The sequence below is a fragment of the Rattus norvegicus genome, chromosome 13 (genome assembly GCF_021556685.1).
Source record: "Rattus norvegicus strain SHRSP/BbbUtx chromosome 13, alternate assembly SHRSP_T2T, whole genome shotgun sequence".
Classification (NCBI taxonomy): Eukaryota; Metazoa; Chordata; class Mammalia; order Rodentia; family Muridae; genus Rattus; species Rattus norvegicus.
The window spans coordinates 23,839,039-23,911,127 of NC_141546.1; the positions used below are offsets into that span (position 1 = coordinate 23,839,039).

General features: G+C 38.2%; 2 protein-coding genes across 6 annotated transcripts; both read left to right on the plus strand.

Moving 5' to 3' along the window:
- Window positions 1-25,696: 25,696 nt before the first annotated feature.
- Window positions 25,697-38,785, plus strand: Serpinb2 (serpin family B member 2). 3 transcript variants are annotated; one of them, XM_087581542.1, is made up of 8 exons: window positions 25,697-25,854; window positions 29,781-29,969; window positions 32,254-32,373; window positions 34,288-34,419; window positions 34,835-34,952; window positions 35,356-35,498; window positions 36,074-36,238; window positions 37,731-38,785. In XM_087581542.1, the coding sequence occupies exons 2-8, from the start codon at window positions 29,802-29,804 to the stop codon at window positions 38,133-38,135; spliced, it is 1,251 nt and encodes a 416-aa protein (XP_087437668.1). In that variant the 5' UTR covers window positions 25,697-25,854; window positions 29,781-29,801; the 3' UTR covers window positions 38,136-38,785.
- A 2,181-nt stretch (window positions 38,786-40,966) lies between these two features.
- Window positions 40,967-59,584, plus strand: Serpinb10 (serpin family B member 10). 3 transcript variants are annotated; one of them, XM_087580087.1, is made up of 8 exons: window positions 40,967-41,884; window positions 44,877-45,053; window positions 47,189-47,254; window positions 47,689-47,826; window positions 49,541-49,658; window positions 51,842-51,984; window positions 54,231-54,386; window positions 59,026-59,584. In XM_087580087.1, exons 2-8 carry the CDS (start codon window positions 44,886-44,888, stop codon window positions 59,098-59,100), a joined length of 864 nt encoding a protein of 287 aa, XP_087436213.1. In that variant the 5' UTR covers window positions 40,967-41,884; window positions 44,877-44,885; the 3' UTR covers window positions 59,101-59,584.
- Window positions 59,585-72,089: the final 12,505 nt, after the last annotated feature.

Here is a 72,089-nt window from a genome sequence, read left to right on the forward strand (position 1 = left end):
ATAGCTAAAATTTCTTTCTAGTAACCTGAAACATGGGGACTAGAACAAAGCAAAACTAGAAAGATTAGTAATCCATTAATTACAACAATCAGAATTTCAGTCCCACATCACACACAACAGTCAGCATTCTGCCCCTTATACGCCATGCAGGGAACTGAACATTGATATTTGGATAGAATGAAAATGAGGGTAAGCCTTTCAATAGATATAAGCCAGAGATAAGATCAGAGATGCCACAATGAAAAGGAATAATAGCTGAAAGTTTATATTCTGAGTTATAAAGATATTAAAGAATTTCAGAAATGTATTAGTCATTATCCTTTGGAGAGGTTAGCCTTCACAGCCAATCCAGTACCAAATGTACTCTGGATGTCCCAAAGGGGACAGTCCACTGAGTCATTCTACACTGAATTCTTTACCTTGCTCTTCTTATGTTCCCTTCCAAGAGAATAATCCAGTTATGTTATGAGGTCTTATTCTAAAATGTGCATAAACTTAGAAGTTTCCCACGGACATTTAAGCTACTCATTTAAAATAAAAGACACTAAAGCATGTTTCAAGTTATAGATGCTTCTAAGGGCAGATGCACAAAGTTGTTAGTGACAACTACACAAAAGAAAGCATAGATGAGTTAATTCTTAACTAAATAGTGTAAATGCACTTTTGTTTCCTCTGATAAGGATGAGATGAGAGCTGTACCCAAGCTGTACAAATATGTGGCTTAGGCTGAACCCAGAACACTTCTTTCTCAGCTCTAACTATCCCTAAACCTAGGCTAGAAGTTTCTCAGCTTCAGTACAATCTAGTTTTACAAAATGACTGATTCAATCCAGCTTCCCTTGGCTCAGGAAAGACTGAATTGCTCTGATTGGCCTCATACTGAGTTCAACAATTTATTTTTCTGGCTCCCCATTCTCTGGTTTGTTCTCTCTTCACTTGTGTCTAGTGTATTCTCTCTGAAACCTGTCTCTGTCAAACTTTCCTGGTAAGACTTACATACATACACCACACCATGTCTTTCTTCTCATTTGATGCCCTTTCGTCACCTTCATCTGTGTTCTGGTGTGAGTTGCAAGTATCCTATCTCTGACTCCTGAAAATCTCTTTTTCTGATTTGTTACTTTGTCTGCCCATCAATTAGATGTCTCTTTGAAATATGTCTGCTTTCTTCTACAAACTAACCTTCCCTTCATTATTTGGGATAAAGGTGTATACTAAGGGCATGTCTGCATTCCAGCTAAATCAGGATCAAATAGACCTAGAATGTCTTTGGATTTAATTCCTTGGCAGAGTAACCATGTTGCTGGATTTAACTTTTTTGACAGAAGAAACTTACAAGATTAAATTTGTAGGTAAATCCTTTTTTCAAATTTAAAGCTACTTGTTTTCCACACAAGAGTTATGTTATGTCTTGTGCAAACCAGCCTGTGTACACAGACAAATGAATGTTCACAACAGAGGGAATCCACCTTACCACATTATTATGGAAGGAAGGATGCCAGATCTCAGTAATCAAGGAAATACAAGTTAAATCATTGTGTGTAGCTGTGAATTAATTAAACCACTTTAGCTTCTGGCGGATGAGGTGAGCTGCACCCATCTAAGAGTCTAAGAGATCTCTGGATTCCCAAATATCTCTCTCTCTCTCTCTCTCTCTCTCTCTCTCTCTCTCTCTCTCTCTCTCTCACACACACACACACACACACACACACACAGCCCAGTTAATTTTGATATGCTCTGACTAGCTCAGTGTTGGGGTACTTCTAAACCTCCTTGCCGAGAGCACACACTTCCCTCCAGTATTCCAGACTTAAAATCTTCTAAATCTATATGTTATCTTTGTTGTCCGGTTACCTTCTGGGAAGCACCCAGTCCCCTCCAATAGGGCCACATTCCCTTTCCATCTACATTGTTAGATGCTTTCTCTCCTATGGCTCTGAAATCTGATCCTTCTCCATGTCATGGTTATTCTCCTTCTCCTTTCCCTACCCCCACACCCAGGTCCCTTTCCTGTGCAATGTAAAACTCCTATCTCTATATCCCTGCCCATCCATTGGCTGTTTAGAAATTCCTTATTATCAATCAAAGCCAGCTAGGGGCAGGGACCCTCATGTCTGGAAGTATGGCTTTAGAAGCCTAATTAAGACAAAGCATTAAAACCAATTCACAACAATAGCATATATACCAGGTAATCAAAGTTTTAAAATTTTCACATTGATATGAGCATATATATATATATATATATATGTATATATATATATATATATATATATAGTGATCTTGTGATTGTTTAATGTATTTAATGGAGTAGAAGAAAAATATGAACTGTAACCTATAAAGAAAAGCTGGTTGAATAGTGGTGAAATGACTCATTCAGAAATGGTTCTTGTCATCCACATATAAATATGCTTATGTAAGTTAATATATACCATAGTAATTTTTCTGGGTCTGGGTTAATTTACTCAGGATGATTTTTTTCCAATTCTATTTTCCTGGAAATTTCATGATACCATTGTTTTAAACAGCTGAGTAACATGGTATTATATAAATGAACCACATTTTCTTTATTTTTTGTTGAGGGACATCTAGGTTATTTATACTTTCTGATGTTTATGAATAGAGTAATAGTGAACATGATTGAGCAAGTGTCCTTGTGGGAGAATAAAGTATCTTTTGGGTATATGGCACAAAGTGGTATAGCTGGGTCTTGGGGAACTTTCTGAGAAACTTCTATGTTAATTTCCATAGTGGCTGTACAAGTTTACACTCCAAGCACCAATGAATGGGCATTTCCCTTATTCCATATCCTTACTACCACGTGCTACCATTTATTTTATGTTACATCATATTATGTTATATTATGTCAGGTATAAAATGGAATCTGAAAGTAGTTTTAATTTGTATTTCCCTGATGGTCAGGGATGTTGAACATATCTTTAAGTGTTTCTTGGCCACTTGAGTCTTCTCTATTGAATTCTCAGAATTCTCTGCTTAGATCTAAACATGTGATACCCCATTTTTTAGTTTATTAAGTTTTTAATATCCAGTTTCTCAAGTTCTTTATACACTTTGGTTATTAGTTCACTATTGAATGTGGAGTTGGCAAAATATTTTTCAAGTCTTTGGCTGTCACTTTGTCTGACTGAAGGATCCTTAGCTTTACAGAAGCTTTTTAGTTTCATACAGTCCCAGTTATTAGTGCTATTGGTGTCTGTACAGGAAGTTGTGCACTGTACTCATTTGTCAAAGTTATTCCTCACTTTCTTTTCTATCAGATTCAGTATATCTGGTTTTATGTTTCAGTCTGTGACCCATTTGCACTTGAACTTTGTGCAATGTGTTAAGTATGAAACTATTTGTAGTCCTCTACATCCTCACATCCAGTTTGTCAAGCAGCATTTGTTGAGGATGCTGTTTGTTTTCCAGTGTCTTTTTCTAGCTTCTTTACTTTTTTAAAAGATGAGGTGTCCATAGATGTATAGATTTTATCAGAGTTTTCAGTTCAATTCCATTGATCAGGGAGTCTGAGTCAGTTTTTAGGTCAATACCGTGCTGGGCTTTTTAATTTTTAACTTTTTGTTTGTTTTTGTTTTGTGGTTTTTTGTTTATTGTTGTTCCATTGTTGTTTTTAGTTTGTTTTTTTATTTGCCAAAGGTCTGAAGTACAACATGAAATTAGGAATAGTGAGACCTCCAGTAGACTTTTATTGTTCAGGATTGTTTTAGCTATCCCACATTTTCTATGTGTTGTTGTTGTTTTCTTCTTTTTTTATTAGATATTTCATGTATTTACATCTCAAATATTATCCCCTTTCCCCCTCTCCCATCCAGCCTACCCTCTACCCTTGCTTCTATAAAGATGCCTTCACTCCGTCCCCACTACTCCCACCTCAACTCCCTGGCATTCCCTTACACAAGGAAAATGAGCCTTCACAGAACCAAGGGCTTCTATTGATGCCAGAAAATGCAATCCTCTGCTACATATGTGGCTGGAGCCTTGGGTCCCTCCATGTTTACTCTTTGGTTGGTGGTTTAGTCCCCAGGAGCACTGAGGGGTCTGGTTGGTTGATATTGTTGTTCTTCCTATGGGGTTGAAACCCGTTCAACTCCTTCAGTTCTTTTTCTAATTCCACCACAGAGGTCCCAGTACTCATTCTGATGGTTAGCTGCAAGCATCTTAATCTGTATCAGTAGGCTCTGGCACAGCCTTTCAAGAGACTTCCATATCAGGCTCTTGTTAGCAAGCATTTCTTGGCACCTGCAATAGTATTTGGGTTTGGTGGCTGCATATAGGAAGGATTCCTAAGTGGGCAGACTCTGGATGGCTTTTCCTTCAGGCCCTGCTCTACTCTTTCTCCCCGTATTTCATCCCATGGGTGTCCCATGTTCCCACTTCTAAGGACTGAAGCATCCACAGTTTGATCTTCCTTCCTCTAGAGGTTCATATGGTCGGGGAATTTTATCTTGGGTATTCTGAGCTTTTAGGTTAATATCCACTTATCAGTGAGTGCAAACCATGTGTGTTCTTTTGTGACTGGGTTACCTCAACTAGAATGATGTTTTCTGGTTTCATTCATTTGCCTAAGAATTTCATGTAGTCATTGTTTTTAATAGCTGAATATCACTCCATTGTGTAAATGTACCACATTTTCTGTATCCATTCCTCTGTTGAAGGACATCTGGGTTCTTTCCAGCTTTAGGCTATTATAATACAAATAAGGCAGCTATGAATATAGTGGAATATGTGTCCTTGTTATATGTTGGAGCATCTTTTGGGTATATGCCAGGGAGTGGTACAACTGGGTCTTCAAGGTGTATGATGTCCAATTTTATAAGGAATCTCCAGACTGGTTGTACCAGCTTGCAATCTCACTAAGTATGAAGGAGTGTTCCTCTTTCTCCACATACTCCACAGGATGTGCTGTTACCTGAGCTTTGGTTTTAGTCAATCTGACCAGTGTAAGGTGGAAACTCTGGGTTCTTTTGATTTGCATTTCCCTTATGACTAAAGGGCTTTGAACATTTCGTTAGGTGCTTTTCCACCATTCAGTATTCCTCAATCAAGGATTCTTTGCTTAGCAATGTACCCCATTTTTAATAGGGTTATTTGATTCTCTGGGATCTAACTTCTTAAGTTCTTTGTATATATTAGATAATAGCTCTCTATCTGATGTAGGGTTGGTAAAGATCTTTTCCAATCTGCTTGTTGCCACTTTGTCCTAATGATAGTGTCCTTTGCCTTACAGAAGTTTTGCAGTTTTATGATGTCCCACTTGTCGATTGTTGGTCTCAGAGCATAAACCATTGATGTTCTGTTCAGGAAATTTTCCCCTATGCCCTTGTGTTCAAGGCTCTTCCCTACTTTCTCTTCTATTAGTTTCAGTGTATCTGGTTTTATGTGGAAGTCCTTAATCCACGTGGACTTGAGCTTTGTACAAGGCAATAAGAATGGATTGATTTGCATTCTTCTACATGGTGACCTCCAGTTGGACCAGCACCATTTGTTGAAAATGCTATCTTTTTCCCCACTGGATGGTTTGACTCCTTTGTCAAAGTTCAAGTGACTATAGGTATGTGGGTTCATTTCTGGGTCTTCAATTCTATTCCACTTATCTACTTGCCTTTCTTTTTACCAATACCATACAATATCACTGTTGCTCCATAATAGAGCTTGAGGTCAGGATGGTGATTCCCTGATTCCCCTAGAAGTTCTTCGTAGCACCCTCACCATCATGGTACCAAGAACCAGGCATAGGCCTGGGGGATTTAACAAAAGACAGAGACTTGGGTCATTCATGCTACAAGAATGCCAAAGCTTTACTGAGGTTTACAGTACATATACCCCAAGTCCACCAGGTGGAAAAACCCTGAAAGCACAGTGGAAAAACAAGTTTATGCTCTAGGATAAAAACAGGAACAAAAAACAGGAACTGACTCAATGGCGTTACTACCCATTGGTCAAACAGCAAAGGCCAGGATGTTCTTTTCTTAAGAACAAAAGCTTCCATGTGCATCAGCAAGTTTCAGCAGGGGCCAAACACTGAGGGGGCCCAGGAGGGTCCAACACATCCCCCTCTTTTTTTTTATTTTTAAAGTAATGCCTGTCTTAGGTCACTCTAGGAAAACCAACACCCTTTACCATCCTCAGGAATCTCTGCCAGTCTCAGAGTCCCTATCTTAGGTGGGTGACCGTCTTTGGCTAACTACTTCTCAAAAAGGCTGAGCCATATTTGGGAAGAGGGATTGCCTCCTATGAAGGAGAGCAACACTTGCTTAGTCGCTGCCCAGGACTGGGGATGTTGTCTGTGGATATGGTATGAAGTAAAAGGCCAACTACTGTGGTGCCAAGGGCCAGAACACCAAAGGCCACTTTAAGGGTTTGGATTCTAACTGAAATCACAAAAACATGTGTGAAAATAGGAGAACAGGAGACCATATGAGATCAAGTTGTTCCTGTAAAAGCACTGACTATTGATTTAAGTTTAGAATTTCCAATTGTCAGCAACTTGTCCTGAAAGTTTTTCCACTGTGCTTGCCTTAACAACAGATTGGGAGAGGGCAATCCCAGACACTCAGTGGCCACAGTGGCAATGGTTGTTATAATAGCAGTGATGATGTCAAAGTCTCTTCCAAGACAGTTTAGGATCAGCTGATTTTCTCCCAAATGATTGACAGGCAATGGAACTATGCCTGAGATCTGTACAACCAGGCAGGGCACAGTTCTCTGGTCCCCAACAGCTTCATGTAGATGCCATTCTTGCAAAAAGTAGGCAAGGCTAACTCCAGCATTAGTACCATTTGGGTAACACAAACAGTATGATGAGCAAGAGGGCATATGAACATCCCACAATAAATCCAGTTGTTCTTGTAACAAGGAAGTCTGTTCATTTGAGTTCAGAATTCCTAATTGGATCTGTGAATTCAAACCATTCTGAACAGTTAAAGCTGCAGACTTCTCCAGACAGTTTATCCAATATGTGAGCAGAAGCCACAGACTGTGAAATAGCAACACCAGATATGGCAGTGATGGCTGCTGGGGGCAGGGCAATGATGGGAGTCCAGCCTCCTCCTCCATTATGCAGCAGCACAAAGAGGGGTCAGAGCACAGGCTATGCTGGGACCACTGCTGCGGTAGTGACTGCAGCAAGGAGCACCATCATAGGGATGGGACGTGATGCACAGTGGCAGTAATAATGACTGCAGGAATGCCAAAATCTCTTTTGTGACAATGTAAAGTAAGGGGAAATCTTCCATCATCATCCAAGGGCATAGGAACAACTCCAGGGACCCAAACCACAAGAGCTAAATCTTCATATTCCCAGCAATTAATCAATGAACAGGACAGCTGCTTGTCCTATGGTCCTATTGGTGGTGATCACTACTGGCCAAACTGTGCTCCTTATTCCCACTGGCACCAGATCAGAGGATTTTTCATGAAGCTCCAATTAGTCTCCATCTGTACAGGATTCCATAGTGATAGTACATACACAATGTTCAGGAACCCAAATGGGTGCTTCAATATCTCTAGGAAAATAACAAGTAGAACCCTTAACCCTAACTAACACAGGGCCAAGTCCTTTCTACAATCCTGAGGTTGAATCTTTCCAATGGATCAGATCTTCCTTAGATCTTATTCCTTACCAATGTCTATCTGCTGCTGAACAATTATTCTTATCTACTAACAAATATTTTAAAATATAAATAATAAAGGAAGGTTTGGAAATTGGGGAAATCTGGTCCCCTGTTTTTGGTTTTTAAAGATAATTCTTAAGTGTCAAATGAGCCCTTTCTAGTATGGCTTATCCTTGAAGATTATAAGGAATGTCAATTTTATGTACAATATCATAATCCTCACAAAATTTCTTAAAAGGCCCACTAGTATATGCTGGGCCACTATTCATTTTTAATTGTCAGGGGAATCCCATAAAGGCAAAGGCCTGTAACCAGAGACTTTTAACATCTTTAATTTTATCTCCACTGTGTTCAGAGGCAAAAAAAAAAAAGCCAGAATAGGCAACAATAGACATATAGACAAACCGTAATTTCCCAAAGGAAGGAATATGGGTAACATCCATTTGCCAAATATCACTGGGCTGTAACCCTCTTGGGTTAACTCCCAAATTAGAAGAGGAAATAAATAGGGCACACTGGGGACACTGACTGACTATTTGGGCTGCTTGTTCTTTAGTTACTCCATTGTTAAACCTCAAAGAATTACCATTAAGATGAAATTTTTTATGCATCTGTAAAGCTTTATCATAGGCAGTACTATTCATTAACATATAATAACATTGAGACTGAGTATAAGAATCAGCCAACTCATTGCCTTGTGCTAAGGGGCCAGGTAACATGGAATGTCCTCTTAAATGGCCTACAGAAATAGGTTCCCAATGCTGCCATCACAAAGCCTGTACTTGTAATAATCAGGCACAAATGGATGAAAGAGAAGCAACAAAGGCAGAGGTCTCAAGGGGTGAAACAATCTGAGACACATACACACTATCAGTGTATATGTCACAAGGTTCATCAGGAAACATTATCAAAACTAGCTGTAAGGCTTTTAATTCTGCTAGCTGTGCAGAACAATTAGGAATTTTTATAACCTCTACCTTCCCTCCAGACACTACCACAGCACATCCATTGGAAGAACTATCTGTAAACACTAAATGAACCTTTTGTAAAGGGGAACTAACAATAATTCATGGAAAAATTACTGGATGTATTTTAATAAACTGACAAATTTTATAATCAGGATAATGGTTATCAAACTACCAACAGTGCACATTAAAATAGCCCAATCTATAAATCCCTGGGCTAAATATTGTAGCTGTCCTTTGGTATAGGGAGTAAAAATAAGATCTTGTTTCTTGTCAAAGGTCTGTAAGTTAATTTTTGAGCCTTGAACAGTAATTGAGCAATGGCTTGAGGATAAGCCATGACTATTTTCACAGGTAAAGAAATAAATCCACCTTAAAGGGCCATTTTGTCAAAAAAGCCCAGTAGGGGAATGAGCAAATACAAAAATCAAGGACAAAACAGCCCTAGAATAATCAATATAGTTATATTGATTATAATCAATATATAATAATCAATATATAATATAATTATAACCTGTCTACATGCATAAATTTACAGGAAATACAAAAGCATGTATAGAGGAAAATTATCAATTTTGTCTGAAAAGTTTGTACGTGTAATTGTCCAACTATCAGTATTCTGTAATAACCAATTTAATTGCTGTTTGGAATAAGGAATAAATATTTTATTAGGTTCTTTCTCAAAATATTTCCATGATTCTATCTTACAATTCTATATTAACATAACAACAGCTTCATAATGAGGCATTAAAACTTTACTTGGAGATGAATTCACATTAATGGTGGGTATAAACAACCAACCATTGATCATAGTTTATAATGCATCTGTTGTTCACTAATAGCTTCCTCTACTTTCTATAGAGCTATTCTTCTCTCATCAGTTAATTGTCCAGGGGAATTAGGATTTCATTCCTCTTAAGAATATCAAATAGACTTAAGTTCCCCTATGGTAAGCTTAAGATGAGGTCTTAAGCCTGTTAACATCTCCTAAGAGCTTTTGAAAATAATATAAAGTAAATTATCTTGAATTTTCTGTGACACAATTTGTTTAGGATATAACTGACGTCCCAAATATTGGAAAGGACATTGTTTTTGAATCTTTTCTGGAGCAACAACTATTCCAAAAGTTTAAAGCTCGTTGTAAGAGCAAAGGCTTGTAGTAAAACTCCTTCAGAGGGATCAGCTAATAAAATACCATCCATATAATGAATAATATACACTGGAAGATTCAAAGTCCTAACTTCTTGTATTGAAGCAGCAACAAATTTACATAACATAGGGCTATTAGCTAATCCTTTGTAAAACTTTCCAATGCTCTCACTCCATGGGCTCTCCAAAATTACAAACAAGCAAGCTCACTAAATGCAAACATTTTCACAATCACCAGGATGTAGGAAAACAGTGTAAAAACAATCCTACAAATCCATAGTAATTCTATATACCTTTCTTGAAATGGCAGTTGGAGTAAGCAAACTGATTATAATGCTCTTATAAGTTCCATAGACTCATCAACCCTTCATAAATCCTGGAACAATTTCTACCTGTTTGATTTTTTTCTTAATTACAAATATGTGTGAGTTAGAATCTTGAGCCTGTGATCAAATTGCAAACTGCAGCCAATGGAACACTGGCAATTTAACCACAATCTTTAAGTTTCCCTTGCAACACCAGAGCACAGCCACAACTTTGGAAAACAAAACTCATCCTCCAACAAACAATCTAGTCTCTAAAATCCAGTCTCTGCAAAACACTAAGTCCATCCCTCATGTTACAAAGTTTGACTGTCAATTCCTGCACACGAACACATGGTGGTGCAGCCTCCAATACCTCAAAGAGATACTCCCCTAAACTTATCTTTTATAAGTCTGGTTTCTAGGATAAGAACTACACAAAATATTACCCAAGTTAGAGGTATCTTTAGAGACCGGTTTCCCTAGGTAGGCTCATGCCACATGTTTTCTAGAATGACTCCATGTAAATTACCAGTTTTTAAGCCAACTTTCTGTTACCAATGTTACAAATTTTTAATCATACCAATAACCTTACAGCCGTAATCTATAGCCAAGACATGCAGAGCATATTTATACATTAAAACCAGCCAGAAATAAAAATGAAGTGACCAAACACAATTTTCCTACTCTTTTTACCTGTAATTTCAAGAGAGGAGCACCTTGTCATCTGTTGAAGCCAATAAACACAATCACAGAGATTTTCCTAAAAGAAACAGCCATCAGATCCCTTACCGTAGAAGCCTAGAAGCTGCTGGCCCCTTTAAGATCTGCCTGTGCAGACACTTAGCCCCTGGGGGGCTTCTCCAGCTGACCTAGACTCCTAGCTACAGGTGCACGGCTCTAAAGGCCAATTGAGACTGCTTTATATTTATTTATTCTTTTTTAAATGAGTTAAAACTAAATCAAGGGGTGAACGAGTGGCAGATAAAGTTTTAACCATTTTTTCTTTTGAACATGAAACAGAACATTTATGTATAGAAAAAAAAAAAACAGACATAAACTGACAGACAGGCACAACTTGGTGCACCAAGGACAGACAAATAGACATAGAAGGAGAAAACTAGATAGTGTCCCACCAAAGGGACCCAGATATCCTACCTAAGGGACCCAGAACAAGAAATAAACATTTCTCCATTAGGAGCCAGTAAGGAGGCAGGACGTCTCCTGACCTCCTTCTGTCCTTAAGAGAGCTCCGAAAAGGCTTACATTCATTTTCCTTCTCTTTCGCCGAATCAGAGAGGAATGCTTTTCTCACACCCATTCTCTCTCATGTCTAGGGTGTAAACTGTCTCTAGTGAGGGTCCAAAAACTAAAAGCATCTATGAGAACTGACTTCGCTTCTCCAGATTCTAGCATAACTCTAAAATAATATGTACCCCAGAACACGTTACCTTTACCTTGTCCCTTTTTACAAGGTTTATTCCCTGCTGGCCCAAATCTTTTTTACTTTTCTTTCTACATGCTTTCAATTCCCATGGCGTTCTTCACTGTATCCTACTTACTGGGGCTCCAACATTGTGGCGCCATTCACCCAATATGTTCCGTTCAGTTCGCCCCACATTCCTGGAACAATCCTGTCAGGGGCTCCTCTCTTTTCCGATCCCGATGGGACCTCCACTTGGCGGCGCCCACTCTGCCATGGTACCGGGCATAGATTGTGCTACAAGAATGCCAAAGCTTTACTGATATTCACAGTACACATACCCACAAAGTCCACCCAGTGGAAAAACCCAGGAAGCACAGTGGTAAAACAAGTTTACATGGAAAAACAAGTTTGCATTCTCAGGATAAAAACAGGAAAAAAAACCAAAAACCAAAAAACAGGAACTGACTTAATGGTGTTTCTGTCCATCAAACAGCAAAGGCTGGGGGATGTTCTTTTCTTAAGAACAAAAGCTTCCACATGCATCAGCAAGGCTCAGCAGGGGGCAAACATTGAGAGGGCCAAGGAGGGTCAGACAGTTCTTTTATTGTGGAGGATATTTTTCACTATGCTGGGTTTATTGTTATTCCAAATGAATTTACAAATTGCTCCCTCTAACTCTATGAAGAATTGAGCTGGAATTTTCATGGGGATTGCATTGAATCTGTAGATTGCTTTTGGCAAGATGGCCATTTATACTATATTGATCCTGACAATCCATGAGCATGGGGGATCTTTCCATTTTTCAGAGATCTTGGTTTCTTCCCTCAGAGATTTGAAGTTCTTATCATACAGATCTTTCACTTACTTGTTTAGACTAACACCAAGGTATTTTATATTATTTGTGGCTATAGTGAAGGGTGTCATTTCCCTAAATTCTTTCTCAACCTATTAATCCTTTGAGTAGACAAAGCCTACTGATTTGTTTGAGTTAATTTTATATCCAGCCACTTTACTGAAGTTGTTTATCAGGTTCAGGAGTTCTCTGGTAAATTTTTTGGGTCACTTAAGTATACTATCATAATCATCTGAAGATAGTGATATTTTGCCTTTTTCCTTTCCTATTCATATCCCTTTGATCTTGTTTTGTTGTCTAATTGCTCTAGCTAGGACTTCTAATACTATATTGAATCAGCAGGGAGACAGTGGGCAGCCTTGTCTAGTTCGATTTTAGTGGTATTGCTTCAAGTTTCTCTCCGTTTAGCTTGATGTTGGCTACTTGTTTGCTGTATACTGCTTTTACTGTTTAGGTATGGGCCTTGAATTCCTGTCCTTTTTAAGACTTTCTTATCATGAAAGGGTGTTGAATTTTGTCAAATGCTTTCTCAGCATTTAAGGAGATGCTCATGTAGTTTTTTCTTTGAGTTTGTTTACATAGTGGATTACATTGGTGGATTGCCATATATTGAACCTTTCTTGCATATCTAGGATGAAGCCTAGTTGATCATGGTGAATGATCATTTTGATGTATTCTTGGATTTGGTTTGTGAGAATTTTATTCAGTATTTTTGCATTGATATTCATGCAGGAAATTGGTCTGAAGTTCTCTTCTTTGTGTGGTTTAGTTATAAGCTTAATTGTGGCTTCAAAGAACAAATTAGGTAGTGTTCCTTCTGATTCTGTTTTGTGGAATACTTTGAAGAGTATTGATATTCGGTGTTTTTGAAGGTCTGATAGAATTCTCCACTAAATCCATCTGGTCTGGGCTTTTTTCTTGTGTTGGGAGACTTGAATGACTGCTTTTATTTCTTTAGGAGTTATAGGACAGTTTAGATAGTTTATCTGATCCAGATTTAACTTTGGTACCTGGTATCTGTCTAGAAAATTGTCCATTTCATCCAGATTTTCCAGCTTTCTTGAATATAGGCTTTTGTAGTAGAATCTGATAATTTTTTTTAATTTCCTCAGTTTCTGTTGTTACGTCTCCCTTTTCATTTCTGATTTTGTTAATTTGGATACACTCTCTGTGACCTCTGGTTAGTCTGGCTATCTATCTTGTTGATTTTCTCAAAGAACTAGCTCCTGGTTTTATACATTTGGTATAGTTCTTTTTGTTTCTGCTTGATTGATTTCAGCTCTGAGTTTGATTATTTCCTGCCATCTACTCCTCTTGGTTGTATTTGCTTTTTTTTCTTTTGTTCTAGAGCCGTTAGGTATGCTGTCAAGCTGCTAGTGTATACTCTCTCCAGTTTCTTTTTGGAGACATCCAAAGCTATGAATTTTCCTCTTAGCACTGCTTTCATTGTATCCAATAAGTTTGGGTATGTTGTGCCTTTATTTTCATTAAATTCTCAAAAGTCTTTAATTTTTTTCCTTACTTATTCCTTGATCCATTTACACTGAGGAGAGCATTGTTGAGTTTCCAATGTAGAACAACATTAACCACATCTATGAATAAGATTTTAGGAAAAGTCTTGTCTGAGGAAGCAAGGTCATATGAAGAGCTGACTTACCGTGATTATTGGTATTATTATTATTATTTGCTCAGAATTGGTAAAGACAGCTATTGTTTGGGTCACTAAGAAGCTAACAGCTCCTTAAGCAACAACAGAACCCAAAACAACCTTGTTCAAGCTGGAAAGAATGTGGAAGTTACCAAAGAAATGATCACTGATTTTGGGTTTAACTTAATCCTTCACCGTCTATTACCAAGAAGTCAAATCCCTTGACTGTTTTCTCATTTGTAAACCTGTCATTTAACTTTTTTGAATGTTCTTTCTCTGTGTGTTGCACACATATATATGCAATGCTCATGCATAAGTTGTGAAGTAGTTACCACTGAAATTAAGACCTTCCATTTTAGAGGGACTCTCTTTAAGACACCAGATAAGGGAAGGTGAAACACTCCATCTCAAAAAGTGCACAATTCAAGAAATCCTTGAAACTAACCAGAATCAGTAACTGCTATATCCTCAATCATACATGGCTGTAAGAGACACTCTTATACAAGTTTAGGTGCCTAGAACATTCAGAGACTATCTGTATTGTATGGAAGAGGCTAAGGCCTACTGAACTACTTGCAAAGAACAGTCTCAAAACTGCTAAGCTGTTTATAAACTGTTTAGTGTGCTCCGTGTTCCAGCTCTTATGAGCTCTCATTCATGCTGAGTCAGGCTTTAGACTTGGAGCTGTGTTTGGCTCATTCCTGCTTTCGTAAATGATATCAGTGAAATACATTGGTCACCAGGTTAGACTTTGGTGATATCTTACTTTGGTCTGTCATGAACTATCCATGTGAAATGAGAAGATACATGTTTGCATCTTTCTATGTCTAATGTCACACAACAGCATACCTCTGGAGGGAGAGGTAGAACTCAAGTATTATTTCTCAAAGTGCTGACCACCTTAGTTTGGAGACAAGATCCCTCATTTTGACCAGGAGTCTCATCTGATTCTCTCCACCTCTTCAGCAATGAGATTATGAGCATGCACCACCATTTTATTATTAATCGTGAATGCAAACTAGGTCAAACTAGGTCTTCTTGCTTCTGTGGCAAGTACTTTTCAAATTTCCTCAGCTCATACATGATTGATATTAAATAAAATAATAATAATAATAATAATAATAATAACATAGTTTAAACATGATAAGTTAGGAAAGGTATATTGAAGCTTGGTAAATTGTATGAAACCTGTGATAGCTCATTGTGTTTGTCAATTTAACATATAGAAAAGAGGCAACCTCAATTGAGGAATTGTCTCTCTAAGACTGGCCTTTGAACATGTCTCTAAGACATTTTTTGTGACTGCTGCTCACTGTGTGAGGGCTTGACCCATTGTGGGATGTGTCATCCCTGAGCAGCCAGACCTGGGTGGTAGAAGAAAGGTAGCTGCATGTAGCCTTAGAGTAAGCCAGTAAACAGTGTTCGTCCATGGTTCTTATCTTTGCTTTTGGCCTCATTTCCCTCAATGATGGACAGAGATGGATGAGTAGCAGCCAAATAAATGTTTTGCTCCTAACATGCTTTTAGTGGTGGTGTTTGTTACATAACATGAAAACAAACTAGGACAGAACAATATAAATTTTATGACTATGTAAAGAAAGAGAAATTCAAAGAAATGTGTACATGAGAGCCCATAGCTGTTATTAGATCAGAGTAGCATTCTAGTGGGGGTATTTGCTAGGGTGCTTGCAACAAAATAATAATATCAAGTATATTTTATATCAGATATTTTCTAACATGTCTCTATGATATTTCATTTATAACAACAATATTTTAGTTTTTCACATATGGTATATAACGCTTTCAAAATTTTCCTACTTTATAATTTCTCCTAGAACTGTTGGAACTCTTAAACACACACACACACACACACACACACACACACACACACACACACACACGATGGGGAGAGAAAGAGAGAGAGAGGGAGAGAAAGAGAGAGATTGATAGAGGGAAGAGAGTGAGAGAGTGAGAGAGAGATACATAGTCAGAGGCACATTTACATACATATACATATACATATACATATACATATACATATACATATACATATACACATACACATACACATACACATACACATACACATACACATACACATACACATACACATACACATACACATACATATACATATACATATACATATACATATACATATACATATACATATACACATACACATACACATACACATACACATACACATACACATACACATACACATACATATACATATACATATATGTATTGCGGTGCTGGGCATTGATGTCAAGGCACTGTACACAGTGGACAATGCTCTCCTACTAACTGCCATTACTATAGCTTAAGATAGTATTTTAGGACTTTTGAAATGCAGGACATTATGTTTCCACATCAATAAGATTAGATGAAAAAGGATCTTTCTTCAAGATTATGATGACATAGAAGAAAATTATACAATGTCATTTCAACATGAGTCACTTATACAGAGGAAAGGGTCACCACTCTTTTATAAAAAAATGTGATGGTGAAAGTTTTTTTCTAAACTAATGTTGACATTTTTCAATTTTATTTTGAAATGGGGATTCCAGGAAAGCAGGAATTTGTTGTAGATTAAGACTAGTTAAGCACTCACAACTCTAAGATATATGTACTTGAACACAGAGGAAAACTGTCTGTCTTGCATAAAGAGTTTTACTTGAATCTCAACCATCTCCACATCATGCTTCTAAATCCTGAGACTGATACTGGGTAGTCAGTTCTAATAAACCGAAGGCCCTCAAACGTGAGGATGTGAAAAACCACCAGACTCAGTGTTACGTCTTGCTTGCTTGGGAAAAGAGAGACTCCTTTTACACAAAGGCACCAACTGTTTATGGGTGTGAACACTGAAGTCAGCAACCAACACAATGGAAAAGCCATTGTAGCCACAGCCAAAGGTAAACTCATTGCAAAATAATATATGTAGGGTTTTCATTCCCCTGACTCAGACCAAAAGTAAATAAGTACCTTAGATAAAAATATCTAGAAGCTAGTTACAGGAAAAAATAGGACGTAGCAAGTTCTGACCTGACAGAAATCAGAGATGTTCTGATCTTTGCATAATTGCATTAGCCAATCCTCTGAATGCCAAGGACAAAGAACATTTCAGTAATATTTTCTGTAAAGCTATTGTTTTTAAAATTCCCATGTAATCTATTACCCAGAATATGATACTGTTTAGCATTTTCAAAAGTGTTTTTCTCTTTATATATTTCTATATATATTTTATTTGCTTGTACATGTGGCCAAGTATTCAAAAACTTTAGCAAGGCTATCAGGACAGCTTTCTTTGGGGACTCCTTATTTCTAGGTCATCGCTTGACAATTTCTTACAATTTATATAACAAATTGTGGTCATTTCCCCTCATTCTTCTCTCTCCCCTCTTTCCCCTCCTGTTTCCCATTTATACCTCTGTGCCTTCTTTTTTGTCTTTTTTTAATTTATAACTTAATTTAATTAAAATTTCCTGTCAGAAAGAACGTGGAAAGTTACTCAAGCAGGACATCTTATCAGTGGTTACAACACTGAAGACTTCCCCTTACCCCCACCAGTAGTCCTGCTAGGAAGAGTAAGGTCTCATAGACATGCATTCATTCATGATGAAATGTTATGCAAATCTTATTCAGATAATACAGCTGCAGTGAGACCATGAGCACAATAGCGTAATAACTCCATCATACATAAAAGAATTTTCTGCTACAATTCTCACCATCACTTGGATCTTATATTCTTTCTGCTCCATATTCTTCAAGGTTTCCTAAGTCTTGCAGGAAGTGATAGATGATTTATTTGTCCCATTTAAGAAGTCCACCATGACATATTCTTGAAATTGTGGCCACTTAAAGACTTCTACATTAGCCACTATGCAACATACAAAGAAGATTCTCAAATGAGTGCTGTGTGCAGCATTAGTTTATAGGTTTAAGTGTCAGTAGTTAGAAAGTAGCTTGCGACACGATCATTTAGCAAAACAACAGCAAATAGTAATGGGCTTCATTCAAGTGCCTACAACTTCCCAGGCACAGGCTCCTGGCCAGATTTACAGTACCAGGCATGAATTCCCTTCTATGGATCTGGCCTCAAATCCAATGAGAAAGTGGCTGCATATACATGTACTGTTAATGACACTATAGTAGAGGGTACTTCATGCTGGGGTGCTATTACCGTATCTCACAATATTCACAGCTGTGTACTACTTTTGGTGGGTTATTATATTTCCTTCAACAGCCTTCATAGCACCATTTGGCATTGTGAAAGCCAGGCAGTGTGGATGAAGCTCCTAGTTTGTTATAACTCGGTTTCTTTTGGTTCTGTGACTGAAGTATAGAGTCTTTTCTTTCATTCTTTAATATTTAGCATCTGTTACTCTCACTCAGTACTTTTGGACTGCTTAGACCTCTTGTGGGCCAGCACCTGTGTGACCCTCACCCAAGCCCTAGAGAGGAGATACACTTACTGATGATGCCACAGCCTTAGTGTCCACTGCCGCCACTGAAGAGCACGGCTTCTGTTCCTCTGTTGATGGACTCCTATGCGAATCTGACCCTAAAGTTCCCAGAGCTTGTAGACTTAGGATTTCTTCTCCTTTGCAGCTATTTCCTAGGATGGAATCTGGACTAGAGATATTTTTCCGTTTGCATGGGAGATGAAGGAAAGCAAAAAGGCCATCCTTTTAGACTCTCAATAGTATGGGATACCCAAGTAAGACAGAAGTTTGCTTTCATTTGAGTTTGAAAACATTGAGTATGCTCTATAACACATAGCGCATTAAGTCTATTTGTATAAAAGCCAAAGTGCACAGATTCTTCTGTCAGAAGTCTTTCAGAGTAATAAATATATAAAAGCATATACAATATAAAATAAATAAATATATAATGTATAAATAAATAAAAGAAATTAGGTATCATCTAAGTACTTTGATATATATCAAATAATACTGATCATTAAGGCTACATGTGCCAGATATTATAGTAAATAAATGATAACAATTAATTTAATATAATTAGAACTGCACCAGTCTAGATGGCATCCAACTTATATAAGCCCAGGGTAGACTTCGCCTAACAATTTATGGACACACACAGAAAATCTTTAAGAAGAGTCATGGCCGAGTCAGATTTATGCTGCAAATTAATCAAACTTATCATTGGCTAAGGGATCTTACAGTAAACATAGTTCAAGAGTGGGTAAATAATTTAAAGAGCATGTGGAGGAGAGAGGAAATTTAAAACAAGAAAAGGTGTTACTTTGAATTTAACTTGCTGATTTCTAGACAAAGTAGACAAGGAGAAATAAGTCTGGGACAGAGGGACTTGATGTGTCAGTTTAGACAGATGAAGCTGAGAAAGCCATAGAATGGTCAAATGGAGATGTCTGTGAGGAGGGTAGAAGTGCAATTCTCAAGATGAGGGCAGAGGTCAAGACTGGAAAGTCTTCTGGAGTTATCAGGATTGGAATTCTTTCTTTCCGCACCCATCAATCATCTTCCTGACTCTGTAGTCAGTGCTTTATGACTAATGAATGGAAATAATCTCTTTTCCCTCCTCCTCACTCTCACCAAGGTTAAATAAGGCTGTTAGGAAGGAGAAGAAAATTTCAGCCCCGAGGCAATATACACGAGTGTCTTGCCACTAATAAAGGGATTTGTCCCAGTGATTTTATAGAGAACAGAATCTGAAATCCATATGGACATCATTTTCGCTCATTATTGAGCACTCTGGTATTTTATCTACCCTTAGAAAAATAGATACAGAAATCTATGAGGGGATGAAAATAGTAGTAACTGATTTTGCCTTGTAGAAACACTGATTATTTGCTGGTAGTTTTTCTTCTAAATGTATTTTATGAAATTTAACATAATTGTATTTCTTTCTATATGCACACAACAATGGCTGTGGCAGAGTAGAATTATGCAAGGGAAACAGAAACTAAATTAGGCTATAAATATAAATATATCGTGTTTACTCATAAATAATCTACAAGGATAATGTAGATGGGATGATGAGCACAGTTGAGTCTAGATGAGTCTAACATCATACCATTGGTCCCTCTAAGGAAACGCTATACTGTAAGCATCCGGTATCATCTGATATGTGTGATGAGTGAGTCACAGGCAGTTCTACACTGTTCTGGAAGTGCCTTGTGCATGCTTTTAGCATGACAAGTCTTAGGTCCTTTATTGGTTTTCTCAAGTAGCTGAATCATAGATATACTGGATCTCTGTTTCAACAGCTTCCCAACCCTGGCATCTGTGTTTGGACTTTTACTTGGTAACAAGATAAATACTCTGTCAGAGATGTTATACTGCCTAACTAAGCTTGTTTTTTTTACCCAAATATTCTCACGCCCAGGCTGGCCTGGGGCCATAGCTTAAAATGTACAAGGTTTCCTGCTATTTCTTTGGGTTTAAAGAACTTCCTTCATTGGTCTGGGCCACCCTCACTCAAAGCTTCCTCAGTTCCCTGTTTATCTTCTTCACACACCCCGAAACTCCTTTCCTGCCTCCTCTCCTTTCACAGGAACCGTCTCTGCAGGAACTCAGATACAAGGCACACTTCTTCCTGAGCCATTAGTGTGCTGTTTTATTGCTAACATCAAAAGTATAAAGATCCAGCCCATAATCATACAGCCACCAAATCCAGACAATATTGCTGATGCCAAGAAGTGCATGGTGACAGGAGCCTGATATAGCTGTCTCCAGAGCATGACAAATATAGGGGTGGATGCTCACAGCCAACCATTGTACTGAGAACGGGGTCCTCATTGGAGGAGTGAGAGAAATGATTGAAGGAGCTGAAGGAGAGAAAAGTACCAACTAACCATGGCTCTCAGGGTCTAAGCTACCATCCAAAGCAGAGAGGCAGGAAGGGGTAGGTGGGGGCACCCCCTCATAGAAGCAGGGGGAGGAGAGATGGGATGGGTGTTTATGTATGGGAAACTGGAATAACATTTGAAATATCAATAAAAAGATCCAAAAAATAAATGTAGAGTAGAAGATGTTTTAGTCAAGATACTCCCAAACTCATCCCATAGAGGCAACTGCTTTTACCGACTCTCATTCATCCCAACTGACACCATTTTATTTAACTACTATAGCTAGTTAATTGTTGAAGGTGTGGTTCTGCCTCCCAGACCCATGCTCCCATGAAATAATACACAGACTCAAAATATATTTACATTTACAAATACCTTGGCCATGTAGCTGGGCTATTCTGTGTCTAGACTCATATTTTACGATAAGTAGTCCATTTATTTTAATCTATATTCTGCCACTTGGCTGGTTATCTATGCTCAGGTACCTTGTTCTGTCTCCTCACAGCTTCCTGGGAGGATTTCCCTTGCTCTACCCCAGAATCCTTTCTGCCTCCCAGATGTCCTACCTCTATTTCCAGCATAAGCCATAGGCCATATGCTTTTTAATCAACAGGTGATTTATCTATAGAACACACTAAAGTTTCTCTTTACAGTTAATCTTGGCTATAAATTGTTTTAATGTGTCTTACTGAAAGATCAGTAAAGTAAGATCACCATATGGAATTGTATATATTTCTTTTCTGACTTTCTACTGCTGGGTAATTTCTATGGCATTTCTGCTAATGTCAGATAACAAATGTTTCTAACATTCCCCACCTATGAGAAAATAGTTTAGGTAATTCTGGGAGTCCTCATGATTGTTCACTCAAAGTGCAGAGAGTACAAATTCACAGCCATTGCCGTGTACTTCCTAAGCCATTGAACAATTAGTGAGCACCTACTAGGAGTCAAGTACCTCTTTTGACCATTAGAGATCTCAGGGTTCAGGACCTCAAGTCATTTCTATCCATCAGGGGAGACAGACTCCACATAGTTTGTTCTATCAACAAGCAGTTGGTAGCATAGTACATGTAAACCTTAATATTAAAATATTAATATAATTTTTTTCTTTACACATAATTGTTTAGATATTTCTGATCAAGCAGGAAGCACTAAAACATAGACTATTTGGTAATGTATTTCTGATTTAAATAGTACCTCTGGGGTGGAGAAGCAGCACAGTAGTTGAGTAAATGTCTGGCATGTATGAAGTTCTAAGTTTACTACCCATTATCACAGAAAAGAAACGAAGTCCTGGCAAGTGAAAAACTACCAACGAAGTAATTCCGTAATTAAAAGTAATGTCTATGTATAATGGGAGCATGTAGAAATACTTTTAAAGCATAAAAATATTAATTACCTAGAGTACGATAAACATATTTGGCATCTTTTTTTCTCAAGTCATTTCTGCACTTACGTTATTTATAAAGGTCAAGTCCTATCATGTATATAAATTCACATCTTTTTTTCTCTACTTTTGCTTATTTCATACACATTTTCCTAGAAGAGAAAAGAAGGAAAATAAGAATGAGAGCTACTGAGGCTGGAGAGATGGCTCAGAGGTTAAGAGCACTGTCTGCTCTTCCAGAGGTCCTGAGTTCAAATCCCAGCAACCACATGGTGGCTCACAACCACCTATAATCAGGTCTGGTGCCCTCTTCTGGCCTGTAGTTGCATACATGCAGGCAGAAAGCTGTATGATGTATACATAATAAATAAATAAATGTAAAAAAAAAAAGAATGAGAACTACTGTTCCACCATTTCCAGTTTTCATAGGAGTGATGTGTTCTAGAATATAGCATTGTGATTTTAGGTTATGGTAACTTAACAGTGGAAAGGGACTTTGTGTTTGGGTGTTTGTGCCTAAGGACGTATTTGTTAACCAGTCTACTGCTGCTGTGCTCTGGCTGATCTATGCTTTGAATTCTTCCTTTAGATTTACAGACTTTCTGGTGTAAAATTGCTTTTTACTACTGCTGTCTCTCTCCCAGGGTTTCGAGTAGGCTGCCTTAGGTTAGATCTTAGTTGTGCCCTGAGTCTGAAGCTCCTTTGTAAGATCTTAGTTTTTTATGGTTTCTCTTCCCGTCCAATAGGACCAATGCTTCTTCAGGCAGATGTCGGGACACTATTCAAGGCTGTGCTACCCATTCCTGTAATTTTACCCTTTTCCTTTCTATCTCTATGGGGGTTTTCTTCTGTGTGGTTTTGTTTTCCTCCTCAACTTTTTTCTCCAAGTATGCCTTATCAATTCTATTTTCTCCTTCCTAGGACAATATTGATATGAGTTGATTTCATTTTTGTTTCTATATTATCGTTCACACTTTTCTAATTGTATGTTATGTGAAAGGTTTTCTTTATTAAGATAAACTTGTGAGATTGTGCTAATGTAGGTGAGAAGGTCACTTGTAAACCTAATCAACAGCCACAGTGCCAGCTTATGCAATGCCACCCTTACTGTAGACACAGTATAACAAATACTGGGCAAGCAGTGTCTCATCTGTTCTTCATGAAAGCCTCTCTCTCTCTCTCTCTCTCTCTCTCTCTCTCTCTCTCTCACACACACACACACACACACACACACACATACACACACACACGGCATATATTTATATGCATGTATATTCATGTGTGTATGTGTACATGTGTGTATATAACAATGCTTAACATAAGTGCATAGTATAATTTCATATGACAATAAAAACAGAAACTGGAGGCTATGTGATTTAGGGTGCTGGTCTAGAGGAGCTCTGGTATCAAAACAATTTCAGCCTTGCACTCTGGATAACATGACTCAGCATCTTCTGGTATCACATGGTCATATAATCAAAGTGACTGACATGGCAGTGGATGGTGGTATAGGGCATGGACATTTTCCTTGAATATTCCCTTCTCATCTGGAATAACTTGTTTTTGTTTTGTTTGCTGAGAACATATGCCCCCCCCAATTCTTCCAGAACTCATAAATTAGACCAGACATCTTTCCTTGAGGTCAAAGAGTATCTGAATAATATACAAATGAAGTGAAGGGAATGGCTGCAGAAGACGCTTCCTTGTCATCTGAGTAATTATCCCTCCCAGTGTGTGGTGTTGTTACGAAAGTAAAGCTTACAAAAGGTGAGAGATAGGTGCACAATTATACAACTAGAAAGTGGAGAAAGGAAAACTTGAAACAGATCTTTCACAATCTTTCAGAACCCCCATCTTTATGCACCACTAGACAGGGCCTGTCTAGATAACCTTAGCATTTTCCTTAACTCACCAAAACATGATTTAGGAAGAAGCCACTCTATGCTTCATATTATTCTTACTGGTGTAGGTTAATCAAATTACCATAGGGATAGACGCCCGAGTGTGAGGGAACAGCAAGGATAAACCTGATTACAGTACTGTAGGCTCAATTCTAAATGGTGATAGAAGAAGTTCAGAGATTTGACCAGTGGGGTAAACAATGATGTCTCTCTTGAGGGGAGGAACTTGAATGGAATAAGTAAAGATGAGAAATCGCCTAACCTGAAAACAGAGTGAGACAAAGTGTGGGTAAAGTCTAGGTGCAACTGACATGTTCAGAAAACAGAGCTGCTGATGTGGAGATGGGGAAAGGTTGATAAAACATGTAGCTGCTCACATAGACATCCCAGTCAGTGCTATCTAGGGGACTGAAACCAGTCAGTGCTATCTAGGGGACTGAAACCAAAAAGGGAAAGAACCCACCAGGCCTGAGGTCTTCCATCAGTTAAAAAATGACTGTGTTCTTGATTTTCAGGCAGATACAGAGGAATGAATCTATTGTACTATTCCTCCTCTAATACTAAGGGTCTAAGTTGCTGTGCAGTTCTGTGACCAGAGACTGAAATCAGCAGGCAAGGTAAGAGTGAAACCTGGGTCTGTGAAGACAGAAAGAGAGAGGACCTCACACTGTCTCCATCTCTTTTCTCAATCTCCCTGACATTTATGGTCTTTATCTCAGCTCTCCAGTCAAAGTCATGAAGTCCCCTGTGCATGCTAGGGGAAGTGTGGCCTTTTCCATGTCCTCATGTCTGTCTTCTTTTATAGAAATGTACAGTTAAGAGATGAGAAGTGATGTGAAAGATGTGTTTCCAATTCTTCCTAATACATTCTGACAGTGCGAAAATATTTAGATTCATGATTACATTTAATTATGTGTAATTTTTGTCCATTTCTTATCAACATTTTTGGTGTTTTTAGAAATTTGGTGATTTTTTCCATAATGAGTGTCCAAGATTACAATTTGCATGTTTGAGTTTCTGTCAATTATGAGTCAACATAATTTAGTAAGATGTTATTGTTTAAAGTATGTTAAGGGCATATGAAAAGTTCTTTGGGTGTATCTTGTTGGAGCTGACCGCAGAATTATTTAGCTTATAATTCCTTAGAAAATCATAGTTTAAAAAATTATTAAATTAGAAAAATCAAGTGTGTTTTTTCTCTTTCTTCTTTTGTATGGAGGTTTCTTTGATTCTTTGTAGATCCAAGGGAAGAAAAGACCGCATCCTTTATTGTAACGACTCCCTCAGATGGTGACTCTTCAAAGGTGGATTGAGTATCATGAAATTCACTGAATGCCTGTGAGAAAGGAGAGAGCGGTAAATGAGTCGTGCAGATTACAGCTAATAGATTTAAATTGGAAATTGCCAAATTCTTGAATTTTTGAATGACATCACACTCTCTAGTTGTTTCTTAAACTGAACATGACAAACAAGCATTTCTTTTCTAATGATGACTTTATGAGTAAAATGTTGAATCATACAAATTAAAAAGTTTAAAAAAAGAGCTGTGTGGGAGGGGCAGAGCCTTATAAAACCAGTCATTACCTTCTCCACACTGTGCCAGCTTTCCAAGGAGCAGTTCCTGTGTGTCAGCCGCTCAGAAGATAACGAGGTAATAAAGTATTTCAGCAATTGCCGTGACCATCTCTGTGAATCCAGGGCGTCCATCCTTCTCTCTTCCATAGCAATATTTACTATACTGACGTGTGTAGAGGGTGAGTAAAGAAATGGAACCATGCTTTCTTTCTCACTTGTCTAACTAAAGATATTTTGGCTTAAGACTTGAATTAAATTTATGAATGCTTGACTTTGAGTCTCGGAAGTGAGCAAATGCTTCTGTATCACTAGCCAAACTAAAATTGAAATGTACATTAGATTTCAATGCTAATCTTATGGAACAGGTTATAATATGTATGCTTTAGATTACCTATTGATTTCATATGAAATTAGACATATATAACTGCAAATATTAAAATGTTTATACTTAACCAATTGAAAGTAAGCACTATATTTATATTTATATTGTAATTTATTTACATGTATAAATCTGTGAAGTTCAATATTTACCTAAAATTAACAGCCTGAAACTATAAAAATTAAGAAACAATTTGGGTTAGAACAATCCAGTATCAAAATGTATTTATTTAACCTAGTGGAGGAAAATATCAAACAAACTAGCTGATGGGTAAACCAAGCCAACAGTTTAATCCGTAGTAAGCAGATAAAACTATTATCTAAAACACTGTTCCCAGTTTCTTAGAAATTTGTTTTATTTTTGATGGTATGTTTCCTTGTTATGACTGCCTTATTTTAGTTCTCACTGAGTTTTGGAAACAATTTAAAAACATTTTTATTATATGATTACACACACTAAAAATGTTTGAAATGCTGTGGAAAATCCAATTTAATATCCAGGCCTATTGCAGAGAGGGAGTGTAACAGGCGGTGAGCCCATGATACCTCTGAAATTCATCGCCTCTGCCAAGTTTCACCAACGCATTTGCCAAACATGTATTGCAGGAACCAACAGAAAGAGGACAGAACCCCACCCAGCAGATACTTTCCATTTATTCATCTTGTTAATAATAGTGTCATATTTGGAAGCATATGGAGTTTTACGGCTTACTATACTGTCATCATGCTATAACCTCGTCCTATCCTAATGTAAGGTGTAGACTTGTCAGGGACTACTACGCTAGTGGAGATATATATGTATTAGTTTGAAGCTTTCAAATATTATTTGAAGAATTTGTAGGAAAAGCCCAGATGCTGGAATTGATGAGCTCTGCAATAGTTACCTCTTCACATTTTCATTACTATAGCAGAAATTCCAAAGGATATGGGATATATGATTTTTTCCCATTAAACAAAATGCAGCAGATGTAAGTATGTAATTGCAGTAAAGCTACCAGCTATCATTTTTATGTAAGTGTAATTAACAGCACATCATTAAAAAATAGAATGCCAGTACAAGGGTTGTTTCTCAGATGGTGAAGTGCTTTCGTAGTATCCGTGGTCTCCCACATTTAATCTCTGGTACTGTGTAAATCAGGCTGGGTTGCACACATGTGTAATGTCAGCACTTGGGAGGCAGACGAAGGAGGATCTGAATTGAAGATCAACCCTGACTACATGTTGATTTCAAGGTTCTCCTCTCTAATACAAAATAATTCAGGTTCTTTAGTTCAATGTTTTTCTTTATTGTCAGAACTAGTGAACTGAGCACAGGCCATGGCACAACCAGTGTTCAGTTACTTTCTCAGACTGAGATGAATTCATAAAGAAGTAAATAGATCTGGAACAATCTCATTCCATATAGTAACGTTTTGTTCTCTATCAAGTTACCTCATGTCCTAGTTTAGTATTATCTGCTCCTTCTGTGGATTTTCTTGACTCTTAATTTTTCGAAATACTAACTCTACAGATTGTTGCACAGATTTATGATTAGGAAACATCAGGTTGTACTCTCCTGGAGCTGAAATTCTCCTAGTGCTGATCCCTTATTTGAACTTTCAAGTAGAAACAGAACATTTTATTCATAATTTTAAAGAAATGCTTTAAGGTAACATATGCATGAAGACTTACCATTATAATTTTAAGACACTAGAGAAGTAAATTTCTGAAATACCTGCCTGAATCTGGCATCCATGGTAAAACAAGAAGGAAAACATAACTGTTTTCTTTTACATTAATAGACTTTCAAGGAGCAATGTAGACATGCTTTTCCTATTTTTTTAAATTTTTTAATTGTATTTCTCAGTATTTCAATCCATAACTCTGACAATTGTAGTGAAGCGTTGCGTCGGCATTAGAAGGATTCAACCACTTGGAAGTCAGTGGGCTTCCTGTGGGAGATTCCTGACTGCAGGTTTGTGTCATTACCATGAACTGTGGAACCTCACAAAAGTTGCTTAACTTCCAAGAGCATTTGAATACAGTCTGTGAAACAGTCAGTCATATCCACCCTGTATGGTCACAACAAAGTTAAACAAGAGTACTGGTGCAACACACAAGCCTGGTAACCTGAGTTCCATCCCCAGAACTCATGTGCACATGGAAGGAAAAACTGACTTCACAAAGTTGTGCTCTGACCTCCACATGCCCCGACCCCCAACATGTGCCTCTTGTTCACACTTACGTGTCCCCTGGTCCAACACACACTCATAAATTAAACGAAGAGTCAAGGTAATGGAAAAGTATTTAATGAACACAATTTAGTTTGCTTTAATTTGTCTTTACAAAATGCAACAGCATTTTATTACAAATGGCAACTTTTGGTGCAAATTCTTCTCTCTTCCACAGCACTTCTGTAGACAATCAAGAGAGTAGCTTCAGTCTTGCTTCATTCAGGGAACTCCCAACTACTCTCCAGTTCTGGAAACTCTCCCAGAAAGTTTACAAAGAGATGAGTGTTGTCATTGTTTGGTATATTTATTTATTTCAATAATTATAGGTTATTTTATATGATGATGAAAGAAAAATAGACAGCTAGGAAAATGGTGCTTACCTAACAACCCTTCACACACACACACCCCCCCCTTTGGTATGTCCAAGAATCCAGCTGCACACAGGGTTTTAAGGTGTTGCCTGTCCTTTATTTTTAGGTAGCTACATATTAAGCATATTGTTATCTTCTACACATTGAATTATCTCTGGTTTCCTGTGAGCACCTGGGTGTGTGGGACAGGACAGAAGGTACTAAAGTGAACTTTGACTTTTTTTAGAGCAAAGCTGAACTCTGAGTCATAAGTATGTTGTGGGGTGGTAGGATCTGGGTGCCTATATCAATCCTCAAGCAAGTCTATGCACTTCAAAAACTAGAGACGTTAAAGGTTGACAGTTTCACCGGAGTCCAACAAGAATGTGTGCAGGTGGCCTCCATTTGGATGTGTGTACAATATTCTGTATATGTACATATTTGTGGGTTGTGTGATGAGAATATGTGTTAAACATGGATGTTGAGAGTGACCCTGGAGGTCACCTTCCTGGCTTTCATTCCCCTCCCACCTTTTGCTGTTGATGGATGGTCAGTCGGCTTTTGTGTAGCAGCAGTTTCTTCCTTCGTACAGGAGTCTAAGTCCTTTTCCTCACAGGATTTCAGTGACGATTAAAAGATTATAGAAATGGGGGTTGGGGATTTAGCTCAGTGGTAGAGCGCTTGCCTAGCAAACGCAAGGCCCTGGGTTCGGTCCCCAGCTCCGAAAAATAGAAAAAAGAAAAAAAAAAGATTATAGAAATAGAATATCCAATACAGTTTAGTGTCTATGGTCTGATGGTTCTCATGTAGACAGTAAGAATCATTGGGTGTTACTGTTATTACGACTCTTATCATTATATGACTGTCACCAAATGTCATTCCTCATTATAATATTGATCATCATATTGCAGGATTGGCTGCATAGTTTCCACAGTCTGGGGGAAAATGAAAGTGCAGTGTTTCCTGTTTAAAATGATTCAGATTTCCAGACAGTGATGGGGTATGTTCTGTGTGGGTACAGCAAGCTACACAGGGTTTGTGACTGTAAGCTGTTTTCATCTTCCCTCATTTTGTTCCAAGGGGAAAGTCAGAAAGGGAGCTTTAGACAAGGCACTGTGTGTATGACTTTTGACTTCACCATCATACAGAACTTTTCTCTCCCAGCTTTCTTTCTAGATTGAAACAATGGAAGAACTGTCCATGGCAAACACCATGTTTGCCCTCAATCTCCTTAAGCAGATAGAACAATCGAACTCTACCCAGAACATCTTTATTTCTCCATGGAGCATCTCATCCACATTGGCCATAGTTTTCCTTGGTGCTCAGGCTAACACTGAAGAGCAAATGGCCAAAGTAAGTTTGCTTTCAACCTCACATTAGAACCACATGTTTTCTGAATTGAATGGTAGGCTTGCTCCTGTTTTCTGCTCTGGTCTGCTAAGGAAATAGGAATGGTGACATGATTATCATCACCAGCCATTACAGCATGGACTCTGTAAATTTAAACTTCTAAAATGTCCAAACCAGGAAACTACTTTACTGTAAACAAAAGAAAGATCGCAGCAACTTTACAAGAAGGAAAAAAGCTACCAACAAAGTCTTTGAATAATATCATGCTCAGAGTTTGCAAAGGAAATGTTTTTCATACTTTCCTTCAGTTGGTTTCAAGTCAAATATCGTTGTACAGATGAGATTGCTGGCAATGTGTTTCCAAGAGCTTCATGGCTTCCTGACTTCCAGCTGAGGCTCCCTCTTAACATTCTGCCTCTGTGGGTGGGGTTTCTTCCCCATTCCTATAAAAATGTTTCCTGATGGTTTTGAGCCAAGGTACCAAAGAAGAAGAAAGCATGCATAGAGATGCAAAATTATTATAGCTTTAATAGACTTCCCTACATTGTCTGACTGAGACGCTATGTCTACACAGGGTGGTTGGATATCCCAGATACCCAGTCTTTGAAGTCAGTGTGGCTAGCATGTGAAGCATCATTGTCAGAGATGTCAAATTTTCCATTTCCCTCCTTAATGAATGGGAAGATTTACACAGGGGTTCTTCCCAGACCTCAGAACTACTGGAAATACATACTGCAACACACCTGGAAACTCATACACTATATTTAAGTTTCTCACCATTCGGTTACTTGTTATGTCAGAGACCCGGACATGGAAATGATATAATTAAAATTTCATTGCATTCACAAGCATGCAAATATTAAGAAAATTTGCTTTGAGTACAAGCATGCATTGTACTTTCAGTCACACCAAAATGCTCCCGGCTCCTTCCTGCTTTCCCATGAGAATATATGTAAGAATAAATATATTCTTCTCAGGAACATAGTGAACCATTTTGAGTGTGCCTTTTTTCAAGTACAAAGTTTTACAGAGAACACACAAACCAATCACACTGCCAGTCTCAGGGTAGATAGATTGTGTTCTATGCTTGTGGTAGTCTAAACATCATATCTTACAACAAAACTCAATTGTTCAACTCTGATGGTAGCAGAGTTGTACAAGATATATTCCTCTTTATTTTCTCTGCCTTGAAAAAGTGCAGTAAAAAACATCTTACCTTAGGCAGTGTTGGTGATTTCAACTTTTAAATGTAAAGGACCAAGAACAATATAGCTAGACCAAAAATCTCACATAAAGATCTGAGTTGGTCTGGGTTGCTAAAAAAATGATTTTGATCTACTAGAAGAAAAATCCACCTAGTGAAACAGATTTCCTAAATCAAGAAAGTTGCTTCAGAATGTGAGACCATGCAATTTTCTTATAACTGCTGCAAGAGAGATTTTATAAATCAAGTGCTAACTTTTATTTAGTTTCCAAATAAAAAGAGAATTTCTTTAATTTAGGAAAGAAGCATGGACTGTAACACCAGCCCTATCTGAGTTTCCTGATTTCCTCCTAGATTAATTATCCAGATAAATTAGGTCAACAGCAGATGGACAGATGCGATTTATTTGATAAATGTTACCATTGCTCTCAGCTAAGTGAATAAGGGCACTGAAATCCTCTGAGTGTCAGTTTTCTCATCTATAGAGTGGGAAAGCATTTAAAAACTAATTGTAGTAACAGCTAAATTTTATTTATAATAATTCTGAATACTGCCCAAGAACTTGCATAACTCTGCATCCTGTGACATGGATGCAATGATAATCAGACTAATTTTACAAATAAGATAAGTAGGACATCGATTTGGGAAATGGTGATCCAGAAGATGTAATGCTGTTATACCAGAAGAAAGAAAAAGAATAGAGTGGGAAATCCTCTAGATACCACAGTGCTACAGGAGACCAGTTTGAAAGGCAAGAGATGTTCATCAGCTTTATGTTTAGAGTGAATCTGTGATTTTGCCCCAGCTTCTTAAATTACTTGCAATCCTTTAATATAGTTCCTCATGTTGTGGTGACCCCAATTATAATTTTTTCACAACTTGGTAACTGTAATTTTACTAGTTATAAACTCTAATGAAAAATAATCTGATGGTCTTAGGTGATCCCTGTGAGAGGTTATTTCAACCCCAAGGGGCTCACAACCCACAGGCAGAGAAATGATAAATAAAGGAACCTAAGCCGTTAGCTTGAAGTGAACTAATTCTGTATTATTCTACCATCATTCCTTCTGATTCTGATTGTAGGTGCTGAATTTTGACAAAATTGGCAGCTACGACCTCACTCCAGGAAACCCAGAGAACTTCCATGGCTGTGATTTTGCACAACACATACAGAGGGACAATTATCCTGTTGCTATTTTACAGGTATATAACTTGGGTCTTCATACACACACACACACACACACACACACACACACACACACACACACACGTGTGTGTGTGTATGCAATATACATATAATATATGTACATCTGTACATCTGTACAGCTATTCAACTGCCATCTATATACATATATATGCATATAGATATATATTTATGTATATAACACTATATATGTGTGCATATGTGTGTGCATAAACTATACATATATGTGTGTAAACTATTCATATATATGTATATATGTATATATTATGTATTGTAAAAGTGTTGTTTGTTATGTTACAAGATTATTTGGGTTCATATGTCCATAAGTATGAATAGGAATTGCACAAAGGAAAGAGAGGATAATAAATAATAAAGCATAATCTTGGTGACTGCATAAGAGTCCAATGACACCACCATCTACTTATAATCTATTATCTATCTATCTATCTATCTATCTATCTATCTATCTATCTATCTATCTCTATCTATCTATCTATCTATCTATCTATCTATCTATCTATCTATCTCTCATCTATCTATCTATCTATCCATCCATCTATCACATGCAGTATGTCTATTTGTCCATTTGTTGTATATTATATGAAGTAATACTTTTTTTTCATATCCTATGCCCTTAAAAATCAAAAGCCTAGTTCCATTACAGAAACTGTCTAAGAATAAACTTTTGGTAACTACTCTACACAACCATGCCCATGATTAGATTATAAGGACATGTCGCCTGATTCTTCTTTCCTGGATATCCTGGCTATCATTTGGTATTCTGTGGGATAGATTAGGTAGGGAAAGCCTCCATGATGTCTTCTGAAACACCATACACCTTAGTCTTGCATTCTAGTCCAGTTGATGTTGTAAGTGAACCTGTCTATCTCACCATTTATAGACTCCAAGTTGAACATTTGATTTCTTATTTATTTTGTGAATTTCCAAAGCTCTGGTTATTCTACTGTAGAGGCTACCTTGTAAAATGGGAACCTATTAAGGATATATATATATATATATATATATATATATATATATATATATAATATATCTTGGTAACATTTCACTAGAGTTTCATTGAGAACTTCGTAACTGGGAAGTAAAATTATACATATGTGGGAACATGAAGATATATGCGTATGTGTTTATATGTGCATGTATATGTTTATTTTACTATACATAGTGAAACAATTACCACAAAGTAAAATGTTGAGAACCCATGCAACCACTAGTATGTTTGTGTATGTGTGTATAACACCATTTCAACATATCTTGATCACAAACCTCAAAAATATTGCAGTTTCAGTAGCTATAATTGCAATGCTATACTTCAGGTCTTCAGAGTAGGTCTGCTTTGTAAAATAATAAACACTCTTTAGAAATGCTGTAATTTAAAAACTTCAAAAGAACCTGAATTTCTTTCAGGCAGTGGAGTGTCTTATTTCTAATGGAATCTAATCAATAGACATAGTAGAATTGCAAACTAATTAAAATGTGCCTTTAGAGCCTTACAGCATCACATCTGTATACACATTTCTGTTTCTGTTTTGTTATTGGTAGTAGTGATGTTTTGGTTTGTTTTAGTTGTTGGGTTTTTGTTTTGTCTTGCTTTGTTTTTTGTTTGTCGTCTTTGTTTTTGAGCACATATTCAAACAAGCTTGCCTTGAATTCATTGTACTGATGTGATGGGACTTGATCTCAGGTTTTGTGTCTCTAATTGTGTTGGGATCATAGATGGGAGCCATCACTAAAGTCTTTTTGAACAGCATTCTTATAAAAATTCTTTCCTCTGGTGCACTACAAAAACATGGATGCATACACTATTTTATTGTTGTGTTGAGAAAATGTTATTCTTCAGGATACTTTTGTTAATAGTACTATGATATAAATGAAAATTTCTTCCTTTTATTAAGGCACAAGCAAGAGACAAAATCCATTCAGCCTTCTCCTCTCTCAGCTCGACAATCAACACACCACGCTTGGGAGATTATTTACTAGAAAGTGCAAACAAGCTGTTTGGAGAGAAATCTGCAAGATTCAAAGAAGTAAGTGGAGCTCGTCACTGAAAGGGCTGGCTCCAACACCAGCAGGGAGATCAGTTTCAAAGCACTGTTCCACAATTCTTGGGAGCAGAGTCAGCATTGTGAGCAGGCTATTAAGGGATGAGCTGATTCCCTTCCACCTCTGTTGAGCAGCAAATGATGTAACCACTGTTCTTCTCTGTTTCCCAAGCCTTCCCTTTGTTCATAGTCAGTAAATGTCTTTAATGCAAAGGGCAGCTTGAGCTCGGCCTGGAGTGCTGGCTGTAGACACTGATTCTGGATCTACACCTGCCCCAGCCATCTCAACACCCATTTTCTCCACGTCTCACTCGTTTTGTTGGAGATTGGATTTTGTCACACCATCCCTTATCCACATTAAGCTGTATATAACATTTGGTGTTGTTTTCTTATTTTAAAGGAATACATACAACGCTGTAAGAAATATTATTCTACAGAACCAGAAGCAGTAGACTTCCTTGAATGTGCCAATGAAGCTAGAAAAAAGATTAATTCTTGGGTTAAAACTCAAACCAAAGGTAAACCTTCAGAATTTTCTTCTTCTTCCTCTTCCTCTTCCTCCTCTTCTTCTTCTCTTCCTCCTCCTCCCCTTCCTCCTCCCCCACCTCCACTTCCTCCTCCTCCTGCTCCTCCTCCTCCTGCTCCTCCTCCTCCTCCTTCTCCTTTTTCCACTTAGAAAACTTTGATTTTTCTTTTTAAGCCATTTTTTTAAATTTCACCCTCATTCCCTTAAAATATGTCCAATCAATTTTCTTTTGCCTCCTTCTGGGTTGAATAAACCTCAGACTACAGAAAAAAACCTTTGGGAAATAATATAAAAGGAATTGAAAATCTTTCCAGATACTATAAAAATTATACTTTAAACAGAATATATATACTTTTTATTAGAAAAAATATAAACATGTGTTGTATTCTCTGTAGGTGAAATCCCAAACCTGCTACCTGAAGGTTCTGTAGACGAAGACACCAAAATGGTCCTGGTGAATACTATCTACTTCAAAGGACGGTGGAAAACTCCATTTCAGAAGAGACTTAATGGGCTTTATCCTTTCCGTGTGAACTTGGTATGAGACAAGATGCATTTTCCTAACATGGATTTAAGCCTTTACAAAGGAGATAGAAAACTTAGAAACTGTTCATTGATTTTCCTACATGCTGCTAGTTACAGCTTATGAATGTTGGGCATTGACTCTTTTATGGTATTGAGCATATTCAAGAGTTTCCTAAGAGTTGGCATGGATAGAAATGAAGAGAGAGTGTTAAATTCTAAGCCTGAACATAGATGTTGTTTCTACATTTATATCATGAACATCATCCGTGTGTTCTGTTTATCTTTAAATCTAGAATAATATCTAGTTCAAAAGGCTGTTGTAAATATTCATTAAGATTTATCTAAGTTCTTGGCGCATTTTAGGTATTATTACTGTTATCTTATAAATTGTTGTTTATAATGCTTAAAAAATTCATTAAGTTCGAATACCTTCTCAACAGTATACAAGTAATTATTTGCTTTGTTGATTGAAGGAAACACACTTGCTTATTAGCATTGAAGCTGAAATCACTTAGTCTTTTAGTGTTGGTGTAAATATCTTAAAAATCTAAGTCTTGATTGTCATATTTTACTTTAAAACAATATTAGAATGAAAGCAAACCTGTCCAGATGATGTACCTCCGTGAAAAGCTGAACATTGGATACATAAAGGACCTGAAGACTCAGATCCTAGAACTTCCGTATATTGGAAACATCAGTATGTTCCTGTTGCTTCCTGATGAGATCGAAGATTCATCCACCGGCTTGGAGATGGTATTGCATTACAATTTCAAATCTGCTATCAAATTTTTCTTTGCTCAAAATGAGCATCTATGACTAGGAAATGGTGTGTAATTTGTCACAGAAATAAATGAGTCAGTTGATAATGCATGTACTATGTCACAAAATTTCAAAATCTGAAGTTTACGTCATTTATGCTACCATCTTACAAAATTTGTCCAGTTCACTAAATTTTAAACATAGGAAATTCTTTTATCATTCTTATGTTTTGAGATTGTAATTGCAACTTTTCTTTTTTACCTCTCTTCAACACTTCCTTATACCCTTATATCTTTCAATTAATTATTGTTCCATGCATTATAAATCTATACCTATATTTATATCTATCTATATAATCTATATTATATCTATATATGTAGATTGATATCCACACACACATAGTCTTAAATACAGCGTGCTCATTCTGCATAGTGTTACAAGTATACATGTTTTGGGGGCTGACCCTTTGATCTTAGATGACTGATTAATATGCTTTTCCCTAAGAAAGAGCATTTCTGTCACTCTCGCCATTCTTAGTTGCCTGTAGTTCTTTATGTAGGGTTGAGGTGTCCTTTTCTTTTGAACTCTTTTTACAATTTACTAATTATTTGAGAATTTCACATGTGTATATGATGTGCCTTGATATGAGCCACTCCTTCCTCCTGCCCCATCAACTGCTTTCATACCCTCTCACCACTTTTCTGATCAATTTCACATATTTATTTTTTAAACTTCATGGAGTCTGCTATGTGCTGACTGAATGTGAAAGGATGTACAACTCTCCACGGGAGCAGGAGCCACCTATTTAGACACTGTATTCATGAGGAAATCCAACATCCAACTCTCCCTTCCATAGTAGCCACCAGTGATTTTTGGACATGACAGGGTCACTACATACATGAATTCACAGAATCTGTGAGTTCAAACACAAGGCCTATAGAAGATCAAGCCCCACCCCCCAAAAAACAAGTATGGATAATAGAGGGGCTTATGAAACCTCACCTCTAATTGAGGAGCAACTGGCATCTAAGATATAAGAGATTCAGTATGTAGCTATGCTGGCCTAGAGGAGACCAGAGTGGCCTTGAATTCATAGATTCACAAAGATCTACCTACTTCTTCCTCCTAGATACAAGATTTAAAGGCATGTACCAATATAGTCAGCTTTGTAACTTATTTTTTAAAAATGTTATTTGTTATTATTTTTTATTTCTGCCTATACTGCTTGGAAGAATGCCTATATACCCCATGTCTGCAATGTTCATAGAGGCTAGAAGAAGGTATTGGATTCCCTCAGATCGAAGCTACTTATGATTGTGAGCTGTCATGTGGGTGCCTGGAATCAACCCTGGGTCCCTGGAAGAGTAGCCAATGCTCTTAATCACTAAGACATTTCTCCCACCACTTGGCAACTGATTTTTTAATATTAGACGTTGAGCTGCTTCTCTCTCAAATTCAATTTTTGTTTGCTCTTTATGTTTTGTAGCTGGAAAGGGAAATAAACTTCGATAACTTCAACAAGTGGATCAGCAAAGAGACACTGGATGAAGATGATGTTTTGGTCTACATTCCCAAGTTCAAACTGGCACAAAACTACGAACTCAAGCCCATTCTGCAACGCATGGGCATGGAAGATGCCTTCAACAAGGGCAAGGCCGACTTCTCGGGAATGTCTGAGAGCAATGACCTTTTTCTTTCTGAAGTGTTCCATCAAGCCACAGTAGATGTGAACGAGGAGGGCACTGTGGCAGCTGGTGGGACTGGGGCAGTTATGACAGGGAGAACTGGTCATGGTGGTCCACAGTTTGTGGCTGATCATCCCTTTCTTTTCTTTATCATGAACAACATTACCCGCACCATACTATTTGTTGGTAGATTCTCCTCACCCTAAAAGGGGAAGACCTTGTTTTCACATTAGATTTTGAAGCATGCGCTGTAAGCCTCAGAATTGCTTCTTCAAGTGCCAAAAGTCAAAATATTTTCCTACACATTTTTATACTGCTATACACTAAATACAAACTGTACAACAGTCTGCACTGCTTACAGTATAACTCCGTTAATGATTTTTTTCCAAACGATGTGTGTTTAGTTCATCCTTATTACTGCTTTGTCATTATAGCTTTAGTTTTTACAGTGTTATTTATTATTTACATAATGGTTGTTTTACAGATTGTTGTCCTCTGTCTATTTAATAAGACTATAATACTACAGAAGCAGATAATCAGATAATTTTCTATTTAAAGAAAAACAGCCATTCAATGTAATTATGAAGGAAAATATGATTTTCTATGATTTCTCATGATAATCACCCAGAAAAATGTACTTAACAAAAGACAACAACATGTTATATGTCTATTATTGTATATCTTATGTACATATCTGCAAGTCATCTATAATTAGAAATACATCATACTTCCTTACTCAATGCTATTTGTTGTTCTCTGTTAGGTATGCACAACAGAATACTTAGCAATCCTTGTTTGTTAGTCATCTTTCAATCACTGTAACAAAATACCAGAGATAATAAAGTTCAAAGATTTATTTTGGTTTTTTGTTTTAGAGACTTTAGTTCAAGGTTGATAGGCTAGTTATTTTTCTGTGAATTGTGAGACCTGAACTGGCTTGGTGTTATTTTTTCCAGGAGTGCATTGTTTTATCTAACATTCTTCTTGATTGATGATTGATGTATAAGGATCTAAACCACTGTGGTTAATGCTACCCCTGAACAGGTGGTCCTAGCTTCTTTAAGAAAGCAGAACAAGCAAGGAAGGAAGCAGCCCTCCTCTATGGCTTCTGCTTCAGCCCCTGACTTCCGGTTTTTGCCCTGCTTTAGTGCCTTCCCTAGACAATGATATGGAATTATAAGCTGAAATCAACCATTTTCCCCTATGTTGCTTTGGTTTATAGGGTTTTATCATAGTAAGATAAATCCTAAGTAAGACAGATGGTGTCTTCGTCACTGTTCCATTTTTGTGAAAAGACACCATGACGAAGGGAACCCCTGTAAAGGAAAGCATTTAATTGGGCTTGCTTATAGTTTCAAAGACTTAGTCCATTATTATCATAAAGAGAACATGGTGGCAGGCACGCTGTCATGCTACTGGAGTAGAAGCTGAGAGCTTTACATCTTGATCATCTTGATAACTCTTGATAGGTAGTGAGCAGGAGATACACAGGGCTTCAAAGCCCATCCCCTCATCTCCTCCAAGAAGACCATACCTTCTAATCCTTCAGAAACTAGGGACTAAGGATGCAAATATATGAGGCTATAGGGCCAGTCTTACTCAAACCACCATAGACTGGTTGTAGAAAAATCAATCAGTCCCTTCCTCATAGCAAGAAAGACATATATCAATTCAGAACGGTTTATGTCAGAGTCCTTTGAGACATCCTTTGAAGGATACAGAATTTTTGGAAGACAATGCAATGTAGGTAAACATGGTAGAGACCTAATGATCAGAAAAGATTTCCCAGAATGGAGATAAAAGAGCAGAACTTTTATTTCTGGACCAAGTAAAAATAAAATGAGCAGGTAGCCAGCTGAAGAACAGGAGAAAGGCTCCCAACAGAAGCTGAGTATGCTAGCAGTCGAGTCCCAGGCTTGCAGCCTCCAGCACCATGAGGATCTGTGTCCTTCTTTTCCCAGCTTATGGTACTTTGATAGTTCCACCTCAGGGACTAAGATACCATCAGCATTGCATACTCAAGCGCTCCTGCTTGATTCTCTCCCTATTTCCTTCTGCTTTCTACTGAAGTGATTATTTTTTGGTACTTAGAGATTTTCTGTTTCTAAGAGGTTTGGAATACCTAATAATTTATACCGTCTGCACATGATTATTATGTGACTAAGAGTGGTGGCTCTACCCACACCTCAACTTCTTGAGCCTTTTGTTCCTGTTCTTCTGCCTCATTAGTGACATATGTACATCCACAATAAACAGCAATGACAAACTTATCACAATAAAGCCAATACGTTATTACATCATAGTCTCTCTCTCTCTCTCTCTCTCTCTCTCTCTCTCTCTCTCTCTCTCTCTCTCTGTCTCTCTCTCTCTCTGTCTCCTGTCCTCTCCTCTCCTTCCTTTGTCTTTCTTTTTTGTGGTATTAGCTATTAAGCCTGTTTCTTCACATATGCTAGGAAAGTGATCTACCACTGAGCTTCAGCCTGGACTATGTATTTTGAAGCAGGGACTAATTAAGTTGCCCAGGCTGGTCTCGAACATGTCATCCTTCTGCTTTGGTCACCTGAATATTTAGTATTAGAGGTCTGTACCACTAGGTTCTATTATTTTTTTGCCCTAATAAGAAACAAAATAACACACAAGCATGATTCAAGTGATACAGACAGTACATTTTGAGTAGGAATTTTAATTAAGTAGGAAAGAAATACAGAGAAGATTTAGGGAGAAAAATAAGAACACCTTATTATTATTTACAAAGATGAACAAATTGTTTCATTCAGCAGAATTAGATATAAATGTGTTTATATAGCTAGATATCACTAGATAAATAGTATCTAGATGTCATCATAAGTAGCATAAACTTCTAGAACAAGCCTTCTGGCTGAGCAGGGATGCAGCCCTAGTTAGCTTGCTGAGCTGCTTTCAGTCAAAACCAGTGGTCTGTCTATCTGGAGCCTCTACAGTCAGCTAAAAATACAGCAGGAAATGGTTAATTGTATCTGCTCTTTACAGTCTCAGTAGGCACATCAAATTTCCTACCACAAGTTTTATTCACTGTGCAATCCAGAGTAACTCTCCACCATGGCCTCCAGAGCGGTCTTCAGTTTGCCGAAGAGCTGTATACACATATGAAAAGTGGAAGTGTCAGTGCATGGAAAGGGCCCGCGGTCCTCTGGGCTTTTGTTGGTATTCCCATAACTCTTTTCATTCTCATCACCATTCCTCCATGCACCTGAAACTAACACCGGCTTCTCTTGCTTTTATTCTATGTGATAAGAAAGAGTGGCCAAATGAAGGGTAGTGGGCGAAAGCAAGAAAAGAAGAAAATGGTGAACAATGTCCCACATGAAAAAGCTATCCAAAACATTAATGGAAGCCTTGTTCCTGTTGACAAAGGAATCAACAAGAGCCAAGTCACACCCTGGGTTTTGTTCTAGTGTTCAAGAGCAGAGGTAGACCTGTGTGTTTCTCACAGAACACTTTAAAGGATACCTTAATCAATCAGCAACAAATTATACACTGATAAAGTTTTCCACTTTATGACCCACTATTATTCCCCTTGAAACTGTCTTTTGTCTTTTTCTTAGAAACATACCAGTAGAAATGGTATTAATCGCTGTTGGCAACCTACAGCAGGGATTAAGCTTGAAATGTATGAGTTACACTTTGTCTGAATTCATGTCTCTGCATGCAATCCTAGACAGAAAATGTTCACAATTAATAACTGAGGCAAGAACTCAGCTCTCTACCTCTCTGAGTTATTTGAAATTGTGTCCAAGATAAGCCGGATAAAGGAAGTGTGTTCTGGCTTGTGAAAGTGAATCCTGGGTGGGGCTCAGAAGAAGGAGGGTCTATGATTCTGTTTTAAGTTTCTTCAGTTAAAAGTTACCTAACTTTCAGCAACTGTCTTTTACTAGAGGAACAATTTGTGAAGTTTGCTCCAGGAGAGGGAAATAAGGTACTGTAAATATTTCTTGGATTAAAATGTTTACGTGTTTGTTATTGTAATGCCTAACAAATTACCAAGAGCTTTACTCAAAACTCATAATAGGTGAGGTTTCATTCTTTTAGCATTTTTCTAAACAAGTCAGATACTTAGCATTGAACTGGTTTAAAATTTGATTGACTAAGAGGAAGGCTATTAGTTGCAAGGAAGCTTTGACTCTTCTACTTGGAGTTGTGAGAGGCCTGAGGAAATTTCGGTCCTCCAGTCATGCTAGATTTGCCAGCTACTGAGTTATATCTGCCAACTTAACACAGGGAAGGTTGGCTTGACAGTATGACTTTGATACATGGAACCAATGGTTTTTCCATGCCCTCTCCATAACCTGTTCTCCTGCCTGTGAGCATGCCATGTGCCTTTAGCTCCTTTATCTGCTATTGGACACATGAGACTCTGAGCAGACATTACTCTTCAGAAGTGCTCCAACATAACAACTTCCTCAGAAAAGGGTTCTGGCAAGTAAAGAAATGCCGGAAAGCAGAGACATTGTCATATTCTGTTCTGAAGAGCTTCATAATGTAAGATTCAGAACTGTCCTCAGAGGAGACAAGCAAGAGGTCTTAGGCAATTTTCATGGGACAAAGAACAAGGATGTCCCCTCTTGTCACATCCTCTACTTCTTCCTCATCCCTCTTTTAAACTTCTTTTGTTGGTCCTACATTACTCAATCTTGCTCTTACCTTCAAAAGTGTACAGACCATTAGCTACACTGACCATGAGATTTGTATTCATAATAAAGAGAACAGGGCTGCACTTTTTTACTGTTTATTAACTATGCATCCTTACTCAGCCTATCTAACTTCTTTGGTCCTGAGTTTTTAGAAGATTAAATAGGAGTGTTAGACTATGGTGGTTCTAAGGTTCTGTCCAAACTGGTAGATTTTATGATTTTTTTTTACTTTCTTAATGTCCTTTTCAGTGTGTATAGCTAATAGTGTATAAAATGTATTCTATATATTCAGTTTATGCTTCTAAAAGTCTCAAAATACCAAATTATTTTGTAAATGATACAGTAGGGGATGGGCAGAAAGTTAAATCTATAAGGTACTTGCATTATAATCATAAAGACCTGAGATTGATCCCCAGAATTCATGTAAAAAGGTAGGCATGGTAATTCCCATTTATAATTTCAGTGCTAAAGAGGTGGAGTCAGATAGATCTTTGAGACTTGCTAGACAACCAGCCTAACTAACTCCATAACCTCAGCCCAGTGATACATCTTGTCTCAAAAAGAATAGTGGGCATCTCATGAGAAACAACTGAAGATTGTCCTTTGGCTCTACATGTGGATATACCAATACATACATACACACAGATGTATGTATAACATGTACACGTACACACATAGGGGCGAGAAAGACAGACACAAACATAGACACAGATAGAGAGAGAAAGAGAATATGACACAGTAATCTGATTACTCAATATTTATGTCTAAATTATTTTGAATAAAATCTCATCTTAGAATTCTGTATCTTTCAGGAATCATTTCTGATTGTTGGGTTAGGTAATAGTTTAATAGTTAAAAATGGGTGTTATCAGAAAGATTTCTTCCTTGTATCTTCGAGGCTATACTTTATACATTATTTCTGATGTTAATAAGGTTGAAGATAAGTGGATATTAACTATTTGCAAAAGGATATTTCTTTTCTTAGAGAAACATTAGATTTTCAGGTTACTTACTATAAATAAATTCCATATTTAGCATAACCTATATGTCGAGGTATAAAATCTCCAAGCCCTACAATGTTGCTTGCTCTGGGCCATAGAGCCAAACATTATTCCTGTGAATATACCTCATGGGTTTTACAAATATAAATTGCATAATCAAAGTATGAGCTGAATGAATATGGTTTTGAAGGAAGTAGAGTTCCTTATAAGATGACATCCTTTGGAGTGGGAGTGCTGGCAAATTTCCAAGGCTTCATGGAATTCACCTGGGTTCCTCAGAAGATTTCACCATGGGTACAAACCACACCTTGGGTGTGACCCTGAGTCTGCAAAGCCATGTGCGTGATCAAGTGTAACTTAATGGGTGGGGAGGATTTCAACAGAATCACTGTAAAAACAAATAATGTAACCAAAATCTATGCACACTGGGTCTTGATTCCAGCTTTGACAGCAGAGAGAAAACTTCTGACTTTCCCAAAGCCTTTGTTGTTGGGACAAGATTCAACTTCTCACAATGTTAGTAACTACAGAAGGTCCCGGGCTTAGGTATTCATCAATTCAGTATCAGTCATTTAATAAATTTGGAAATTATTTGACTATAGAACAACAAACATTAAGTTATTTTTAAATTAAAATCCCAGAACAATTAAAGGTGAAATTTAGAAGATGCATATAATACAGCAAAATGGAATTTTTTGAGTTCTCTTGTTAAAGAAAAGTGAATAACAAAAAGATAAAAGTTACTCAATTTCTTATAAGAATTTTCAACTTATTTGTGCATAATATCAAGCTGAAGTAAATAATACATAGTGTACTGCAGACAGTACAGACTATATAGGTAATGAAAAAATACCTATAAATAATTATTTTGGGCAAAGTGCTGAACTATATGCTGTTAGGTATATAAGGCAATATATAAGAAGAAGATATTTCTAAGGCACTTGGGAAGGCTATGCAGAGGCACAGAGTAATACATGTCCAGAAAATGGAAATACTATGTTATGGTACTTGTCTGTCAAGTGCTTGGAATCCAGGTGGTCCCTGTGGTGTGTTGCATGAAACTTTGAAGCAAGCATGCATTCTTACATTCTTCGTTTGTTTTTTAAGCTGAGAATATATAAAACAGTAGTGGTGGGTGAATTAGAATTTTGTTAAAGTCAACTCAGTAATGAATAGTTGCACATATAGCTGAGTCTCTGGACAGATACTTTTGCAAAAATAAATTAAATGGAAAAGACTTAACATTTTTATGTCCTCTGTCTTATTCTCTTTACAGGTTTGCCCAATGGCCTCACTAGCAGTATCCATCAACCAGTTCGCTGTGGAGTTCAGTAAAAAGCTCGCTGAATCTGCTGAGGGTAGAAACATCTTCTTTTCTCCATGGGGCATCTCAACTTCTTTGGCTATGGTGTATTTGGGTACCAAAGGTACTACTGCAGCCCAGATGTCCCAGGTGAGTGGAAAAACCCATCACCCCCAAGGTATAAAAGTTAAATGGTATTTTTGTTTAGTTTAGTTTTGTTGTGTTTTTAGTTAGCTTGTTTAATTTCAGTTGGGTCCTGAAAGTCTAGTAGCCCACACTTTACAATGATATTTCTCAAAACACTTAGAAAACACTGTACCATAAAATGAAGTCCAGAGAAATCCATTTGAAATTGTTGGGGCATATCTCTGTAAGTTCAAGGCAAGCCAGGTCTAAGTAGCAAGTTAGAACTACACGATGACATCTTCTCTCAACAACGGCAAGAAAGCTGAAAACGTGAACCTGTTAACCTGTTTCCCTAAAAAATTAAAAAAAAAAAAGAACCTGTCTCCTCCAGAAAAAAGATCAATGGTGAGGTCAGACCTTGTAGTTTAGCACTAAACAGTTTTATTTTAATGATAGACCTGCTTTAAAGACTAATATTCTAACTTTAAGTAGTAAAACTATTGAGCATGCTTCTGATAGAGAAAATTCAAGAAGTCTAGCTGTGTGTAGTGGCACACTTCTGTAATTCTAGCCTTTCAGATATCCCAGCAGGAGGAGAGTCAGGACTTCTAAACCAGGTTGCAGAACACAGTGAATTCTAGGCCAGCCGAGAAATACAAGGTAATACCCTATCTTGAACAAAGCAACAACGTAATAACAGAATTCTGTTTCCATGCTTTGTTTGGTCACATCTTTATTTAAACCACAGTTGCCTGTTTGAATCTAAAGAGTTCAGAGACTGTATTAAAACATGAAAATGCTATTGTTATAAGCTTCCCCAAAGAGCATTTTACAACACACACACACACACACACACACACACACACACACACACACACACACGAGAGGGGGGGCAAAAGAGCCATATGTATGTGCACATGTAATCAAATATGTGAATGCACACAACTAAATAATGATTGTTAACTGATATATAAGACTGACCCATTGATAAGTTATTAGGTGTATTCCATTTTGAGCCCATTTCACATGAAATATATGTCTGGATAATGCTTGTCTCTGCTGTACCTATGATTGACTTCAGTTGCCGTGAGTCTAGTGAACTTGCCATGCACCTAATTACTCTAGGGGAGGTAACCCTTACTCTGTTATTATGAGTCAATACATCTTGTGGTAGGATGTACTTACTGCTATTGCAATCTGGGTCCAGGATGTTACACCGTGGCATACTTTAGGGGAAACAGAAGAACCACATCCTTCCTGCTAGCTTCCAAGTGAAATGCTGGCATAAACATGAAGGTTATGTGTGTACATGTCAACTTGTTATTATAGCATGCATGACTTCTGAGACTGGATGTCTGGAAGTTTTTTTACACAGGGTGTACGCAAATTCACTAAAGTCTGGTACATTGTACACACAAATATCATTAGACTCCACATCTGGAGGCTGAGTCCCCAAGGTTGTTTCTCCTCTATTTTAGGCACAGTCATAGCTCTTGGCTATGTTACCTGTGCTTCTGACCAAAGCACTATAAAGCAAAGTTCCCACAACACTTTCATTAATCTCGATTAATTTTCCAGTGTGGCCACGAAACTCTGGGAGATGCTTATTTGTTGGCACTTCATAAAGAATGCTACAAAGGATACAGATTAAGAAATGGGTAGGGTAATATATGAAGAACAGAGGCTGATAGCTTCCTCGGACTAAATGATTTAAGTTTCCATATGTGGGGTCCTAATTCTAACTGTCCCCACAAACCCCAGGATTTACTTCCTTTACACATGAGTACTGTCCGCCCAGTGTGTAGAGCACATTTTTTTCTCTTAATTTAGGATTTAACCTTAGTGGATTTTTTATGTTGACACTTACCTTTATTTTCAAAATATCACTGAGAAACAGATGAAAACCCAGAGAATTTTACCTCGGGATAGTTTTAACATTGTCACAATATACTGTGAGAAACTTAGATTTTTTTTTAAAGCTTCATTTAATGAGCTTTTTAACTCTGCTGGTGTTATATAAGCTCAGTCAGAACCTCCTGGTTTAGTTATTTATGTGCTCTATGGTTGTAAGAATTATTGATTCATATTTACAAATATTTCATTTCATATGTGTACTTCTCTGTAAAGTATATTCACTTGCCTTTTTATTGACATTACAGGTACTTCATTTTGGCAGCATCCAAGACTTCAAATTTGGTCCTGATAGTGAAAAGAAAAGGAAAATGGTATTTACATATTTCATATCCATTTGTCAATTGTGACGGGGTTGCTTTAAACAGATGTATTTTGTGCTCAGTTCAAGCAATCTACTTAAAACTTTTATTGAGAACATGAAATATAGCAGAATATATTTCAGAATCTAAAGTGCTTATGCTTTGTCAGAATTGTTTCCTTCTTGTCTTATCTCCCTTTTTATCTCTCTCAAGGCTTTGTTTTACTTTCAAAGTCCTTCTTGTCTGCCCTTGTAAGCTATGAATGAAAGGTTCCTTTATTAAAATCGTGTATCAAGCACATAGAAGAAAATACTTGTATCTATTTTAAATAAATTGTTTTCACCTTTTGCTTGCTATGCATCAAACGATTGTGTTTAACTCCAGATTGGTCATATATCATTTGGTTTTTGTTCAACATTTTTTTTCTAATCCCTGCTCTTTTAAAGGAATGTCATTCAGGCAAAAGTGAAGAAATACAGTCCGATTTCCAGACCCTCACTGCAAAAATCCTCAAGCATGGAAATTCTTATGTCCTTCAAATAGCTAATAGGATATATGTGGAGAAAACATACCCATTTCATAATGTGAGTATAAACATCTTTTGTTGGTAATGGGGAAATGAGGCAGAAATGAACCGACAAGAAAATACACATTTCTCTAGAGTCCTCCAGGAAAATCTCAGTGTGACCAGTACTTCTTGGTGAGCAACCATTTTACAGTAACCTGTGAATACCAATTTCTGAAGAAAACTGTAATGGGTCTGACCTGGGACTGGCTCATGGCCTTACAGACATGGGTATCTTGAGCTAATTTCACCAGAAAACACAGAGTGAGGAAGCATCCAGTCATGTAATAGTAGGGTAGAGCTGAAGGGGCCAAACATGATGTCTAGCCCTGGACTGTGGCTGGAAGCTGTCTTTGGGATGAGAATAGAGGACATTTCCCCATCAGGCTTTTAGAAAATTTGTCAGGATGGAAATGATGCCAATTTCCTTCATTGCTAATGGTTGACTTCTGACCAGTAGAAACATTGGTGCCTCTGTCTTATTAAGACTCAATAGCTCCTCAAGGAACAGTTAGTTATTTTTCTACTTTAAGTTTGTGCATGACACCCTTTGAAAAAAATCAAGAAGAGTAGTGGACTCAAGCATGTAAAGGTTAAAGAGTAAGGACGTGAGACAGGACAGATAAGAAGTAAATATCCTGTAGTTTCAAGCATCTTATGGCTGCCAACATCAGTGGGTTCTTGGGAATTCAGAGCCTTGGGCTGTGTTAATCTAAAATACCATTCAGGTATAGCCTTAAAGACACTCTCATTACTGTCAGGATTTTGGATTCCTACTTGACTCATAACTAAGAAAGTTGAGCTCAGTAGCACTCAGCTTAAAACCAAGGGATACAGGCATTTGACCATCTTTTCTATGAGTCTACAGGAACATTAACAGGGAGTTGTGCCTCATATTGGGGGTGGGGGTGTTTTTGTTTTTGTTTTGCTGGATTATAAATTCCAATGTGGACCTCACAGCCTTTTGGGGGGATAGGATTAACTCTCTGACTCTTACTAGACCTCCAAGAAGTAACCAAACTAAAGGAATAACACTGCCCCTCCTGGAGAAGAGAAACCACATTGCAGGGCAGGTGTTACAGCAAGTGCATCCTCAGGTACTGCCAGCTGTGATGAGAACCATAGGGCGTGACATCAAAGCTCCAAGGGCAGAGGCCAGGCTCACTCCCTCAAAACCACTGGTGAGGCTTTTGACCTCACTCCCAGATCAATTGCCTAGCAGAAGGTAATTTTCTTCAAGCCTCTCTAAGTTCCTGGGGGTCTGGAGACCACCTCAGTCAACTTGCAACCCCAGAGTTCTCACTAGGCTTCCACACCTCCCACAAAAAGGCACCCGACTCTGAATATTCTTTGGCTACTGGGTAACCTCTTGTGGACTTACAGTCTTCTCTTTTCATTCAACATTCAGTTCCACACCTGAAAAAAGGAAAAGAGAAAACATACATGCAAGTAACCTTATATAGACTAAGCAGGATGTGTTTATAAATTTATATATATGCACGCAGGTACCCTGGTACCATGGGTAGGCAGATTTTCCTTCTGTTCCTGTGGTTCTGTATGGATAACTGGTTTTGAAGAGAACTAAATTTTCATTTTGACTCATACCATAAATGAAGAAATACACATTGTATGGGTGGAGTGCAAGACTGCAGTTTTCCCCCCTATTGATTTTTGTTAAAAATAATGTATACAAAATTAATTTCTCAGTTTGGGATTTTACCTATATCTTTCAGAAATATTTGGAGGACATGAAAACATACTTTGGTGCAGAACCACAGTCTGTTAACTTTGTCGAAGCTTCTGGACAGATCAGGAAGGAGATCAACTCCTGGGTTGGAAGCCAGACTGGGGGTAAGCTGTTGCCCAGGGCACAGCCAATGGCTTGCTCTAATCTTCAACTTATTTGTATGAAATTCTGCCATGCATGCCTATATATTTCTTTAGTGGAACTATGGAACACATGCTAAATATTCAGAATTTTTATTTCTCTTTACACCTCTCTAAGTTTTAGTTTGGTAGCCTTCCTAGTAAGTCCTGTCTAAAACCTAGAAATCAAACTTCCCAGGCATATGTGAATGCAAAGAGTGTTTAATTCTTCAGAAGTCCAGCATGCTGGGGTCTCCCATTACCAAGATAGACAACCAAGTGAGCTTCCAGGCTCAGTTTAAAGCACACTGGAATTTGGAGTAGATGAGCTTTATCTTTCTCTACCTCTAGGAGTTCCAGAACCCCTATGGGGCATGAAGGCTGGAACCTGGGATTTTTCTATTAGTGATTGGCCTGCCTGGGCTTGCCTGAAGTTGCCAATTCTTAGGCCTAGTCTCCTTAACTGCCAATTTGAAGTCTGCCATGGAAGCAGCCTAGCCTTCTCAATGTCTGTTTCTAAATTTCCTTGTTTCCTGAGGGCAGTAGTCACTAGTCTGGGGTTTACTCTAGATCTTAACTTAATCAAATTTGTAGAAATGCTCTTTCCAGATAAAGTCACATAATATCTTAGGAGTTAGAATATAAACATTTTAATGGGATTGGAAACTTAGACATTCAATAATTTCCTCACAAAATGGATATCCTTAAATATTATCTCGAGGAACAATAAGATAAAGCCAAATGAGAATTTGAGAACATTCTGCACAACAAAGCACATGTTTTGCAAAAGTGTCCTAGTCATCTAAAAACAATTAATAAAGAATGAACTGAACTGTAAAAGAAACTACAAAGAAATTATAACTAGATATAGCTTGAGATCCTGTCTTAATTGCTGGTGTATGTGGGTGGGCAGTTTAGGGGTTATGGGGGCAGCTGGGCGTGTTTTAATTAGAACAACTGATGGTTTTTAAGGCAGCTTGTTAAGAGCATTTTATTGAAGCAAACTTTCTGTTTTAATTCCTTGGCAAACACCACTTTCTATGGTATAATGATGATGATGATGATGATGGTGGTGGTGGTGGTGGTGATGATGATGATGATGATGATGATGATGATGATGATGATGATGTAGTAAATGGGACTCTTCCCACTGGAGACTGAGTCAGAGAGATGATGAGTCTAGGACCTGCTTAGGCTGTGTGTTGAGTTCTGCACACTAGCCTTGGGCTGCAGGAAAAGGCTTTTTGTCAAACATACATCCAAACGAACTAACTAAACAAATGTTTGTAATCAACAATTTTATAAATGTGACATATCATGTAGATGCAACTATCCCTTCGGAATTCTCTATTGCTAAGAGAAAAATATATTGTGCAGGAAGTAGTATAATTCAAGATTTATATGACGTTTATGTTTCATTTTCCTTGTTACCCATATTGTCTGCAAATAATAACGTTGTCTCCCTACTGTGTAACCAACACATTCCATATTCTTGCTCTGATTCATGAATTATCATTTTGGGGAAAAAGTTAAGTAAGAGTAACCCTCGAAGTCTATGGATACTGCCATGTATCTGTTTACTGTGGCTGTCAAACAACTAGTACTGCAGAAGATAGGGTAGTTTTTTATTCAACAATTCTTCAAAGCTATTTAGAAAAAGTGTGCTACTGTTGTGGATTGATCCTAATGCTCTTTGTGTTAATTTGGCTTTCAAAATTACTCAGGGACCAGCACTATGCCTATAAGATGCTGAAGGTCCCTGCCCCATTTGGCCTTGGTTGGTGAAATAAAGTTGCCTACAGCCAATGGCTGGGCAGGGAGTTAGAGGCAGGACTTTAGATTTCCTGAGCAAGAGAATAGGAGAGAAAGGGAGGTTTAAGTATCCAGCCATGTAAATCAGGGAAGCCGCCCTAGGACCACTTCCCAGACTGGATTTTGGTGGGCAGTAGCAAGAAGCCTGCTGGAGTTCAGAGCAGATTCATAATTTACAGCTTTAAGCTACTTAATCAGAAATTGTTCTATTTCTGGAATATCCTAAAACAAAATTTTAAAAGAAAATGTTTCCAGAAAGAATGGAAATCTGGTTATCTAATTAATCTAATCTAAATTAAATGTAATTAATCATACATATTCCAATAGCCATTTTGAGACCTGTCCTGCTCTTGTAGGTAAAATCCCAAATCTCCTCCCAGATGACGCAGTAGACAACAAGACTACGATGGTTCTGGTGAATGCCCTTTATTTTAAAGGAACCTGGGAGCATCAGTTCTCAGTGCAAAACACCACTGAAAGACCTTTCAGAATAAACAAGGTAAGAGTTGGTTAAAAAGCAATTTGAAGGTCCTAGACTCACAGGGCCTTGCAAAAACGACATATTCTATATTCAATGTATTCTCATTTCTAATATCTTTCTATTTCCAAATGCTAATTAGAGAAGGAAAGGCTGAGATCAGAGTTCTTTCTTCCCTTTGACCTAAAACTTGCTATTTCCTTGTTTTTCTCTGAATACAGGTTACTTGCATAATTTATCAGTTCATGCCACTGAGCATGTGGAAGCTGGGTAGAGTGGGTTTTCTCTTTACTTCCCAGTTGAGAAATAGAGGTAGCTAAGGAAGTAGAGGTATGTCTGAGTTAAACTTCCAGAACCAATGATTACCACACAATAAGTCATACTATTTCTATTAATATAGTTAGCAAAGTGTATGTGTGTTGGGGGGGGCATATTGAAACAGAGTTAGAGATAAATCTGAGAGATTCCAAGGGCTTGACATCACCAAGACAAAATCTCTCAGACAAACAACTTGAAAGGAGGAAAGATGGTAGCTCGTGACTTTAGAGCTCCAGTGCCTGGTCACCTGTCCTAGAGAACATCAATGTAGAAAGGCGATCTCAAGGAAAAGTTAGTGAATGTATGATAGGGGAGAGTTAGGGAGACAGAGAGGGGGAGAGAGAGAGAGAGGTGGGGGAAGAGAGAGAGAGAGAGAGAGAGAGAGAGAGAGAGAGAGAGAGAGAGAGAGAAAGGTGTCTCAGTTACGGTCTCCATTGCTACAAAAGAGACATCATGACAGAGGCAACTCATAAAAGGACAACATTTCCTTAGGGCTAGCTTATAGCTTCAGAGGTTCGATCCATTGTCATCATGACAGGAAGTATGGCAGCATGTATGCAGACATGGTGATAGAGGAGCCGAGAGCCCTCTGGCAACAAGGAGATCTGAAGGCAACAAGGAGACTGCCTCATCCCAAAGCAGCCAGGAGGAGAGTCTCTTCGTCATTGGGTGGAGCTGGAGAACTAGGAGTCCTACACAATGACACAGTTCCTCCAAGAAGGCCACATCTCCTAGCAGTACCACTTCCCATGAGCCAAGCATATTCAAATCACAATGTGGGGAGACAGATAGACAGACAGAGTAGGGTCAATATTCCAGTAATACAACTTCCTTACTAAGTCCCAACTCCTACAGTTCCCAGCATCCATGCAGCATCACCAGCTGGTAACTAAGATGTGGCAATGGAAACACATGGCCTTTCCAATTTATGACCTAAGGCTAGAATGTGACTGAACCAAAATGTCAGGATTTTTGTCTCATTATCTCCTCTCACTGAATTTCTTCTATCATTTTTTTCTCTCTGGCTGAGCTCCAGGTTTTTTTTCCAAGCCACAATGGCCAAATATAGCTATCCACAATAGCTCTTCTACTCTGAAAAATAGGGTATAAGCACCTCAAAGCTAGCTGACATAGTTATTGGTTTTAACAATGATAGCTGAAAAGGACTGTAGTTGGTGCCATTGTCTGTGCACCTTGGGAACCATCACTTTACCACAATCGATGACCTGGCTACAAGGCTTCATCAGCTTATGGGTGAGGCCTTCTGATTTACCTCAGCTCCACATACGGTTTGTAAATAGTATATCTATAACCCTTGACTGCAGAAAGTTTTGTTGTGACTTCATTTGCAGTTGATTTTGTTGAAAAATACATCACATGGTTCTGGAGAGATGACTTAGCAGTTAAGAGCTCTTGCTGCTCTTCCGGATAACTAGGTTTTGATTCCTAACATTCACGTGGGGAAGCTCAAAACCAGGGCATCTGTTGCCTGGGTGTATATAGGTACTCGTACACGTAACAGAAGTCCTTTATCTGGCAATATTTTTACAAGTATTTCATCCTTATCTATTGCTTGCTCTTCATTTTTTAATGTACTTCAGTTTTTATAATTGATACTGAAAATATTTCCTAAGTTTCTCAAGTGTTTGTGTGTAAAATGGGCTATAGTTTCTGGGGGTCATTAGTACTTTTATGGTCTTCACACATTGCTCCTTTAAGTGCTTAGTAGAATCTACTTACTGCGGCATAAGCACATTGCCAGGTATATGTTTGAGACAAAAGCTTTTTTGTTTGACTTCCACTGATGTTGTTAGTAGAATTTTCCAGAAGTTATGGTGGGAAAACTTTAGTGTATATGGGAGGATAGCTAGTTTTGCTAAAGTACAAGATGAAGGTAAACTGATACTGACCAGATAAAGAATCTGTGACTTTACTGTTCCTTTTTATAGACAACAAGCAAACCAGTGCAAATGATGTCAATGAAACAGAGTCTTCAAGTCTTCCACATTGAGGAGCTGCAAACCATAGGCGTTCAACTCCACTATCAGAACCGTGAGTTCAGCCTGCTTCTACTGCTTCCAGAGGAAGTGGAAGGCCTGAAACAGGTAGATTCATCAGTCCATCTGATATAAAATAGATTCTGTGACTGCTGCTATGCTTTAGAGAGAAAAGCATGAGGACTTGTCCTCCCTGATGTTAAATTTCTGCATGGGCGGGCATCCTTTGGACTTGATATACTTGGGCCCTGGGTACTTTGTATTGTAACATTGCTCATACTTTATGAAATTCTACAAAGTTAATATTCCTCCTTATTTTTAGAACATTTAGGTAACTATAGACACCTCTAGCACAGGTGGGTACACACATAGTCACATGTACACAGATATGGAGGCACTTAGGACAAATCGTGATCACATATTAGTTGCCTTGGGTCTTCTCAGTTTAGCAGAAACTACCCAATTCAAGATTAACTTTTATTTAGAATTACTAATTCTAAATAAAAACCTTTTTATTGATTCTTTGTGAGTTTCACATTATGTATCACAGTTCCACTCATCTTTCTGTCCCCTCATATCTGCCTTTGCAACCTCCCGCAAAATAAAACATACACACACACACACACACACACACACACACACACACACACCCCACCCCACAAACTAAACAAACAAACAAAATGAAAACAAAGGAGAGAAAAAAAATCTCATTGTGAAAGCAGTAGTGTGTCACAGTGTGTCCCACAGTATATCCCTATGTCCACATATTTTCACTTGCAAACATTCATTACAATGAGTCACTGGTTGCCCTTGAGATTGCTGGCTTGTGTGACACCATTAATTTTGGCTCCTCACCTGGACTCTTGCTGGTTTTCCTATTGTTTCTCTGTGCCATGGAGATCCTGCAGTTTTAGATTGTCAGTACTGGCCCTTTCGTTCCGACTATTGGTTCCGACTATTCAGAAATAATATAGATTTTGGGGTGGGCTGATTCAGAGCCCTGGTTCTGGCCTGCTGTCTCTCACTTATCCTCATCACCAGGAAGCTCTCTAGCACTGCCCGTTTTGGGCCACAGAAAACTGCCATCTGTAGGAGACAGGGTCAACTCTCCTGATCTCCTGACCTCAGGGCCCATTCACCAACACCCATGCGTCCAGAGCCAGCTCCTCTATGCTGCCCATTCACGGCTCAAGGGCTACTCATCCAACTGCTGTATCCTGAGAGGGGATAGGCCAGCTCTCCTGATCTCAGCCTCTGGGCTGACTCATCTGTGCCTTCGCCATGAAGGCCAGCTCCACTGTGCTGCTCAGATGAGGTATAGGGACAGCTCTCCCACGTCCTGCAGATAGTGATGGGGGAGGGCTATCTCACCATCTCTCATGACCCCAGGGCCAATTTTCCTGACAGCTGCAGGTTGTGAGGTGTAAGCAGAGGAGGGGGAGGTAAGGTACCACTCCCATCCCCATGACACCTCATGCCAAAAGGTCGATGGGACAAGATTTCCGGTGCTCTGTCCTAGGGCTGTCTTACTTACTTCCTCTGGAGAAAGACCAACATTACGGTGGTGCCCAGGCAAGGTGCAGCTCAGTTCTCCTGAATACTGCAATTGGCAAGGGCCAGGACCAGCCCAACAGCTCCCATGACCCTGGGATCTGCTCTCCTCGATGTGCAAGTGGTGAGGAACGATGATGCAGAAGGCATCTCCCCTCTGCCCAAGCTGCCTGAGTCAGGTCAGAGAAGTGGCAGGGCCAGCTCTCCCAGACTCTTCTGTATCCATTGGCCAGCTCACTTGCACTCTTCCTCCAGAACCAGCTATACTGTTCTGCCCAGATGAGGTGCAGGGCCCACTCTTCCAATACTGTAGCCCACGAGGGGCAAGGCCAACTTACCTGCTTTCAGGACCCAGGGGTCTTTTCTCCTGATTGCCTCAGGAGGTGTGAGATGTGGGGAGGGGAGGGAGGGGAGGAATCACCCACATGTGCTCACCACCCCAAGGTAGATGAATGTTTGGCTCACCCACACCAACTGAGCACCAGGACTCCGCTGTGCTGCCTGGATGAGGCTCAGGGCCTGCTCTCCTGAGTGGTGCTTCTGGTGATGCTATTGAGAAATGGTGCCAGCTACTAGCAGGCCCTGGGGTGACATTCTTCATCTATGTTCCTTGCATTGGAGGGCAGGTCTGTGGATAGAAAGGTCTCTGTCTGTCTTCCTCCTCCCACATTGTGCTTCCTGGATTTGATTTGATTTAATTTAATTTTTGTGAGTCTTAGGTGTGAGATAGCTTTGTTGACCTCTGCTCTGCCCTGACTCATTTAAGAACAATATAACCAATGAGATTTTCTTTGTCCCTTGCCATGGGGTGGAGGAGGGCTAACTTTTTATCACATTAATCAATCTAAAATGCTATTATTCTCATGGTTCTGTTTGTAAACAATATTTAGATTTTAAAAATGAGGCATAAGAATAGATAGGTCAAATAAATACAGTCACATGATTTTTAAATTTTATGATAGATTGACAATTTCCTTATAATGTATCATTTGGTGTGTCAGCAACTGAAAGCTAGCAAACTAGACCATGGACAACCTTTGAAATACGGATCTTTCGTTGCTTAGCAGGGCCAAGTGCCTAAGGACTCTCATTCTGGCAGTGGTGAGGTAGAAAGCTCTGGAAACAGTCTGGATGATGTGGTTGAGGTTCATGGGTAACCGGATGGCCACTGCTCGTGGAAACCAGGTGATACCTACAGAAGAAATAACTCATGGGAATCTGAAAGCCATACTAAATTCATTTCGTATTCAATAACCCTTGTTTGTGTCAGAGGGCCAGACTACATCTATTTATGGAAGTCATTTGCAGACCCACTTCAGATTAATATATACCAAAACTTTTGGGGAGGATTAATTTTTTTGTGGTGCCTTAGATCACACAGGGTTCTTGTGTACTAAGTGGGATTTCTTGGGTAGAACTTCTTCTCAAACCCAAATAAATCTCTTTATTTTATCTTATATTATTTTATTTTATTTTTATATGTATGAGCATTTTGTCTGCATGTATGTCTGAATAATATGTGTGTGTAGTGTCTGTGGTAACTACAAGAGTACATGGGATGTCCTAGAACTGGAGATATATAGACAGCTGTAAGCCACCATGGAGAGGCTAGGATAAGAATCTGGATCCTCTAGAAGAGAAGCTAGTACTCTGGACTACTGGGGCACCTCTCCAGCCTTTGAATTAATCTTTTTAATCACTTCTATTTATTTATGAGTATTTATATAATTATACATATGGGGTGTTATACGACTTTTTAAAAAACCTTTTTTAATCAAATAAACAATCTCCCATTCAGACTGTTTATCTTATTAAGTCTGATCTACTTTGTGTCTGAGCAAATATATGCCTATATGCTTCTATTGCAGTAGATACCCTGTCTTTCTTTGCCTATTCTCTAATTTTCCATATGTGTCAAGCTCTTAATGTTGATAAGTTTCCATGGCTCTGCTAGCATACAGAAAATATTTTTATATTGTTCTTCAAAATGTGTGAAACTAGAGAGGATGGTAAGGACAAGACCTGTGTAAATTGAAAACCATTACAGTCATAACATGTTGCTTCATAGGAATTCAGAGTCCTGAGATGAAGATATTGTAGCATCATTAATGTATAACATTCACAAATATGTCACTTATACAGCCAATATTTAGATTTATAAAACTCTCAAATAAACAAAAATATATGCTTTGGTGTAAAAATATGAATAAAATGTCAAATCTATATAACTATACAAATAGACCTATGCCCACATTCATATATTATTCTTGGAACTTTCAAAATATAAAGGGCAGTTGAGGTATCCTATGCCCAATATAAAAATGTACTCATAAGCTTTGGAATTTTTCTTTTTCCCCCTTTTCATTCTTTTTTGACATCATTTAGAATATTGTGTTATAAAATATAGGCATTTTATTTTCTCTGAGATTTTGTTTTCAATGAACTGTTTCCACTGTTAAGAAAATGAGCAGTTTTTGCCCTGTGTCACTGAAATTTACTCCTAAAAGAAATCTCTTATGGGAAGAGATGTTGATTTTGGTCTTGATTTCAATCCATGCTGGCAAAGAGGCTGTGGCAGAATAGCTTACATCATAGTGGGCAGGAAACAAGAACTAGAAGGGACCAGAGAAAGATATGGCCATCAAGGATACACTTCCATCCTCCAGCCAGGCACCACTTCCCATAGTTCAGTCACCTCTCAATCGTCTATTCAGAGTTTTCCATTAACAGATCAATATGTTTATTATGCTAGAGTGCTTATGATCTAATTCTCTAAAGAAATGCTCTCACTGACACAGAAGAGGTATGCTTAACTAATCTGTTAGTTGCTTCTAATCTAATCAAGTTGACAGTAAAGACTCATACGTGTCTTAGCATGCAACTTACACTACAGTTATGCTTTGTGTAAAAAAAATCCAAGTGCTTGATTATATTAGGATATTTTAGTATGGTTGGTATCTTGCATACTGTGGTAGAAGTATTTCCCTTTCAAAACAAAGTGTAATTCTTCTATTTCCTAAGTTATTATCTGTAAAACAGAGACTCAGTAGTTCAAGAGTACAAAGTTCTCAACATTTAACCAGTGCATTTCTAAATGTGTGTTTTGCTGCCCTAGGTAGAGGGACTGATGGTACTCTCCTTTGTGGCCTCTTTTTCTCTCTGATTTACTGACTATTTCTGGGTTCCGACCCTGCAGCTGGAGAGAGCCATCACTTACGAGAAACTGGATAAGTGGACCAGTGCAGACATGATGGACACATATGAAGTGTAGCTGTACCTCCCCAAGTTCAAGATGGAGGAGAGTTATGACCTCCAGTCAGCCCTGAGAGATATGGGGATGACCGACGCTTTTAACCAGGGTAAAGCTAATTTCTCAAACATGACTTCAGAGAGAAACCTATTTTTGTCCAATGTTTTCCATAAGACTTTTCTGGAAATAAATGAAGAAGGCACAGAGGCTGCAGCTGGCACGGGAAGTGAAGTCAATTTTCGAATTAAGGCACCTTCCATTGAATTAAATGCAGATCATCCATTTCTATTTCTCATCAGGCACAACGTAACCAATACCATTCTATTTTATGGAAGATTCTACTCCCCCTAAACTCTGCATCTCTCATTTAGTGAAAACTTCATATAGCACAAAACAAACAACCAAAAATTCATATTAGGAGATGGAAAAATCAGACATCACAAAGTCAGCCCATAGTCTATACACATTTTATGCTTGCATATTAATAAATGAATCTTCAAGAGTGTGTTCCTGTGATCCTGTCATGTCTATTTATTTATTTGTTTATTACCACATACACACCATTTTGATTTAGGGTAACTTTTATTAATGTTGCAGAAGTGCTTTTGTAAGTGCCAGAGCTTACTTACTGAACCAGGGTCTCCTGATATGGTTGATGGGAATAAAACCAGGCCAGGTTGGAGCGGGTCTCAGCAAGACTGAGGTAGAGGCAAATTTATCAAAAGCAATCACACTTTTTATATCCTTATGAGAAGCCAAATGCAACAGTGATTTCCAGTAAGAATACAATTGCAGTTGCTAAGATATAGTAATGTTTACAAAATATACAGGTATATAAGGTTAATGTTAAGACATTAACTAGTTCTGCCAAACTTCTATGTTTTGCTGACTTGTAGGGAATGCTGAGAGACATGGGGTTGGGGAGGGGGCAGTTGGCATGCTTCACTGCCTGAGGGAGTGCCTTGGTTTCTCAGGAACTGAAAGGTACATAGTCTCCCAGGAACCCTGGGCTCTAACCTGAGAAACATGACACATGTCTCTCAAAGAAGCTGGTCTAAGCCATCTTCATGATTCCTTACAGTTCCCTGGTTTTTGTTTTTTTAATTTCAAGGCATGAAAGTCATTCTTAAAAGAAACATGGAGTAGGAAATCAATCTCAAAGCAATAATGGTTCCCATTACAACCAATAACAAAATTCCCAGAGACTACAGTTCAGAAGTCTAATTAGACACAAAAATAATGACAAATTCTTTGCTAGGATTTTCCTAGGATTAGATGAATAATTCATTTAAGTTTGAATTTATATTTTTATCCATATGCATAAGTTTATATAAATGTATTTATATTCATATTATTCTATTTTCTCATGCAAGGCCTAAACAGCAATACTCAAATTGTCATGTGATCAGCTTTGCCTAGAAAAACAGTGTGTTCAGCATTGGGGGCACTCAGGACCTTAGAATTAATAATGTGTACAGTAATGTTATTCTCTTCGTACGTAACAAGGTGAAGCACAGTAGGATCAGGAAGATAAGCCCAATATGTCTCAGCAGTGACAGACACATTCATGAGAGTCAATATAGCAAGAAACAGAAATTCTAGAGTCACAGCCTTCTTTTAAGATTTCACTAACTGTCCCCCCTCCATCACTAGTTTCTTTGAGTCATTGTTAGGATGTAGATTATTCTTGGCTGGATGACTCTGTCCCCATTATCTTCTTTTCCTTCCAGTGAAACTGTGCAGATTCTTGGAACCTCTTTGTCCATTTTTCTCAGGTCTGATCAGTTCTTTAGGTATCCACTATTTCTCAACACCCTGTGGAGAAAACTCAAAGATAACCGTGGCTCCAGTGAATTACTGGATCCTGACCATTCTACTGGCTAGACATAGCATCTTTCCATGAACTTGAATTGTTTTGGAGGGGTTCCAAAATACTGGGTATCAGTAAGACCATCCTTACCCAAATTTTAAAAATTTAAAATATAAATAGAAGATAAACTATTGTGAGAAATTGCCATACCCTTCTCCCCTCCTTTTTTTAAAAATACTGTTTAAGTTGCAGATGAGCTCTTTTCACAAAAGGTGGGCCCTGAGGAGTCTGTGGAATTCCGGTGGTGTGGCTAACAACATCTTGTTGGCAAAATTCTGGAAAACCTCAGTAGTACATGTAGTTGCATTGCCAGGTTTTAATAATTAACAAGGGGCTACCATAGCAAGCTTTGAGTAAAGATGTGATACTATCTTTAACTGACAGGGGAACAGCAAAAATGAGCGATGAATAGGTGTCCACAGTGACAGGAATATATTGTAACTTCACCAAACTGGCGACATGATCAACATTCATGTGCCAATATGGTTTGGAAATAATCCTTGGGGAGTTACAGTGTAAAAGGGAAGAGACATGGCATTAATTTTTATGCATGAGTGCCATTCCTTAATTATCAAACAAGCCTGATCCTTAGTGAAAAGTGTTTGAAGAAACTTGTGTTAAAAGAGAATGTGCATTTGCATCTCCCACAGATAAAGGTCCTGGAATATTAGAATACAACCTAATATGACCAAAATAATCTGGATTTCCTACATCTACAATTTCTGTCGAATTAATTGTAATAAATTTTAAATAGAGGTGACTGATAAAGTGATCCATGTTGTTTCCAGATGCTGCACTGCAAAAACTATGTATTATGACTCAAGGTTGGGAGTCATGTTACAAAGCAACACAAATCATATACAGTTCCATTTGTTGTATAAAAGCACTTGGCGAAGTGAATGTCTGTGAAGCATCTTCAGAAATCAGGGCACGGTACCAGCTGTGGTATCTACAAACACTACTTGTACAGAGGTTGGGAAGCGGGTGTACTTTCAGGAAACAAAATAGCATGTTTTTATGCAAAGCTCAGTGTTTACTGGACAGAAAATTATAATCAATTTGAAAAAGATGCATAGGTAAAGCCAGTGATAATTAATCTTAAGTATTCAGCAAAAATTCCCACTGTTTTACTATAAGGAATACACACTTTTTATTGTCTCTTTTCTGAGTAATTGCTTTGTTTAAGACCTTTTCAGAGATGTCAGTTCAGCAACCATAAAAGAGTATAGAGTGATTACCCTTTTGGGGCTGCTAGTGTGATTATCCATTCTAGAGCAGTCCTGTGAGCATGTTGGGAAAACAGATAAGTAACAATGCAGGAACAGAAAAGCGATTGGAGACTCATGGAAGCTGAACATTTCTAAGTACATTTCCCACCTGCTCTAGTGCTGTAAACACAGACTCCATCCATTCACTAGGAGATTAAGGATCAGGATCCCCCGAAGGATATCAAATAAAGGTTGCAGTTTGGATGCAGGAATTTTTAATGCAAGTCTAATCCAATCTACATCCTCTAGCAGTTTTTGAAAATCATTTAGAGTTTTTAAGATGTCCTTCCTAATTTCCACCCTTTGAGGAATGATTACAAAATACTTTATGAAGTTTGCTAAATGTTGGGGATTGGTTCTAATACTTTGTCTTACTTCACCTCTCAAATTGCTGCACTTCCAGACCTGAGGGTCCCTGCCCCCAGCTGGCTTTGATTGATAGTAAAGAATTGCTGTACAGCCAATGGCTTGGCAGAAAGACAAAGGAAGTACTTTTCGATTTTAAGGGTGAGGGGCCGAGAGAGAGAGTGGAGAGATGGAGAAATGCCACGATGGGGAAGCAGAAAGATGAAACTTAAAAGGCCTGCTAGAATGTAAGGATCCAGGAAAATGGCCCAAGGGGCCATTCCCTTAATTGAATTGGGTCTGGGGTAGGAGAGATAACCTGTTCTTTTAGCAAGTTGACTCAAGAAAGTTAGAGGGGAGAATGTATGCAAGATATGGGGAGATTTAGAAGTGCTCAGTCATTGAGCTACTCAAGGAATGTCAAAATTAGATGGTGTGTGTGTGTGTGTGTGTGTGTGTGTGTGTGTGTGTGTGTGTGTGTGTGTTTCATGAATCCAGAGAGCTTCTGGGCAGGTGCAGTGCATGAGTGACCCACTGGGAACTAAAGTGATTTACTTAATCCACCTCTACAGATGGTACAGAACATGTAGACAAAAACTCACTATTAACAGTTATTTACAGATTCTTGGATGGAATACACACACTGCCATGATGTTCAAATATAGATTTTGCCCGAGCCATGTGGGGATTTCTTCCTGTGGTTCAGAACAATACACAGAGTTTGACTCAGATGTGTTGAGAGCCCCTGCTGTTCAAAGAGACAGGATGGCAGAAAGTAGAAGCTGCTGGCCTCCAACAAGCAGATAATCAAAAGATAGAAATGAATGAAACTTGATGTAATTGTTTTTAAGGATAGAAGGTAGTATAATGATAATTGTTTCAATGTTCTTAAGTGTATATGGAATAAAGAGATCTAGGCTTTTGATCTTAGAGTATAGGTAAAAAGTAGGGGATAAATAGAATAAACTTATCTCAACAGATAATAGACGCTTATGTTAATTTTAGATACATAAAGAGAAAGGGACATATGTACTCACAGGGATATTAATTTTCACAGAAGGGAGGATTTAAATATACTTAGATGAATAAATAATTGAGGGTTTTGATCTTATATTATAGGTCAAAAAGCAGGGGGTAGGGAACCTAACCTATCTCAGACGGTGGAAATTTAGGCCTTGACCTCACATTTAAAAATTAACTGTCTAAGAAAAACAAAATAAAACAAAACCAGCAGATAGTGAGAGAGCACTATCTCAATAGATAATATTTGTTTAGATTGTTTTAATTGCTTTGAGTTAATTTAATTATCAAAATGAAAATGATTGTAAGTTTGGGAGTATTTATGAATTTAAAATTCTTCTGGAAGAGGGGTCAAGCTTTACTGTTAATGCTTTCTGGTTACCAGACCAAAGACATGCTATCTGGAAGACAGGCTCTGTATTTGTGTTGACCAGAAATAGGAAAGACTTTGGACATCTTCCATAGTGATATGGATCAGACATGACAGGGGTAGAACCCCTGAAGTTCTTGGCAACAGAAAAGAAAAATTTGAGAAAATCAAACAGGAGAGATAAATTAATTTGATGATTTCTCGACAAAGAACAGTCCATTAACTATCTTAGACAGGAAAATGTCTCTATCCAAAACTTCAGCAAATTTAGACAATAAATCTTGTTGGTTATGGAATCCTTAAGATTCATCATGGCATCCTTCATCTGGCAAAATGAAGATTTATTACATTTGGTTATTGATCAAATTCAATCTTAAAAAAAGACAGTTGCCTTTCACCTGCTGAAACTAGGAGCAAAAGTTATCCTTAACTTGTCTGTGCACCTTACACAATCCATATGAATATCATAATAGTACTAAAATTTTGGTTATGAGATACATCTGTTACATGGGCAAGATTCATCCTTGGAACAGTGAAATGACCCTCTGTTCCAGCTCCCTGCCTCCTGATGATGTCCAGAGATTTAATTCCAGAATAGCCCCAGGAATTGCTACTGATCCCACATGACTTCACTTCATCCAAACTATCAGTTGGATCCAGCCAAAGCTAAAGTACAGCAACAAAAGTTTTTTCGTACATTTCTCTTTATGATGTCCCAACAAATGCAGTTCAACTACACAATGTAAGGTAGACAGTACATTCATATCAGTTACAAAGAATCTTTCATCATGTGTCTTTTCGGGTGCTTGCTTTAGCAGAACATCCTCTCTCCTGTATCCACTTCATTGAAACATCCATTCATGACCCTGCCTTAGCATTTCACACCTGTGTCCACTTCAAGGAAATGTTCCTTCACATGTTTGCCACAACAAAACACCCTCCAGCTCACAATACTGTATAGTTGACAGCTTAGCTCTGCCAAGACAGAGCCCTGCATACTTCCTGCTTCATTTCAAGATCTGTCAGACGGATCTAGGCCAGAAGGATGAAGACAATGCTCCAGCATTATTAAGAAATTAGGGGACTGTCAAAGAACTCAGTTGTCTCTGCAATTTGTTTGTGTTGGAAGTTTTATTTTTGTGCTTCCTAAATATTCAGATAATAATTTCTTTTTGGATTTCTGACAGGATTGAAGACTAGTTATAGTCTCATAATCAAACTTAACTTGTTTATCATTGAGAGGGATGATATAGATTCGAAAGGATGATTTTCATGGTAATATAAGCTAAAATCAAAACATAACTCAGATATAGAATTATAAGCTCCTTAAGTTAGGAGAGATGCTAGAGTACTTTATCGAATTAACAAATATGATAGACTGGATGTAAATTATATCATTCTTTTTAATTTGCATACTTATTATGGTTATGCTCAATTTCTAGCTAAGAGAAGAGTCTTTTTTATAATTTAGACACAAAAGATGAGATGTTGGGGATTGGTTCTAAGGCTGTGTCTTATTTCAGCTCTCAAAAAGCTACACCTCCAGACCTGAGGGTCTTTGCCCACAACTTGCTTCTACAGATAATAAAGAATTGCCATGAGCGCAAGGCCCTGGGTTCGGTCCCCAGCTCCGAAAAAAAGAAAAGGAAAAAAAAAAAGAATTGCCATACAGTCAATGGCTGGGCAGAAAGATGGAGGTGGGACTTGTAGATTGTGTGGGCAAGAAGCGGAAAGAGGAGAGATGGAGAAGCTCCATGATGGGGAAGCACAAATATGAACTTAAAATGCTTACCAGCATGTAAGGATCCTGGAAAGTGGCAGAAGGGGCCACATCCTCACTAGGTCTGGGGTAACAGAGATGAAATGTTGATTTAGCAAGTTGACTCAAGAAAGTTGGAGGGGAGATGAATGTATGTTAGCAGCAGGGAGATTTAGGTTGCTCAGCCATTAAGCTAGTCAAGACATATCAAAATTAGCTGGTGTGTGTGTGTGTGTGTTTGTGTGTGTGTGTGTGTGTGTGTGTGTGTGTGTGTGTGTGAGCTTTGAGAATCCAGAGATTTCTTGGGTGGATGCAGTGTTCATGTGACCCAACGGGAGCCAAAGCGGTTTAACTAATTCACGGTTACAGGTAAATATAAGATTGGTATAGTATGCTGAATTTTCTTATTTGCTATAGTAAGTACATAATAGGTTAGTCCAATTTTTACCTCAGCAAGCAGGTCTTCCAGCAGCCTATTATTTTCAGGAGAAATCAGAATTCATCCATATAGTGTATAAGAAAAGCAAGAGGAAACAGCTCTCTAGCTCTTCTTAATATGGTAGCAAAATTTTTTGACAAAGTTGAGGCACTGTTTGCCCTAAGAGGACTGCAGGCAGAAATAACCCTTGAGGACATGAAGGCTCAGCATCAAAACAGGGAATGAGTATAATTATTAATATTTCATTTCTTTGTTTTTATTTTGTTTAATTCACTTTACAACCCAGTATCAGCTCCCCCTCTCCTCCCAGTACCTCCTCACTCAGAACCTCCTACCAGTTCCTCCTTCCCCTTCATCTAGAAAAGGGAGAGAGCCCCCTCTCTAGGTAACACCATTCTGCTACACCACTTCCCCCCACCCAACCTCCATCAGGTCACTTCAAGACTTTGCACATTTCCACTGAGAATAGAAAAGTCCATTTAGGCAGGCAGGCAGGCAGGCAACAGATTCAGGGACAGCCACCACTCCTGTTGTTGGAGACCAAGCTGTTCTTCTGATAGATATGTTCAAGGGACCTAGGCCCACTCTTTGGTTGGAGATGCAGTCTCTGGGAGCCCCCAAGGGGTCAGGTTAGTTTACTCTGTTGATCTTCCTGTGGAGTCCCTGCCCTTCTCTGTTCCTTTGATCCTTCTCTCAACTTTTCGATAAGACTCCTTGAGCTATATCTAATGTTTGGCTGTAGGTGTCTGCATCTTTTTCCATTGGCTGCTGGCTGGAGCCTTTCAGAGGACAGTTAAGTTAGGTTCCTATCTGCAAGCAGAACAAGAGTATCATTGTTAGAGTCAGGGATTGGTTCTTGCCCATGGGGTGGGTCTCAATTTGGGGCATTCATTGGTTGGCCATTTCTTCTTTCTCTGTTCTATCTTTATCCCTGCATATATCATAAGCCAGACATATTTTGGATCAAAGTTTTATTTATTTAGTTTTTTGCATCAGTTGTCCTTATCCCTCCACTGGAGGTTCTGCCTAAATAGGGGAAATTGCCACTTCCAAATCCATATCCTCCACTGGCAGGAGGCTAGAGCCTTCTCTATAGATCTGTGGGGCCTTCCCCCATTCCAGGCTTCTAGCATATCCTAGAGTTTGCCTTATCTATCCATCACCTATTTCCCTTTTCTCTCCTCTGCTCTCCCTACAAATGATTCCCCCCTCCCCTGCTCATCTCCTCTCCCATTTAGTTATCTCCTTCAATTGATCTACAATATTTGTTACACTTTCTAAGAAACAGTCAACCAACCATCCCTTGACGCCTTCCTTTTTATTTGTTTTGTTTGGGTCTGTTGATTATGGTGGAGTTATCCTGTACTTTATGGCTAATATTTGCATATATGAACACATACCTTATATGTCCTTTTGGGTCTGAGTTTCCTCACACAAAATAATACATTCTAGTTCCATTTATTTGCAGGCAAAATTCATGATAGCCTTGTTTTTAATGGCTGAGTAATATTTCATTGTGTAAATGAACCACATTTTCTTTATCCATTCTTCAGTTGAGGGATGTCTAGGTTGCTTCAAGTTTCTGGCTATTACAAATAAAGCTGCTATGAACATATTTGGGCAAGTATCCTTGTGAGATGATGGAACATCATTTGGGTATACGCCCAGGAGTTGCATAGCTGGGTCTTGAGGTAGAAACATTCCCAATTTTCCAAGAATCTAAGAAACTGATTTCCAGAGTGGATGTACAAGCTTGCACTCCCATCAGCCATGGAGAAATGCTCCCCTCGCTCCACAGCCTTGCCATCATGTGCTCTTCACCATTCTGATGGATGTAAGGTGGAAATCTCATGGTCATTTTTATTTTCATTTCCCTGATGACTAAGGACTTTGACAATTTCTTTGAGTGCTTCCAGGCCATCCTCTGTTGAGAATCCTCTGTTTAGCTTTGTACCCCATTTTTTAATTGGGTTATTTGGCTTGTTGGTGTCTAGCTTCTTGAATTCTTCTTGTATTTTGGATATTAGTCCTCTGTCAGATGTGGGGTTGTTGAACATCATTTCCCAAACTGAAGGCTATGTGTTTTTCCTGATGACAGTGTCCTTTGACTTACAGAAGCTTTTTAGTTTCATAATGTTCCACTTATTAATTATTGGACTTAGTGCCTAAGCCATTGGTCTACTGTCGCTCATACAGGAACTTGTCTCCTGTACAGGCAAGTTCAAGGTGATTTCTAACTCTCTGTTCTACTAGATTTAGTATATCTGGTTATATGTTGAATCTTTGATTCTTTTGGTCTTGAGTTTTGTGCAGGGTAATAAATATGGATATATTTTTTTCTCCTTCATGAATATATCCTGTTAGACTATCATCATTTGTTGAAGTTACTCTCCTTTTCCATGGTATGGCTGTGGCTTCTTTATTGAAAATCAAGTAGCTGCAGGTGTGTGGCTTTATTTCTGGGTCTTTGATTCAATTCCATTGATCAACCTGTCTTTTTCTACATCAACACCATACTGTTTTTATTACTATTGCTCTATAGTACACTTGAAGTCAGGGATATTGATAATTTCAGAAGTTACTTATTGTTCAGGATTGTTTTAGCTATCCTTCTTCTTTATCTATATGAATTTGAGAATTGTTCTTTTAAGAACAATAAAGAATTATGTTGGAATTTTGATAGGGATTGCAATGGATCTGTAGATTGCTTTTGGTAAGATAGCCATTTTCACTATTTTAATCCTACTGATCCATGAGCATGGGGGATTTTTCCATCTTCTGAGATTCTCCTCATTTTTTTTTCTTCAGAGACTTGAAGTTATTGTCATACATGTCTTTCAGTTGCTTGGTTAGAGTTACAGCAAGATATTTTATATTACTTGTAGCTATTGTGAAGAGTATTGCCTCCCCAACTTCTTTCTCATCCTGCTTATCATGTGTAAAATGAGGGCTACTGATTTCTTTGAGTTAATTTTTTTATCTTGCTACTTTGCTGAAGTTGTTTATCTGTAGGGCTCTGGTAGAATTTGGGGGATCATTTATGTATACCATCACATTATCTGGAAATACAGATACTTTGACTTCTTTATTTCGAATTTATATCCTCTTGATATCCTTTAGTTGTCTTATTGCTCTGGCTAGAACTTCAAGTACTGTATTAACAGATAGGGAGAGAGTTAGCAACCTTGCTCGTCCCCAATTTTAGTGGAATTGCTTTAAGTTTCTCTACATTTAACTTGATGTTGGCTATTGGTTTGCTATGTATTGCTTTTATTGAATGGCTACTCCATCTTGTTTCTTGCATCTTTTTGCTAAGAAAATCTTTTCCCAGCCCTTTCCTCTGAGGTAATGGATATCTGTTTTCCTGATTTGTGCTTCTTGTAGACAGCAGAATGATGGATTCTGTTTACTCATCCATTTTGTTAGCCTGTGTGTTTTTACTGAGGAAATGAGTTTATTTATGTTGATAGATATTAATGACAAATGATTGTTACTTCCTATTATTTTGATGCTGGTGGTGGTAGTCTTTGTTTGTGTGTGTGTGTGTGTGTGTGTGTGTGTGTGTATGTGTGTGTTTATATCAATTTAATGATGTGATGTTATTTATTTCTTGTGTTTTCTTGAGTGTGGTTAGCTCCATTGGGTTGCTGCATATTTTCTTCTAGTATCTTCTTTGGGGTTAAGATAGTGGAAAGGTCTTGTTTAAATTTGGTTTTGTCATGGAATATCTTGGTTTTTTGTTTGTGGTGATTGGATATTTTGCTGGTTATAGTAGTCTGGACTGACATCTGTGTTCTCTTAGGGATCACAAGATATCTGCCCAGGCCCTTCTAGCTTTTTGAGTCTTAGTTTTTAAATCAAGTGCAATACTAATAGGTCTACTTTATATATTTCTTGGCAATTTTCTCTTTCAGCTTTTAATATTCTTTTTTGAATTTTAGTGTTTTGATTATTATGTGGTGGGAGGATTTTCTTTTCTGGTCCAATCTATCTGTTGATCTGTAAGCTTCTTGTACATTTATTGGCAAATCTTTTAGGTTAGGGAAGTTTTCTTCTCTTTTTGTTCAAGATGTTCTCTGTGCCTTTGAGCTGTAAATTTTCTCCTTCTTCTCCTATTATTCTTTGGTTTGGTCTTTTTATAGTGTTCCAAATTTCCTGGATGTTTTCTGCCACAAACTTTTTAGATTTTGCTTTTTTTGACAGTTGTATTATTTTCCTCTGTTGTGTCTTATACACCTGAGATTCTCTCTTCCATCTCCTGTATTCTGTTGGTGATGCTTCTGTCTGTAGTTTTCTGTTTTCTTTCCCAAGTTTTCCATTTACATAATTGCCTCAGTTTATATTTTCTTAATTGTTCATATTTCCCTTTTCAGGTGTTGGATGGTTTGATTAATATCCTTCACCTCTTCGATTGTATTTTCCTATATTCTTTTTTTTTAACTGTCTCAAAAACACACTTGTTAATATGAAAACAGTGGTCAGTGGTGACTCACAAGCAGCCACCTCATTTTTTTTAATTAACTTGAGTATTTCTTATATACATTTCGAGTGTTATTCCCTTTCCCGGTTTCCAGGCAAACATCCCCCTCCCCCCTCCCCTTCCTTATGGGTGTTCCCCTCCCCAACCTCCCCCCATTGCTGCCCTCCCCCCAACAGTCTAGTTCACAGGGGGTTCAGTCTTAGCAGGACCCAGGGCTTCCCCTTCCACTGGTGCTCTTACTAGGATATTCATTGCTACCTATGAGGTCAGAGTCCAGGGTCAGTCCATGCATAGTCTTTAGGTAGTGGCTTAGTCCCTGAAAGCTCTGGTTGCTTGGCATTGTTGTACATATGGGGTCTCCAGCCCCTTCAAGCTCTTCCAGTTCTTTCTCTGATTCCTTCAACGGGGGTCCAATTCTCAGTTCAGTGGTTGGCTGCTGGCATTCGCCTCTGTATTTGCTGTATTCTGGCTGTGTCTCTCAGGAGCGATCTACATCCAGCTCCTGTCGTTCTGCACTTCTTTGCTTCATCCATCTTGTCTAATTGGGTGGCTGTATATGTATGGGCCACATGTGGGGCAGGCTCTGAATGGGTGTTCCTTCAGTCTCTGTTTTAATCTTTGCCTCTCTCTTAACTGCCAAGGGTATTGTGTTCCCCTTTTAAAGAAGGAGTGAAGCATTCACATTTTGATCATCCGTCTTGAGTTTTAGGCATCTAGGGTAATTCAAGCATTTGGGCTAATAGCAACTTATCAATGAGTGCATACCATGAATGTCTTTCTGTGATTGGGTTAGCTCACTCAGGATGATATTTTCCAGTTCCAACCATTTGCCTATGAATTTCATAAAGTCATTGTTTTTGATAGCTGAGTAATATTCCATTGTGTAGATGTACCACATTTTCTGTATCCATTCCTCTGTTGAAGGGCATCTGGGTTCTTTCCAGTTTCTGGCTATTATAAATAAGGCTGCAATGAACATAGTGGAGCACGTGTCTTTTTTATATGTTGGGGCATCTTTTGGGTATATGTCCAAGAGAGGCATAGCTGGATCCTCAGGCAGTTCAATGTCCAATTTTCTGAGGACCCTCCAGACTGATTTCCAGAATGGTTGTACCAGTCTGCAACCCCACCAGCAATGGAGGAGTGTTCCTCTTTCTCCGCATCCTCGCCAGCATTTGCTGTCACCTGAGTTTTTGATCTTAGCCATTCTCACTGGTGTGAGGTGAAATCTCAGGGTTGTTTTGATTTGCATTTCCCTTATGACTAAAGATGTTGAACATTTCTTTAGGTGTTTCTCAGCCATTCGGCATTCCTCAGCTGTGAATTCCTTGTTTAGCTCTGAACTCCATTTTTTAATAGGGTTATTTGTCTCCCTGTGGTCTAACTTCTTGAGTTCTTTGTATATTTTGGATATAAGGCCTCTATCTGTTGTAGGATTGGTAAAGATCTTTTCCCAATC

Coding starts and splice junctions, on each gene's coding strand:
- Serpinb2 (XM_087581542.1), top strand. CDS start 29,802: ATGGAAGAACTGTCCATGGCAAACACCATGTTTGCCCTCAATCTCCTT. Junction 35,499..36,073: donor ATCCTTTCCGTGTGAACTTG/GTATGAGACAAG, acceptor AAACAATATTAG/AATGAAAGCAAACCTGTCCA. Junction 36,239..37,730: donor CATCCACCGGCTTGGAGATG/GTATTGCATTAC, acceptor TATGTTTTGTAG/CTGGAAAGGGAAATAAACTT.
- Serpinb10 (XM_087580087.1), top strand. CDS start 44,886: ATGGCCTCACTAGCAGTATCCATCAACCAGTTCGCTGTGGAGTTCAGT. Junction 47,255..47,688: donor GTGAAAAGAAAAGGAAAATG/GTATTTACATAT, acceptor GCTCTTTTAAAG/GAATGTCATTCAGGCAAAAG. Junction 49,659..51,841: donor GGTTGGAAGCCAGACTGGGG/GTAAGCTGTTGC, acceptor CTGCTCTTGTAG/GTAAAATCCCAAATCTCCTC.